At 43.0% G+C, this 71,546-nt stretch overlaps 3 protein-coding genes and 1 long non-coding RNA gene across 7 annotated transcripts; 2 read left to right on the top strand and 2 right to left on the bottom strand.

Moving 5' to 3' along the window:
• Positions 1 to 18,978: 18,978 nt before the first annotated feature.
• On the top strand, positions 18,979 to 23,171 carry LOC125625309 (NXPE family member 1). Its single transcript, XM_075122162.1, is given in 5 exon segments — positions 18,979 to 19,005; positions 20,247 to 20,387; positions 21,932 to 22,101; positions 22,614 to 23,068; positions 23,071 to 23,171. Coding segments are annotated over 5 exon segments (894 nt in total).
• Positions 23,172 to 30,900: 7,729 nt separating this feature from the next.
• Positions 30,901 to 41,656, bottom strand: REXO2 (RNA exonuclease 2). The gene is made up of 7 exons (XM_048827573.1): positions 41,506 to 41,656; positions 40,643 to 40,726; positions 39,548 to 39,625; positions 36,825 to 36,936; positions 35,884 to 35,992; positions 34,661 to 34,714; positions 30,901 to 31,325 (listed from the first exon to the last, which is right to left on the bottom strand). Exons 1-7 carry the CDS (start codon positions 41,629 to 41,631, stop codon positions 31,196 to 31,198), a joined length of 693 nt encoding a protein of 230 aa, XP_048683530.1. The 5' UTR covers positions 41,632 to 41,656; the 3' UTR covers positions 30,901 to 31,195.
• A 6,726-nt stretch (positions 41,657 to 48,382) lies between these two features.
• On the bottom strand, positions 48,383 to 57,944 carry RBM7 (RNA binding motif protein 7). Of its 4 annotated transcripts, none has more exons than XM_048827511.2 (5): positions 57,788 to 57,923; positions 55,469 to 55,631; positions 53,053 to 53,155; positions 50,673 to 50,772; positions 48,383 to 49,774 (listed from the first exon to the last, which is right to left on the bottom strand). In XM_048827511.2, the coding sequence occupies exons 1-5, from the start codon at positions 57,881 to 57,883 to the stop codon at positions 49,337 to 49,339; spliced, it is 900 nt and encodes a 299-aa protein (XP_048683468.1). In that variant the 5' UTR covers positions 57,884 to 57,923; the 3' UTR covers positions 48,383 to 49,336. The 4 variants fall into 4 exon arrangements, with proteins under 4 accessions (XP_048683468.1, XP_048683469.1, XP_048683470.1 ...); XM_048827512.2 differs by having other exon boundaries at positions 50,673 to 50,769; XM_048827513.2 differs by lacking the exon at positions 55,469 to 55,631 and having other exon boundaries at positions 57,788 to 57,944.
• Positions 57,945 to 58,034: 90 nt separating this feature from the next.
• On the top strand, positions 58,035 to 65,747 carry LOC142069780 (uncharacterized). Its single transcript, XR_012665738.1, has 4 exons — positions 58,035 to 59,039; positions 61,799 to 62,008; positions 63,521 to 64,476; positions 65,066 to 65,747. It is a non-coding gene; the product is annotated as an uncharacterized LOC142069780 (long non-coding RNA).
• Positions 65,748 to 71,546: the final 5,799 nt, after the last annotated feature.

The raw sequence follows: 71,546 nt of genomic DNA, 5'->3' as shown, positions 1-71,546 counted from the left end.
CCTCTATTTGAGTAGATGCTTCAAAAAGCAAGGCTCAGTACCTGCTGCTGCAATCCTAGTGGTGCAAGGAAAAGCCATAGATGGGGAGAGCTATATAATCCTCATGTTGCAGCCATATGAAAAAAGTCACACACATTCCTCTGAGGAACAAATGTGTACATACTGATAACCATTTCATTGGAACGGAGTGTGATTACACCCTCTTTGTGCTCGGGCTTGCCAGGGCTGAGCCCTAGAACCTCTGGGCTTGGCAGTTCGTAGCCCTGGCACCTCTGGGCCTGCTGCACCAATTATGAATGTGAAAAAATTGGTTGAGCCCCGACACCTCTTTCATTACAAATTAAGCACTGGTTTAATCATTGCAAAACCTGAGCATCAGGAACAAAGTATACAAAGCAAGTAGAGTTATTTGCAATGGACTGTGCTCTTGTCATCCTAGGGTTTGGCTACTTCCTTATCTCATACATTTTCCCCTTCTTTTTTTCCCTCTATTCTTTACCCCTTTCACCGTCCTTCCTTGCTTTCTTCTTCAGCATCTGTTCTGCCTTCCCCCCTTTCACAGCTAACCATGGCAAGGACAAAGTATTGATTGCACTTCTAAATCTCTTCCATTTTAACTGGTGAGAAAAAGGGATACCACTCATCAGCGCTCCATGTCTTTGGAATTTAATTAGATCTAATGACCAGATAAATGGAGAATTTTGAATTGGGACCTGTAGGGAATCAGCAATGTGAAGAGGATTATGTGGTGGTATTACCCGATGAGGGACGAACCATCCTCCCAGGGGTGAGAGCCAGAGAGGGAGCCCAGGTTGAAGTCACCTCAGAACTCTCCTTCCTGAGATTGACCGAGAAGACGTCCTGGGAGGGGACAGGAGGTGCCAGTCTTTGAAGAGCCTTTTACAGGTGATCCCTTCGCAGTGCTGACAATAGCTTTTGAGGAAATGATAGCCCCACAGAGAGGGTGGGTAGCTGGCCCATCATTAGCAGGAACTGCAATTCTAAAACAGCACATACAGTTTTGACAAGTGTGCTTTATCAAGTGTGTGCAGGATAATTTTGCACGTCCTTGTATTGTCATTTAGGGCACTTAAGGTGTCACTGAGATTTCACTATCCTAAAAGCTTATCTGTCAGTGTCAGAGAGTTATTCCAGTAAAAGGATATCATCAACAGCAACAACAGGGAAAAAAAGAATCTGAAAGATTAATCGCCAGATTCTCTGTGGCAATCCCTAAGGCTGCACCCCTCCACCTACCATATAAGTAGACCCCTCCAGAGAATGGGGGGGCAGGCTAGGGCTAGTAATGGGATGCCAGGAAAATACCAGGACCTCTCTTACAGTTTTGAAATTCTGCCAAAATTAATTGATCTGGGGATTTTCACCCAAAGGCTCTGCCATTTCTCCACCCTGCTTTAACATGGAGGATGTCATTCAAATGCCAGCAGGCTGTAGATGTGCAGTGAGGTCTTTTTAAAATCATTATTAAGTTAGCTGTTGAGCTGGAGAGTCTGGACAAATAAAGGTTGCAAAGATTTTCCAGAGGGGAAATGAAAACATTGAAACTAACCAGTCTAAAGCTAACCAAGAGTGGGAAATCTGAGGATCTAATTCTCCCATCCCCTGCCCCTCTTTTATCAAGGATGACATAGCTGGGATTATGATTCCTCATTTACACTGGTGTGAGTGGGGTGACTAGGGCAGATGCATGCACTGAGGACAGCCCCTATCTCTCTAGCCACATCCCAAATCCTGGACCCTCTGGACATCACTCTGTGGAGTCTGGAACCTGGAGGAAGGGGTGGAGAAAGGGTAGGGTAGGCTGCACATTACCCCCCGCTGGCCCCAAAGTCAGAAAAGGATAATACGACTCCAGGCTGCATCCTCTTTATCACATAGCCTCACCTCGGGCTGGGGAACCTACCAGGCCCCAGAGCCGGTATAGAGGCATAGGTTCTCCACACACCCAGTTTTGGGGGTGGGCTCTGCTGCCTTTGTCTTGTGTGGAAAGAAGGCGCAAACCCTGCCCCTCCAAGACATTCAGTGTTGGAAACTCAGCCAGGAGAAGCTCATGGAGATTTTCTTCCTTCTGGCCTCCTCCTTCAGGTTTTTCCTCAAGAGGGCCAGAACCACAACCAGTAAATGTCCCCTGAAACCTCTCTTGGCTAGAGGGAAGTGAACAATGGGGACCAAATTAAGTACCTGTAGCACCTGGATACCACAGTGACTAGAAGATAGATAGATATGTATGGGCTGGGAAGGAGGAATGGATAACCATACCTATCCATCTGCCCATCCTGGGAAAGGCAGCCCTCTAGTACACAATAAGAAAGATGCTTTCAAGCAAAAAGTCACCCAGTCTGAGGTTACATTTAGCCACAGGGCCTCTTTTCTAAACATCGAGCTGGAAAACAAACCTGCTTTGTGTGGTAAACAGATTTTAAGGTGCTGTTAACTATATTTATATGACTTTCTGTCCAAGGAGATGGATTCACATATGTATTAAATGGGTTTCACCCTGGTACATGACTGCACTGCCATATTTCATTTACATTGGGGATCCAGTGGCAGCCCGGGTCATTAAAAAAACATTGTGTAAACATGCATAAAATATTTGTTGCAAGCACAGAAGTGAATAAACAGAAAACAAGATGCATTGGAAGCCCAGGGTCGTAATGATCTGGGGAATTCAGAGGCAGATCACTCAAGTGCCATTTGCAACTTGCAATCAATATAAATATATTTTATTTTCCTCCCCGATCACACCACGTGTTGTTTCTCACTTGGACCAAGGACTTTGACCACCTGTTGTTTATCAATTTATGTCATCCTTGCGACCAAAATAGCTTTTGGAAGCAAAATGAGGTTCTAGTTTCTTTTTGTGGCGTGAACAATAAATCCTTTGGAATAGAGTCTAAGATGGTGAAAGCTGACGTAGTTCCAATGAAGTCAGTGGAGTGACTTCAACTTACACCAGCCAAAGATCCAGCTCATCATTTTTATCGCAAACCTGTGAAAACCTTGAGGTATTTTCCCCACTGAATCAGGCCTGAACTGATCTGTCCTCTTCTCAGGGCAGAAATTTCCCTGTCTTTCACCAGATAGGAAACCTGAATAGCAGAGCGATCTGGAGAGTAATCAACAAGTAAAGAAAGAGCTTGTCTGAATATAGGAATGGGACATTAGCTTAGCAGTGACCCTGTATGGGACCCCTGCCTGGAGCACGGTGACCTGACACTTACAATGATTGATGTACTGTCTGACTGTGTTCTAAGTATTTGGGAGCGATGAAGTGACCTCTTACTGTTCACACTCTGTCTCTAGTTATCTGCCAGTGGTGAATGCTAGATTTGTGCCAGTTTGAATCTTTACCGCATGTAGCAAAAGCTCTATGTGAGCTGACAGTGGGTTTTCCTGGTTAAGAGCACTGGAAGTTTCTTCGGATTTGCAGCACCGAGATGGTGTGATGTTGTTTCAGACCAAGCTGATAACAGCAGGAGTGACACTGAAGGATACAGGACACAAATGTCATCTTACTTTTATTCTGTAAAATGTCATCCACGTCTATTGGTCAGAAAGTGCTTTTAGTCCTAGACCTGGCCAAAACAAAAATGTTGGACCCTTTTTATTTCATGTAAAATTACACTTTTCCCAATTTTATTAAAAAAAATAGTTTTTGGGAGGAAATAGTCTGATTTTTTTTTATTTAAAAAACAAATCACAAACCAACCCCCCTTCCCTCCCCAAATTTTGAGTTTTCAAACATGAAAGTTATTTTTTTCAGATTTCTTGTTTAGATCCTGTTTTCCATTTCTTCCTCCTTTTTTTTTTTTTTCAGGGACAAAATGGAAAACGTTTAAAAAATAAAGAGAGCGAGGGATAGAGAGAAGGGGCAATAAAAGGAGAAAAGGGAATGGAAACAACACCGCCCCAAAAATCTAAATTTTTTTGAAACTTTTGGAAAAACTGTTGAGAGATTTTTTTTTTCCCAAAAAAAATTTGTCATGAAATACACCGTGTTTTTCAACTAGTTCCAATTATGACATTATGGGTCCTCCTGAGCATGTCAGGGGTTGATGTCATAAGTATGGTAGATGTACATGTGAAAAAAGAAACTTGGGGACGTTGAGAATGGCCTGGGTGTGTTTCCTGAGCACTCATGAGATATATGGGCCTTTACAGATACATTGAAGATATGAAAGTGCTATGCCATGAGAATGCAGGAAGAGTATGTCAAGAGATGTGTAGGTGTGTGGATGGAGTAGGGCCAACATCGGAAACACAGAGAGGTTTAATTTTTATAATGTCAGTTCCTCACTCTTAACCCAAATTATATGCCACCCACAAAAGAAAATGGCCCAGAAGCCCAGATGGAATGATGTGAAACTTACCATCCCCCATTCCACTTCTTATCATAACACAAAGGTGTGTCTGTGAGGATTAAAAACTGATTGCAGCGGAGAGAGAGAGAAATTCCATTTGGATGCTAGAATCCATGACTGCAGGTTCTTTCCATGGCCTCAGCTTCTCAAGCTCTTGTCTGTTTTCATTTGGGGAAGGCTGCAGAGGTCATTCCAGTACAAAGATCCCTCATGGAAGTGTTCCTAGAAAACATACAGAGATCTGAATTGCTGATTCATTAAAAACACATGTAATGGCAGATTAGTTTATGAGGGTAGCTTTTACAAGCACTTTGCAATGAGAGTATACAGAAAACAATTATTCCCTAGTAAAATCCTCCTTTTAATCTCCATTTTATTTGTCCTATATTGCATCTTAAATCACTCTCCTTCCTTAGCATTCTCTGGTTGTTGCATGTGTGCACACGTACGCACTCCTAATTCCTCCATACATTTAAACAAACAGCTCTTCCCACACACTTGACCAAGGTATTTGGTTGGTGGGGTGTAGAACAACTGAAGAATGAAATTACACCAATTTACACCAGCTAAGCATCTGGTCCAAATAATACACATTCCCCTGTGGAGGCTAATGGTAAAGATGGTTAAAAATAGAGCTGGTTGAAAACCCCCAAAACTTTTCATGGCCTTTTTTTTTAAGCAATATTTTTATGATGATATTCTTGGAAAATTTCTCCCACCTCTATAGCTGATCAAATACCATGAATTTTTTCAATGACACTTGTAACTGTGGTTAAAAAAAAAGTAAATGGAAGATGAGGGTTTGTTAAAAATAGAATTGTCGAGAAAAATTTTCATTGAACATTAAGAATATGGAAAACGTTGACCAACTCTAGTCAAGTTTTACTAAAGGCTGGGCCGGGAAACATTCAGCTAGCTTTCCTTTGTAGGCATTTGTAGATCATTATGAACTATTTGGACATGACTGTTGAGATCACTAATTAAATTGTGAGCACAATCAAAGAAGTAGTTCGATTCGCTGGATTATGCGATGGGAATTGTTTTGAATTATTGATGACATACAACAGTTTACCAAACTGCAGGTCCCTGTTTTTCAGTGTATGCAATTTAGCAACATTTTAAACTAAGGACAAAACAAAAAGAAAAACAAAATCAGAGTGCCTGCAGAAAAGTGGTGCACATTCAAAATTGGGTTTAAAAAATAAGTGTATGTGGTGCTTTGATAAATCTTCATTATAAGAAAGGCATCGTGTTTTGAAAAATATGGGGACATTTTTTAAGTTAAATTTATAGAAGCAGACAGATTGATCTGGGGATGGAATAAATAATGTCCAGTATTAGACCTGGTCAAAATTTGGAACTGAAATTTTAAATGTGGGGGGGGAAATTCACAGTATTTCACCCAGTTCTATTCAATATCACACACAGTCAATGAAGTGCTAATCAAAACAATGTATTGGATTTTCAACACTCACAAAATAGATGCAATTAAGACATGGCCCTCTAATTTCTGCTAGGAAATATATATTTAGCTGCTCATATGAGTTGGACTTGCCCACAAGCCTTTGAGTCCGATTTTTGGTTTTTATAAGTTGGTGTAACTTTGTTGACTTCAAAGGAACTGCAGCAGTTTACACCAGCTGAAGATCAGGCTCTTTTCATTCTAGGGAAAAAAAATCTAAATTCTAATCAAGGGTATTACATCTGCTAACTCCCACAAGCTTTTCTACTTGGTATATTCCCTTAATTTGGTATATTGGTACTTTTCTACTTGGTATATTTCCCTTAATATTTCCCTTATATTTCCCTTAACCTTAGAGGTTTTTAAGGTCAGGCTTGACAAAGCCCTGGCTGGGATGATTTAACTGGGAATTGGTCCTGCTTCGAGCAGGGGGTTGGACTAGATGACCTTCTGGGGTCCCTTCCAACCCTTATATATTCTAATAGATCAGTTTAAAACATTACTGTCACAGAGTGAAATGGCCCTTTAAGAGGGCTGGAGGCTCAGCCTCACCTGTGCTAGGTTTAGCCTGTCTGGGTGAATGAGTCCAGGGATCACATAATGGGAGCATGTGACTCAGACCCTGATGGGGAATATAAGTGTGGCCTGAATTACAGGAGAGACTCAAGGGGGGTAGGAGGGCTATGCAAGCTGTAGTATTCAGACAGACTCTCTGTGGTTCTGAGCCAAAGTGCCTGGGGAGTATGAGCCATCGAAGAAGACTGGAAAAGACTAAGAGCCCTACACCGAAGGTTGTGAGCCTGCTAGCAATGGTGAGTGGGAGTTCTTGTAGTGTTTTAACCAAACACCCAAACTGGGGGAGTTGTTGAGAAAACACCTAGAGTGTGAATCTGGATTAGCTGCGGAAGAAGGGGAAACTGCCACACCAGTGGGAAGCAAGGCAGGCTGGGTCAGCCCTGCTATGGTTACATGCACACACAATTGTGGCAGCACATAATATACTGACAAGACAATGGAAATCTCCACAAAGTTTGAGTTGCCATGCGGAATCTGGAAAGTAACAACAATGGGAAAACTTTCACTGCCTAGAAAAGAGGTAGACTAACTACCCAGTCCCCTTCGTATAAACATATTGACAAAGATAATACAGAGATAACACAAATGTACCTCACTGCACAGTTGCCCACACATGTATCCATAAGTGTGCTGTTCCTTTGTATCCGTGGAATAGAAATAGGGAACTGTTGGGAAAATAATGGCAACAGATATTCCCTTCCCGTTTGTGCGAACACTAGTAAAAAGATCATATCTGCAGCTTTTCATTCTGCACACACGCAAAAATCAAATGGAAACCAGTAAAAACATGCCATACTGTTATTGTTGGCTAAAATGTACGTAAAGTAAAATGGGGAATGCTGGCATAAGCAGAATGTGAATTTCACTGATGAATCAATAGCTGCTGGTATGTTTAAGACTTTGTTTTTCTCCCCTTTTTCTCATAGATCGCAAAGAGTTACCGGATATGAGAAGACATATGTAAGGCAAATAACATAGTTAAAGCTGGAGGATTCTTTTGTAACTTGATTAACAGTAAGAGTTTCATAAAGCTTTGTTTGGTTAGTTGAAATATGTAACCATATTCTAAATAAAAAAAGACAGATTCGTTGGGGTTTGGATGAAGGCTGGATTTGATTATTTTATGTTAAGGGGGAGTAGGGACTTATGGTTAAAGGGTTAGAGCAGGATTGGCTTGGCACTTCAGAGGTCTGTGTTCAAATCCAGGTTCTGTTATAAACTCCTTCTGTGACCTCAGGCAAGTCCATGACTCTCTCTGTGCTTCAGTTACTCATATGTAAAATGGGCATATATTTAGGTCTAGTAAAAAACAATTAGAGCTTGTAAGGAAAACAAATTTCCCCATGGAGAAATGTGATGGAAAATAAAAAATATATAATGTTCAGTAGTCATTTTTGACTTTTCACTGCAAAGATTAAACATTTCTGCAGACTCTCTGATATGAAAATTTTCATGAATCTGAAAACCTCTTTTGTTGAGAAATTTCAGAGTAACAGCCGTGTTAGTCTGTATTCGCAAAAAGCAAGTGAGCTGTAGCTCACGAAAGTCTATGCTCAAATAAATTGGTTAGTCTCTAAGGTCCCACAAGTACTCCTTTTCTTTTTGTTGAGAAAAAGTTGGTTTTGGTTCTGATACAGCCCAACATAGTGAAAATCACATGAGGACCATTCCATGTGAGAGTCATGAACATTTTCTTGTGAGCCTTCTCGCCATTTGAGATTTCTATGATATATCTGACAAACCTAAACCTGAGCCCTCATCCTGATTAGATTTTGAGCTCCCAACCAGAAATTTCAGCCTAACCCTAATCCAGATCCAAACAATGTTCCCATGGGACCATCTCCAGTAATTACGCAACTTTGCAAATTAGAGTGATTTTAATTAGGGTTTGTAGCAGAGTGTGCCATGCCTCACTAACATGCAGTATAATGACATCTGTGTGTAAAGAGTCCACCATGATCTGCTACAGGGAGAAAAGGAACTGGCCTGAACCTTCAACCAGACCTCAAACCAATAGCCTAACCTTTCACTGAGTGAATTTCACCAGTTCCTCCTTAAAACACCCTTGTCCTGCAGAGTGGAACACTTCAAACAGTGTGCACAGACAAACAGATATCTCCATTGCCAGGGGAAGTTTCTGTCAGCTCTGTTACAACAGTTATCCCATGACAGGACCAGGATGTAGTGCATGGGATGTTCATGAGACGTGACAGTGCTTTGGCTCTTAGCTCGACAAAGCAGAAGTAATGTACCTACGTTGGCCATTTGATGGAATTTTTTGGCAACTGCTTAGGTAATTTTGCTGCCCCAGCTGTGCCCCAAGGCAGGAGAGTCACACAAGTGGCTCCCTGTAGAGGGGCGCTGGAACACTGACTGCCTTGTGTAGTGGGGTGGCTGCCCCACTCCTATACTAGTGGGGGCTCCAGCAGGCCAGAGAGGCTGTGCAGGTAGGCGGCCAATCAGAGAAGGCTTGCTAGGGAGCCAATCAGAGGCTGAGTAAGAGATAGCCAATCAGGGCTAGGCTCAGCCCTATATAAAGGCTGCCCAGGAAGGGAGCAGGTAGTCTCTCCCAGGGTTTCAAAGGGTGAAGGTCTGACTCCTGTGCATGGGGACTAGCACCAGGGACGGTGCGGCGTGGGGCAGAGCAGGCGAGGGGAGCAGAAGGAACTCCAGCCCAGGCTGCAGGCCCCGAGGGAAGGGCCGGGCCGGTGCAAAGGTGATGAAGGGGAAGCAACCCAGGGAGAGAGGCAGACAAGGGGAGAGGAGGGCAGGAAGGCTGCTGCCAAAGGGTCCCTAGGTCGGGACACAGAGTATAGGGTGGGCCTGGGTCCCCTCACCCCCTTTCCCCCCTGGCACATACACCCAGCCATTGGATGTAGCGATAGTGGACTGCACTGGACCCCTGGCAAAAGGGGTTAGACTTTAGGGTGTGGTTGGCTGCTGTGGCTGGGCAAAGTGAAAGACCGCTGATAACCCCCCCTGCCCCATAAGGGAGTGAATGAGGACTAAGAGGCACTGCCGGAGGGCAGTGTCTTGAAGAGGACGCTGCAAGGAGGGAGCAACACGGGTCCAGGCGCCAAGAGAGGGTGAGAGACTGACAGGACACCACCAGTGGAGGGCGCTCGACACTGGACTGAGCTAATTCCCTGATGAGTCAACAGGAGGCCCTGCGGTGGTGAGTCCCAACCCTGTCACACCTTGCAACAGCTCAGAATTAATTCATCTGGAAACCAACCAGTTCAACCCCTCGGGATGCTCCTGAGTGTGGGGACCAACAGCTCAGGTGCTGATAATGTGTGAGAAGCCATTCAGCCGCCAGGCCGCTGGCTTGAATCCAGTCTGGGCTTGTACTGACCAAACACTTTTCTGATCTAGCGGCTGCTCAGGGGCCTGTGTGAAGAGACTAATTTTCTCCTGGACAGGTGTCACTGGGAAAAACCACACTTGTGATTGGCACTAATTGTCCCCAAGTTTGGAGTCTCAGCTGAGGGTTTGTGGATGGATTAGACTATGGAGATGGATGACTAATTCTGATCTCTCTGGTGTAACCCATTGACTTCAGTGGATTTACTCCTGATCTACACCAGTGCAAATGAGAGAAGCTTCAAGCCCTGAATTCCCCTTCCCTACCAGAAGGGAGTCTCTCCAGGTCTGGACATTGGTGGGATGGTGAAGAGACACTGACATGGTTGTAGCTCTGGCTGAAACGGATCTAGGGAGAAGCAGAAGACTGAGCTGCCAGCCCAGCACTGCTCTCACTACGCAAAGGATTTCCAAGAGAGAAATGAAGTTGCGAAGAGCATGAGGCACCAAGTGGGGATGATGCACCTTTCTGAATTTGGTCAAAAAATCATTATTTTTTTGCACATGAAGTCAAAGTGGCAGGAGCCAGAGGCACCTGTGAGAGAGAATGTTTAATATGGGAATTTCAATCTTCACCACAAAGGAACCTCCCCCATAAACAGTTGAGCTTCCTCAAGCAATACCATGTGATTAAACCAAAATAAAGCATCAAAGACTTTGAGGAAAAGGGGAGGGAAAGAAGATCTTTTCCTCATCTGAGCTTGTTCCACACTTTCTGTTTGTACCAAGCTCATTTAATACTAAAACAGTTCCCTGCAGAGGAAGCTACCAAAAGCAGCTCAAAAGAGAGACCCTGACGGTAAAATTTGTATGTAAATGTGTAGATGACAATGATTTACATGGTGATTTGGTTGCATCTCATTTGTTAGTAACTTATGTATGTCTATTTAAATCAAGATGTTAAAATCAGCGTGTGTATAGATAATTTTTCACAAAGTACCTTGAAGATTACAAATCCTAAGAAGCCTATGTAAGGGCTAACAGTTATTTTATTACCAGGAAACTATGTGACCATTATTATTGCACAGGGAACTTTCAAACACTTATACATGTGAATAACTTTATTCCTGTGGATAATACCATTGAAATGAATGGGGTCGTTCACATGAGTAAAGTTACTTGCATGCATATGTGCAGGAATGGAGCCTTAGTCAGTTTCCTTCCCTTGCTGTTCAGGTAGTCACCAGATGTACTTTTTTAAAATAGGCAAATATGTCTGTAAACCCCACAGAAATGATCCAAGGGGACTCCAGAGTAGGTAAACTTGATCTGCTTTTTACCTAATTGTTTGAAGCTGATAAGTTTGGTTAACGTTCTTCAAATTTACATAAATAAAAGTACTATCTGAGGAGACAATCCTACAGCGTATGCAGTCACACAACTCTCACTGGTGTTGGTAGGACTTACAGGCACACTTAAGGCTACAAGACTGGGCCCTCAGTGAAAAGATAATGTACAGCTTTGGTGTTTTTATCTGCCTTTTGCCAAAATGCATGACAAATTTGTACTAAATCAGAACCTTAAAATATTCCAATACATAAAAACAGGAACTCTATTGCATAATACAGGGAAAACTAGACAAAATTCACCATACAACAGAATTGCTTCAGAAGCAAGAATAAACATTATTTAAAAATATTCCAAGAAAAAAAGCCAATTAAGAAAGAATAAAATATAAAAAGGAGAGAAACTAGGACAGTTCATAATTATTTTTACCCCCCCCAATCTGCAAAAAATAAACTAGAAAAACAAAATGAAAACTCAACAGGACTGTATATTCCAGCAATAACTGCATGTGAGGTTTGTGCTGTTCTATGTTAGCATCTGCTGGTGCTGCAATGAATTGCAATCCTCAAGTGTAGATAAACATTTCTTTCCATGCTCCCGATCCAAGGCCATTGAGATCATTGGTGCTCTCTGTGTGGTGCACCGGCATGGATCAGCTTGCCAGATCCAGAGCCAATACTGGACGCTCTTTATAGCCCCAGCACTGAGTCCATGTGGATTCCAGGGATTGTTCACTTAGTCATTTGCAGGGTTGAAGCCTAAGGAGGGAGTTGTCTCTTTAGGTCTGTTTCGCTCCTCCACAATTGGTTTTGTTTGCTTATGTTACTCCAACTTTCAATTAGCTTAATCTGGCTACACAGAGGTCCCTTTTATGAAAAGTCAAGAATTCTGCTTGCTCAGGCCTTTCCCAGAATCCCTGTTTCTGATATCTGCATCTTAGCCATTGCTATAACCAGGTAATGTACAAATTGCAAGAGGTTTAGTTAACAAATGTTTCTGGAACTGGTGAGCAAGAAGAATTCAGAATAAATTGAAATTCCATTGAGAAATAAACTTAAAAAGGTGGGGCTGAATCTACAAAAGCGTTTTTAGGTTTTTTTGTTTTGTTTTTTTTTTGCTAAGCTACCATTTGAAATCTTTACCTATGAAATTAATCTTTCTTTGAGAGACTCAGTGATAAGGAGATGAATTAAACCTTATACCTCAAAGGGACTGAAGAAACATGTAAATCTTCTACTGACCTTGATTTGGTTTCATCTGGAAATAACAGCAGACAGCCAAGGCTTTCAAAAGTGATGAGGGATTTCAGATGCCTCAATTTTCAGGAGCTCAACTTGAGATTTTCAAAGAGCGTGATTTTCAGGAGATGGATGTTCAGCACTCTTTGAAAATCAGGCCCTTTTAGGGTTCTCCTAGATTTATGAGGCCAGAAGGGACCATTATGATTATCTCGTCTGACCTCCTGTATAAACCAGGCCAGAGTACCTCACCCAGTGATTTCTGCATCAAGCCCAGAACTGCTCTCAGATCTCTTATAAAGGTGTCCAGTCTTGATTTAAAGACTTCAAGTGATGAAGAATCCACCATATCCCCAGTTTAATTATTCGAGTGGGCTGAATTTGTCCCACTTCAGATTCCAGCCAACGGGTCTCAAGTTGGGAACCCCAGAATGCTAATTACTTTTCAAGAGTTTGGCAAACATTTATCTAGCACCTTTATAATTATGTTTATGCTGCACAGTGCGGCCTTAGCCACCAGCCAGCATACGCTGTTCTGCCCAACAGTGGCAGGAGGCGAAATGTTAAACCAAGAATATTAGGGCAAGTCACTGCCCTTACACAAATTCACCCCAAGAACAAGGTGAACACGTGCTTTGCTCAGTTCATCTTTGGCCAATAGAGTTAGGGTGCTGGGGAAGAGGCAGGAGAGCAGCATCCTGGAACACCGTATGAACCCCAACACAAGAGATGAGAAGAAAGGGGAAAGAAAAGTTGGTGACTCCCTAGGAATAATTATGAAAGGAAGGGCATGCGCTCCAGACCCTAGTTCCCTACAGCTTGTTGAGTTATAGGATGTCAGGGCAGAGGACCTCATCATATGACAAAATACTTAACAGCAGAGTTCCCCAAGGAGTTTGGGCAAGGGAAACCCGTTACAGAGTCTCACTTTTGCCCCTGCCCTGTAAAACCCTCTCCAGCGATTTATTAGGTTGGGTCAGGAGATTACTCTTTGGGGATGCTTGTTAAAAGTGAACAATATACAGCATGTTAGGGTAGGAATGGAAGAACATCCTAGTCTACTGAACCACCGGGGAGTTACATTACAGAATAAAATGACCAGTTTGCAAACTGGAATTTAAAACAGACACTGGGATTAACATGTCTGGTTTTGATGAGAAATGACATAGAGTGCTCCGAAATGACTTAGGTGCTAATGAAAATATTACCCATTGTGCTGATAGAAATGTGTCTCTTCACAACCTTAGTTTTACATGCCATGTGAATCCCCCATAGCACAGTGCCCCTGTACCACCCTGTGGTATTGAGTCAGGACTAGCACAGAAGGAAGTACACCCTCAGCACTGCCTGCCCTAGCACTGGGGTGTTCCCTGGTGTTCCGCCCATGCCTAGGATGAAAGATCCCACAGTCAGAGTACAATATGTCAGAAGCTTACAAGAATCAGTCGGGGTTTAGCTTTGATTGCCCTTCGTGTTACTCGGCAGGATATTGCACACCATGAAAACATTTTTAGCACTTCAAAATATTTACCTTGGCTTAATCATTTTAATGATGTGCTATGATCACAACAATCCCTATGCAGGTTATTTCTCTGAGAGATAAGTGAGCTTGAAGGCATTATGTGCTTTCATCTTCAGTACATGATAAATAACTTGCATTGTGGTCAATTATCTCACAGTGGAACTTCAGTGGTGAGAACCTGTGGCTTAATTAATTCCAGTGAATCCTTTTGGTGATGTTGATTTAAAACCATTACTATTTTTTCAGGAAAGAATAAATAGGTGCATAGCTCATAAAATCAATGAGGACTCACATTTGTTCTTTTCTAGCAAGCTGAATTGATCACCCAGTTTAGAAGCACCTAAACATGAAGAACATATCTGATATGAAGGGGGTCTTTAAGCTAGAAGACAATGGTGTAGCAAGATCCTGTACCTGGAAGATTAAATTAGAAAAAATCAAATTGGAAAAAGATAAAAGTGAGAGTAATTTAAACCCAGAAACAACTTATTCAGAGAAGTGGTAAAGTCACCACCATTTGGAGTCTCTAAATAGATACCACACATCTTTCTAAGAGAGATATTCTAGTTCAACCACAAGTTATTGCATTCAATAGTATTTACTGCTGGAGCAGAAAGAGAAATTCCCTCCACTGCAGGAATCACTGAATGAAGGACTCTGACCTGGGCTATCCAAGAGGTCAGACTAGATAATCAGCATGGCACCTTCTGGCCTTGAGACCTCCATATATAATTTCTCATTCTAATTATTTTTCTTGTTGCACACCTGAGCTTACCAACTTTAGAGGTCAACATGAACTGTCACAGAGAAGCTTGGAAGTAAATCTTGCTGCCATTGAAGTTAATAGAGGTTTTTGCCATCAAGTCCAATGGGAATCTGAACTGGCCTTGGAAGTATGGTACATTCTGCATTGCAGTCTGCAATCCGACAGATGGGAACAGCACGGGAACTAAAGGACATCCTCAAGAAAATGGATAGGCTAATATCTCAGATCTCTTTCCCTGACATGCTAAACAGAGCATGGCTGTTGTATTAAACTACATCACCACCTACTGCACTGGAAACCTCTTCACTATTGACTTAATCTGTATAATTGCTAAGGCAAAAGAAAGAAAGGAATATGGAGCAGATTTGTTGAGAGCAAGGATATATTTCTTTAAACTCTAGGTTGGAATGTCTGAACACATTGACGATTATAACAATTGGTTAATTTCACTTGATTTTGGGAGGGCAGAGTTGCAGTTTCCCTCTTGCTCATCCATCCCCAGTAAAGGACAGTTTCTGCCCTGCAGAGAGCATGGAAGAAAGGGTATGAAAAAATACCTTTTGTGGTCCTGATTGGTGGTGGAACGTTGGCTGTTCACACTGAATGTGGTCTTAATCTAACTACAAAGGCTGAATTATGTCAATGGCTAGACCAAAGAGATCAAGAGGCGTTCTACTGTATTAAACCTGACAGTGTGTCCTGTGTGGCTTTTACCTACCTGAAGACAGCAAAAAGCCAGATTCATATCTCACCGTCTTGAAAAAAGGGCCTCTAACAGGTATTTATATTAGAAAATAATTCACTGCATTTTCAAAGGCTTGGAGAGGGTTTAGGAGTTGGTGAGATCAGTGCAGCTAATCCTTTAAACCCTTTGCAAATGGAGGCCCTAGGTAATGCCTGAGTGGGGCTAGGAGATCCTGTTTTAGATTCTGTGGGAATGAGGCTTTTGACAGTGCAGGAGACATGGATGTGGGAAACCTCAAAGGGTTTTGAGAGCCAGTTCAGATATTGAAAACTTATTCAAAGTTTGAAACCATTTTGTTCTGGAAATCCTGCTGGAGAGCTCATGCTGTCAAGCTATTTGCATTCTCTTCTGGTTCCTGAGATCACAGAATGTCCCTTCATCAAGGCTGAGAAATGATTTGTGAACCTTAAAGCCAGTAACTGGACCATAGTGAGTAAAATTTTCAAAAGAGCCCCCTGATTTAGGAACCTAAGTCCTATTTCAAAAATGACTTGGGGCCAGATTTTAAAGGTACTTAGGCATCTAAATCTAAATGTATCAAATTAGGATTAATACCTTTGGGATATATTGTTGTCAAAATGTGTATGTGGGATTGGAGCATTGTATGTACCTTCTCCAGCAGGGATGGGGAATGCTAATGAACCTCCCCCAATATCAGCCTCTGAGCCTACTTCCTGGAGAGAGATGCATATACTAGTTCAACCTGGATTCTCCAGCAGAGACTCCTGGATAAATAACCTGTGTTTAGACTGGCTCATGGCCCTCTTCATGATCCAGCAAATGGACAAGACTGCTGATCTTGGAGGTCCCCAATCCTTAGGGAAGAATTGGAAGCATTTGGCCCACTGAGGCCTCAGACTGGGTGCTTGTTCTGAGCTGAAGCTGTGATGAATTTGTTACCACAAGGAAACCCCTAGGCTGGAGGGGGCTGTTGAAGGATTTATCCTGCCAGAACCCATGTCTGAGCTGGGCTGAACTCTGGTAAGAGTATTAGCATGCATGTAGGTTCTCTGTGTGTTTATTCTTCAGGTGAAAAGCGTTATAGAGAAAAGTAGGCTTGCTTAGCAAGAGCTATGTGGTAACTTAGATCTGTAGCAATCCCTCTGTGATCAGTCTTTGAAGAGAAAGCAAGCAGGCCTGTTTAGGCAGACTGTCTTTATAGGGAAATACACAGTGAAGGCAGGGAACTGTACAGCCTGGGAATAGCCTGCTCAGAAGGGAGAGACACACAGGTCGGCCCCAGAAAGGCAACATCTGTGGGTGCCCTGAACTACAGAGGGGAATGTCAGGTGCAGTTGCCCCACATTGGCTCATTCAGGGCTCCTTTCCCTTTAAGGGACACCAGAAGACTGGCTCATCCAGACAATCCTCTTACTGCAGTTTGATGGCTACAGAACCATTACACGCCTCCCCTCAGATTCTGCCAGCTCCTGCTGCCAGGGATGTGCCTAGTCCTAAGAACCCTCCCCAGTTTCCCCACAGTGTTAGGAGCAGCTACTTCTGAACTAAGCTCTTCCTCACCTGAGCTGTGATAGCTTCTCCAGCACATGTGGGTCTATTCCACTCCTCAGCCTACACTGCTGGGTTTTTTTCCTCCTAATACCCACATGGAGGAGCTGTCTTGCATCCCTACTCCCATTGCTACTCCTCTACCTCACTGGACAGCAGCCTCTCAGATACCTGCTCTCTGCTAGCTCTTCTCCCCCAATCGCAGCCACTCTGAGGGGCACCTGTTCCCATGCCCAGCCCGCTCAGCTGTATCCTGGGTCCTAAGGAAGGAAGCAGTCTCAAGGGATCGCTGGCTCCGCTCCCAAGGAGGTAGGTTCCCCCCCTTAGGAGCAGCTTCTTCAGGGTCTGCTCAGCTCACTGAGTTGGGCAGGAGTCAGACCTTCCCCTGCACCCTCCTGAATTTTTCAGAGCTGGGGAAAGGGCTCCTGTAGCTCACCAGACTCGCAATACCTGCAAAGGTATAGTATTTCAATCAGCCCTCAGACAACCTGAAATAAGTAACCCAAGCCTTCTTTCCCTGAACTAATTTGGACTGGCTACTAACATGGTCAGAATTATATAGGGCGCTTTGCTTTGCCCCTCCCCTTTCTGATAGACCCACTACTTTGGGAGGGGAATTAGTCTATAAATAGACTGCCTTCCACACACACACACTTTTTTTGGTGGGGTGGGTAAAATGAACAAAGCTCTTGCAATAGAAAAATTGCACCAATTAAAGAAAGGAAGCCAGGCAAGAAAGAACAGCTGGGGATAAGGACTGTTAAATGCTAGGATAAAGAAATCTGCACCCTCTCTCTCTAACCAGCCTAACAAGTTAGGGTGTGTGGCAAGGAAAGGCAGGAGGAAAAAATGAAAGCATTCTAGCTTGCTCCTTCAGATCAGAGGCATTTCACGTCCTGCTTCATCCTGTGAGGTGCCTCATGTGGGTAGACCAACTTTCAGGATTAGAATTTGTGCCTCTTTTGCTCTTCATGTAGCATAGTAGGTGGAAACTGCAGGGAAACACAGGGGTTCCAAATCACCACGTTTACTTAATACAGGCAAGCTACTGAGGCCTAACCACATAAACACACTGGTGCTTTGCCTGGTTTCTAAAACTTAGAAGATGGGGAGTGGCACTAGAGGGCTCACAAACTCTTTAGAGGAATATTATCCAACTCTTATATGCCCTAGGACTACCGTGAGGCTCTTGAGAGATTTAACACAAGAGTCTCCCTCCCTCCCATCAGCCGTGATTACAGAGAAATATACAGAGAACAGACATGAATACAGAAGTAGGAGGGGAGTTTCTCAAGAGTCCTGCTGCTTTCAATGGTAAAACAAGGAAAATTCCTGGAGAAACCCATGAGGGACCAGCAAGAACATGGAGTAAAAATATTACTTATCAAATATTAGTTCGTTTCTAAAGGAACTATTACAGTAGCTCTAGCTCTGCCATATTGCCTGTAGTTAAACTACCTAATGATGCCAGTGAGGTGTGGCTTGCTGGCTCATTTAAAATCTCCTGTTCGATTCATACAGAAATGAAACAAGCAAGAATAAAAAGTAAAGCCGGCGCATCTATGCACCCTTGTTTTTTAACCAGCCCTCTTGCCATGGCACTCCCTGAGCCATGGCTTGACCTCGTTTAGACCATAAGCTCTTTGAGGCAGATACTGTCTTGTACGTTTGTACGGTACCCAGAAAAATGGGGACCTGCTCCAGACTGGGGCCTCTGGATGCTACCATATTGCACATAAGAGGTTTGCCTGGCCCTTTACAGAGAAGTCCTAAAGATGAGCCCCAGTTCTGAGGAATTTATTATGCTAAAGGTGAGTGAAATGCATTGACACCAGCTTTCCCTTCATGCAGGGTTAAAGGAAGCAAAAACTCATTGGGGCTGATTCTGATCTCGTTTACACTACTGTAGACCCAGGGGAACTCCTCTGGAAACACTACAGTAAATGTAGATTTGATGAGAGCAGCTTTTGATCCATTAAGATTGATTCACTTATACCCCTCCAGCATGGTAGGCAATGGACCCATTTACTCAAATTCTCTGGTAGGAGAAGTAGGGCTCTTTGTCAAAGGGTTTTTCATTACAGTTCATAATGTGACTAGGAGGCTCATTAAAATGAGGGACTAAGTGATGGCGCTGCCGAGAGCGATGTATCAAGTAAGCAGCTCATGTGAAAGCCACCTTACTTAGCCAGAGCACCTCAATCCTGACCTCAGCCTTCTAATTCCAGGCCTGGGTCCTTCCTAAGGTAGGTCTTAAAAGTGTATCTCAGTTTCATCCCTTGTTCTTCCAGGCCTTAGTTCCCACAAAGCAGCTCCAATACAGGTTGCTCCTGAAGCATAGCCCTGTTATTCCAGCAAACCTGGGTATCAATGGCTCTTCTTACACAGAGACCAGACTTCAGGGATGCTCAGACCCCTGCTAATCCTGCAAAGCTGACCAATTAGGAGAATTTGTGCTTGACTTTTTGCCACTCTTTGCAGCAGAACATCAGTCATATGGGAGATGTCCTTTCCAGATTTGCCTCTTCAGCACAGGAAGCCGCTACAGAAGACTGCCTCGAACACTGTGCACACCTGCCTCCTGTTCATGTGTGGCAGATTTAGGGCTAGAGACTTACCACTGTCTCCCAACTCTTCAGACAGTTTTTGAAGCTATACTGCCTGCAAAGGGTGGCTGATTTGGACCTTAAGGTTGGTGGATTGAAAAGACATGACTTGTGGCGGTCAGATTTTGTTGGGTTAGGGGAATCAGCAATGTCATTCTAGCTACCTTCAGAAATGAAATGCTTCATGACAGCCACTTAGAATGGCCACTACTGAACTACCCTAAGCTACTTAGACCCCAAATTCTGGTCTGATTTAGATTTCCTAGTAGCAGCACCAGCTGTCCAGTCAGTGTCTGTATAAATGTTAATAGGAATTGTGCATGCAGGGGAATAATCCCAGATGTCTCATTAAAATGAAGAATATCACCCAGATAGAAATAATCTGACTTTTGCTTCCTGTGCTTAGATCACATTTATATGTTGTTATATACATGCATGAGGACAGTGATATATGAAAAGCCATTTTAGTTTAATTCATGTAAGTCCATGCAGGCTCTCATAAAAGTCCAGTGTGTAAAACGTATGCTGCTTACTCAGCATTAGCATATAAGTGACAGGGTTTTGTTCTGCATGGGAAGTTAAGCCGACAATCTTTCCCTGTTCTCTTGTTGTTCCAGGAGTTGCAAGTCAGCACCTCGTGTTGCAGTAGTTTATGTTGCAACACTCTAAAGTGCTGATCTCCTCTGAAAAATGACAGGATGGGGCTCCGCATATATTTTCTTTCAGTGATTTTCACATAACATTTACTCTGTTCATACGTCAAAAGATCATATTTTTTTTTTCGGACCAGATCTGTGAGTTGAGCCTGGGATCTGCAAAGCTACCTTGCTCATCACCAGTGATAGAGATTCTCTTAGTTGACAGCTCTGACGACGTGAAAGGTAGTGCAGATCTTGCTAATGCTAGTAAAAGCTTGTTTTTTGTCAGTAACGTAAGAGGCGCCTGGCACAGTTATGCTGAGAAAGGCACAACCGTTTTTATAATGTCAATTTTCTGATCCAATCCAACAGCGTTCTAGCACAAAGATCAGGTCTTTCGCTGGTGTAAATAAGTGTAGTTTCACTGAGGCCAATCTAGAAGTGGGGGATTATTATAATTGTTGTTCGTGTTGAGGTAGCACCTAGGAGCCCTGGTCACGGAGCAGGACCCATTGTTCTAGGAGTGACAGGCTGGCCATATGCTGCAATGTCCAGGACAAACGTTATGGAGTTAAGATAAACTTTGCTGAATCACGTTAAACCTAGTGAACTAGGTAAAATAGCTTTGGGTCCATTGTATTAAAAATACAATTGTTTGAACTGTTGTAGGAGTGTATGTAACTTTTCTAGGGACTTGACTAATGTAAATGTTAGGATCCGCAAAGGACTTTTTGGGGAAATGCATATAAGGTAAATTCCCTAGGAAATGTCTGGAGGTGAGGGGAATGCAAATGACCCACTTCAAATCCATCCTTTTTGAATCTATGCCCTGGGGAGGAAAACCAATTGCATGCTAATTATCTGTTCTTGGATGCCCCAGCTGAAAGACCCCAGAACTGTATGAAGGGGAGCTCAACCTGTGAGGGTGCTTGTTCAGAGCTGAGGCTGTGAGGAACTTGAACCCACAAGGAAGCCCCTTGAGTGGGGCTTAGAAGGACTGCTCCTGCCAGAGCCCAGGTTAGAGCTGGGTGAGCTCTAGTAAACTTATAAGCAGGCATGTACTGTGTTCTTTCATTGTTTTTATATATTTTCTCTGCAGTGCTTTTACCTTCACAATAAAATAGGCTTGCATGGGAAGTGTGTGGTACCTTATAACATGGGTGATTACTCTGTTAGTTTCTGAAGGGAAGGGAAATAGGCCTCCTTAAGTAGAGTCTCTTGCTGAGAATAATCCAGTGAAGGCAGGGGACTGTTCAGCCTGGATGCACCCTGATCAAAAGGGAGAGATGTGGGTCTCCACCCAAGTGAGGCAACAGTTGGAAGCCTGAGTGTGGATGCTCTTGCTGTACCATATAAGTTTCCCTGAACTGTGACACTAGGTGCTGTACACACACACACACAAAGGCAATTCCTGCCCCAAAAGAGCTTACACTCTAAGAGACAATAGGTGGATAGAGACTGAGTGGTGAGAAAGCCCAAGTAAACAGGCCATATACGGCAGGCAGTGATCTCAACAATCTCTAGACTACTGGTATGCTAAGTTTTTTGGTAGGCATTGCAGTGAAAGAGTTTTAAGGAGGGATTTGAAGGCACGATGAGTACATTCTTCCTAGATGTTAATTTCAAAACTCATGCTAGAATTTTAGTAGCATTCAGGTCTCTTTGGCCTCTCCTTTCACCCACTGAAATTTGCCGGGGTCTTTCTAACTGGTATCGATGAGTTTCTTAAACTATTTGCCCTTACATGATGTACTTGGAGGCTACATTATTCCATTCTGTTGCCTTGTAGCTTGCCTTAAATTAAGGATGATCAATTGGTAGTAAATTCTCGATACAGTTCATGACATTTAATGACTCGGAGAATCAATGTTCAGAGTGGAAAGAGAAGCCAGAAGGGGGATCTCCTGCAGTGTTACAGTGCAATAGAATGCTAGATGGAAAAACAGGGAACTCTCCTGCAGTACTGCAGTGCCGGTCTGAAACAGTGTCAGCTGGAGACTCCAGCTGGTAGGAGCAGCTTCACAACCAGCCAAAGCTGAAACTGCCGCACTGGAGGGCGGGGGAATAAGGGGTAAAATGTGGCATGGGTGGGGCCACGCTTCCTCAGACCCATGTGCATGATAGATCACAGACACACAAACACCCTACAGGGACTGTCTGAGATTCTGTGTTTGTACTGCACGATGGGATCTTGTTCTTTGCTGGCTCTTAAGCACCGCTGTAAAACGATGATGATGATGATGATTAATAATAATAATAATAGAATTCTACTCCTTACCCATCCAAGGTTCAAGGAAATTCTGTTTGAGGTCCGCACAGAGAGGCCAACCCCTCCAGGGCACGGGTGAATTCCTCCCTGTGCTTAAAATCCTGGCCCCTTGGAATCAATGGGAGTTTTGTGTTTAACTGGTGCACGCCTTAGGTTGGCCCTCTGCGCAAGGGGTGAATCCATTCTTTAAAATGAGGGAAATGGTGACAAAATCAGTGGTTTAAAGTTCCGCCCCTTTCTCCTTTGTTAGCTCTCTGAAGGTCTTTGATCACCACAGGAATGGACTGTTCAAGACCCATGTGGCAATAAAGAAGAACATTCAAATTCTGTGAGAGAATCGTAGGCACCCTTTTGTGCGTCTTTCTCATTCTTTTTCATAAAAAGATGACTCAATCACACATGAAATCAACAGGTTAGTGGGACAGAAAGACACGGCCATAACGCTGGGCCTGCACTTTAGACCCTTCCCTATTGATGCTTTCATCAGGAGGGTGATCAGCGTTCACAAAGCCATCTCACACCTTTTACTTAAATGCCCAGACACAAAAGTAATCATCAAAACAGAAAATATCAGGGAGATGCACATAGACAGGGAGCAAGTCGGTGACATTCATGAATATGTCCAATATATGGCAATGACAGATATTTTTCAGGGTCTTAAGGTGGGTATCATTAATGCCTGGTCTATGACTACAGCATATGCCACAAAATTCACCCACAAGATCATGTGGTTGGAAACCAAATCAATGTGTTTTTTTTATGTACATGTGTTAGCTGCTATTTATCTAAAATGAAAAACAGGCTATAACTTGAGAACAAAGCACTTGATTAGAGCTGGTTGGGAGGACAAAGGGAAATTTCACCAATCCCCCTTGGCCCCCCCAAAAAATCAGTTAATAAAAAAATAGGGAAAAATTTGTTGAAATTTATTTTTAAAAAAAATCAATTAAAAATCATCACAATTTCAAAAATGTTAAGTATCAGAGGGGTCGCCGTGTTAGTCTGGATCTGTAAAAGCGGCAGAGAGTCCTGCGGCACCTTATAGACTAACAGCCATATTGGAGCATGAGCTTTCGTGGGTGAATACCCACTTCGTTGGACGCATGGAGTGGAAATTTCCAGAGGCAGGTATAAATATGCAAGCAAGAATCAGGCTAGGGATAACGAGGTTAGTGCAATCAGGGAGGATGAGGCCCTCTTCTAGCAGCTGAGGTGTGAACCCCAAGGGAGGAGAAACTGCTTTTGTAGCTGGCTAGCCATTCACAGTCTTTGTTTAATCCTGAGTTGATGGTTTCCAATTTGCAAATGAACTGAAGCTCAGCAGTTTCTCTTTGAAGTCTGGTCCTGAAGTTTTTTTGCTGCAGGATGGCTACCTTTAAATCTGCTATTGTGTGTCCAGGGAGGTTGAAGTGTTCTCCTACAGGTTTTTGTATATTGCCATTCCTAATATCTGATTTGTGTCCATTTTATCCTTTTACGTAGGGACTGTCCAGTTCAGCTGACATACAGAGCAGGGGGGCATTGCTGGCACATGATGGCGTAGATTACATTGGTGGACGTGCAGGTGAATGAACCGGTGATGGTGTGGCTCATCTGGTTAGGTCCTGTGATGGTGTCGCTGGTGTAGATATGTGGGCAGAGTGGGCATCGAGGTTTGTTGCATGGATTGGTTCCTGAGTTAGAGTTACTATGGTGCGGTGTGTCATTGCTGGTGAGAATATGCGTCAGGTTAGCGGGTTGTCTGTGGGCAAGGATTGGCCTGCCTCCCAAGGCCTGTGAAAGTGGGGGATCGTTGTCCAGGATGGGTTGTAGATCACTGATGATGTGTTGGAGAGGTTTTAGCTGAGGACTGTATGTGATGGCCAGTGGAGTTCTGTTGGTTTCTTTCTTGGGCTTGTCTTACAGCAGGAGGCGTCTGGGTACACGTACATCAAAAAATGTTGCTATCTCTCTAGCAATGACACAATAATTTACTCATTACAAAAATAATCAAATTAAAGATATCACTCTAGTACACTGGGTCCTGTCCGTCCATCCGTTCCCCCCGCAGTTTTTGTTAAGCAATTGTCTTCACCAGTTCTGAGATTCAGACTGGCTGGAAGAATTAGTGGTTATTATCTTCTCTTTATAGCGTTAGTGGTAGCCTTTGAATGAGAGGAGATTGGTGGCAATGTATAAACAAGCATCCTCACAGCCTTTCTAGAGAAGTGAATAAAGAGCCACAATGGATCTGATCCAGAACAAAGTAGGTAGTTCTCCTCCATTGCTCTGAAAACCTGAAATATTGCCATTCTAAACTTGAGTGACAATGGAACAGGTACTTACTGGTCACAGAGCATGATAATGAATAGGTTTGGCTAAAATAAGAATATGCCTCTCCTGCTGTTCCTTTTCCACTTAACTCTTGGCTATTTTTAGCACCAAACTTTTTTTGAGATTCTAACGATGGTTTTTTTCACCTGTGGGACCAGAAGCAGAAATCCTAGGCAAGGCTATTCCTGGTGAAATCTCTAACCCAATTTTGTAGTGTGCCGCCAAACTATGAACAAGTATCCAACACAATCGCTGAAATTCTGGAGCCTGACCCGGCGTTAGATTTTTTGCCATGCTCATTCCTATCTATCCTGCTAATCACTAATGTATTTATCCTCAAAGAGGAAAGGGAAGTGCTATTGTCCTTATTTACAGATGGGGAACTGAGGAACAGAGACTAAATGATTTGGCCAAGGTTGCACAGAAAGTCTGTGGTGTACAAGGGACTCGAACCTGGGTCTCCTGCATCCGAGACTGTACCGGTTGGACACTCCCGTTCCTCTGAGTTGTCTTAAATATTAGCAGATAGTGATATGCCACTGACAGAATCTGTTTGGTTTTTAGTTTAGTGCTGTTTATGCTGCCAAATTAACTGACAAAGCTCTGGACAATAAGTTCAAGTAGCAGCATGCTTTCCAGCCCTTAACACTTGTCCTCATTTCACTTCTATTGTTTAATGGATTTGGAAATGAAGAGAAACAGTTCCCTAATGGCCCAGGGATGCTGCACTCCAAACAAACTGATGTCATGTGGTAACATGTGCAGCTTTGCTTCCATGTAATGTTTTACAGGAACAACTCTAAACACTGTACAGCAAATGCAATAAATGGATGAGTGAGCTGTTGGCTTACAGTGTCGGTGCATACTTGGGGGTGTATATTGCAGTGCCAGAGCCCAGTCAAGGGAATCAAGGTGGAACATGACCCTCCCTCAAAGTAACCATGTGGTAGGACAGGCATCATGAAAGACTCTGCCAATCAGCTGCCGCATTGTTGTTGTGCTAAGAGCCTAATGACTTGTTCTGTATGAAATGGATCAACTTGCAGCCATCTCCATCTTCTATACTGAGTAGGGCGACCAGAGAACAAGCATGAAAAATTGGGACAGGGGGTGGGTGGTAATAGGCACCTATATAAGACAAAGCCCCAAATATCAGGACTGTGCCTACAAAATCAGGACATCTGGTCACCCTCATACTGAGGTATGGCTGGTAGGGGCTCCAGGTCCCTGCATACAATGTTCCATCTTGATTCAAGCAGCCAGTCTACTTGCCATAAGGCAATCTGCTAAACTTTGAGCCAACCTGAGAAAAGGAAGCATGGGTCAGTTGGATGTCTCAGTGTGGCTGATTGATATGAGCACTAAGAGTTAATACAAATCATTTGATGGTACAATTCCTTCAGAATTTAGGTGTGACCATCCCTTTAACTCATTAAGCGGCTTGTCTTGTTAACGACAGACCTCCCAGAGACAGATCATAACATATACTAGGGCTTACAATGCCACTAGCCCAGTCTGCAAAAGGCAATTTTTAGTCACAGTCATCGATTAACATTACAGCAGTTTTCCTTGAAGAGTTTTTCTTCTCTTTTTCACCATTTAGTCTTTCCTTACTAAGTGCATAGCAACTTCCTTGAGCCAATGACTATACTAACCCCCAAAATGATCAAATTAAAGGTGGAAGATGCATTATTTTGAAAACAAGTTATTTGATTCCTGAGGGTTTGAGTAAATTAAACAAATACTCCAATTAACCAAAAAGAAAAGGAGGACTTGTGGCACCTTAGAGACTAACAGATTTATTTGAGCATAAGCTTTCGTGAGCTACAGCTCACTTCATCGGATGCATCTGATGTAGCTTATGCTCAAATAAATTGGTTAGTCTCTAAGGTGCCACAAGTACTCCTTTTCTTTTTGCGAATACAGACTAACATGGCTGCTACTCTGAAACCTCCAATTAACCAGTGCTTAAATTATCAAATAAATATTACCATATGTTGAACATATGGGGTGTTTTTGTAGTTATCAGTTAGAGTAGTGAACCTACTGCTTTCTGAGGGCTTGATCCTTAAAACAAAAAATCCTTTAGGCAATAAATAATCCCTTTGAAGTCTGTTAGGCCCTGAACCTGAAAAAATTTATGCACATGCTTAAGCCATTCATTTGCACATGCCATGAGTAATGGCAAAGTCACGTGCAATAAATGGAATTGAAGAAAGGGCTGGGAAATCTAAGTGTGCAAGTGGAAACATGCATGTAGCTAAGGGAACACAGTAAGCCGCTCACAGCTTTCTATTCTGCACATCGGGCTAGTCTGTGTGTCCTAACAGGTCAGATAGTGACTGGATAATCTGGAAATGAGCAAGTTATAAATTACTACAAAGAGAGATTTTGTCTGTCTTTAACTTCTATTATTCTAGGAATCCTGCATGCCAATGAAACTCCCCCATCTTCTGTATTTGACACAAGCAGCAGAATAACCACTGGTCAGTAACTTTATACTTCTCTAGAGCTCTTTACAAACATTAAGCCTTGTGTGATAGGTTAATACTCATTTTAGAAATGTGGCAACAGATTGACAGAGAGAGGTTAAGGCCAAAATTTGCAAACTTTTCTGTGCCTGAAGTTAGTCACCTAAGTAAGTGGTTTGCTTTTCAGGGGCTCTGATTCTAGTCCCTCTGTGTGCTCAGCAGCTCTCAAAACCAAGCCACATTTTCTGCAGGAAGGCGGCCGCATTTTAGCCACTCAAATTCAAAAGCGTTGGCTGAAAGCGACTTCTCAACAAATCAGTAACTGCAAATAGGATCTGGGTGTCCTGACTTCCACTCCCCTGCTCTGACGGTTCCATCTCATGAATAGCACAAATGCTGAGTTATAGTATGATCTAAGTGAACGTACATGCTTAACTGCTGTAACCTTTACATAAATGCTTGAATCAACTGTTTTTACTCATGTACTTTGGTTACATTCACAAGTTGTATGGGTCTCCCTCTGGTGGCTAATTTAAGATCTACAACTTCATGGGGTTTTCTCATTTGCAAGACTTTCATGTAGACATGGAAAGGAGCTAGGGATTGTACTGCTACTACAATTTTCTTATTAAGGCCTATTTTCAACCATAGAAATGACCTGCTGACATTTGTCACTCATTTTGTCAGTCAGCATGATATTAGCAAATGAAAAACGCAAGATTAGAACGAGATCCCCTTTCCCCAGTGGCTTTATCGGGCAAAACAGGTGGAAGCCTGTTTTCCGCAACATATCTGACTTCACAACTATGGCTCAAATTAATACTTGTTTGAAGAGAAAAATGAATTTACCTTATGGGAGATTCAACAGTGTCAGTGGATCGAGTATTTCACAAAGACAGAAAACAGTAGGTTTTGCTCTGTTTTCTTAGAATCAGAGACATAGCGGTGGCTCTTTTCCTTGTCTAATAGCATTTAATTTGTTAGGCTTCTGCTTTCTGGTAAGCGGTAGCTTTTGTTTTACTCTGTTTACATTTCCTTTCAATAGAAAAACACCTGGCTAGGGAGTATTTATTTTACTTTCTATTAATAATTTTAACTGCTTATTTGAGGTGACCAATTTTACCATACTTAATGTACATTTACGTATCAGTAAAGGTATGTGACTTGTTCAGTAGACAACTCAATAGCATAACAAACACAGGCACTTGGGAATTCCCAAGCGAAACTTGAAATCAGACAAGGCTCGCTCAAAATTTTGTTAAAAGTGGCCCACGGTGAGAAACTGAGAATGAACAAGGCATGTGTCAACTTGAGTTTGTGACCTTGTGGTTTCAAATGAGTTTCATTTATTGAGTATAAGTCTAGTATAGCAGGGCTTGATCTTGATTGGGAGCTACCCTAAATAAAAATAACAACAGATATGGAACTCAAAGCAAAATTTGGAGGCAATGTAAGAATTTGCAAATTGAAACAGAAGGAAGAGTTTGCACCAACCCATAAAACAAAACCACCAAAGCTAGAAAGAACATAGTTAGGAGAGTACAGAGACTCTAATTTGGTACATTCATCCATGGAGTGAAAGCTGCAGTTATCTATTTTCTTTTTTGATAGTCTTTGTTTCTTTTTCTCCATTCGCACTTAAATATTTTGGTCTCGGTGGAACTGGAAGGCTTTGGACTTTGCTTGGTGTTGATATGGATTGAAACAGTCAAGTTCAATGGAAAAAAACATGGACATCCCATACTCAGAGCCCATGAGTAAACCGTTAAAACGTTGCTCATGAAATTGACAAACAGTTAGGGGACTGTCCATAGCTCTGGGCCAGTACTTCAGACCCTTCCGCATTGATACTTTCATTAGAAGAGTGCTTAAAGTTCACAAAGCCCTAATCTCTTCTTTAGAAGCCTAAAACTAAACATCAAAGCAGAAAGTGTCAGTGAGATGCACACAGATCCAGAACAAGATGGGGAGTATGGCTATGTTCAATACCTGGCAGTGAAGGATGTTTTTCAGTATCTAAACATTGGTGTCCCCGCTTCCTGGGATATGACTCTTGACTATGCCACAGCCAGCATTCACACACCAGATCATGTTGTTAGGAATCACATTAATATGATAAATATTTGAGACAAGTCAGGCGATGTAAAACCTGTTACTAGACAAAGGCAAAAAAGTTAGTTTAAAATGTATCTTCAAATCTGTTGCTGACTAGAAAAAATTTGTTTACTGAAAAGGGTCCTCTTCCTTACACCCCAGCTTATTGATAGGTTAGCAAGGACTTGTGGTCACATCAACAAGTTAAATGGCAGCAGCATCCTCTTCTAGAGCCTGATCCAAAGGCCAATGAAGTCCATGGACTCATTTAGCTGTTTCCTAGCCACAGGAACGTCCTGTGAAAACTGGACATGTTTTTACCATAAATCCTTTTCAAGTGAGTATTGTAGGGACAGGATTTTATAATTGTACTATAAGAATTGATGTAAGCCTTGATTTCATTCTGCTAGCCACCCTTTTTGAATAAGAGAAAGGAATGACTGTTTGAGACTGGGATCCTGTTTCCCATATGCATCACAATTAGGACCTGTTATAAAGTTTAGTTAGTAAAAGACAGGATTTTGTATTGTGTCTATGATAAATGGATTAGAGAAATGTTGAGGGCTTGAAGCCATGTGAATCATTTTAGTTATAAGATTTAGCAAGGCTTAATTTACAATGTATTCTGCTACCTTTGAAGGTTTCTGTGAAAGACTGTGTGAATGAGGAATGCACGCATCAGGAAAAGATAAGGTTTGAAGGCCACTGTTAACCAGATGGTCAAGAAAGGAGGGGTGAAGATGCCTAAGGAGACTTATCTTGCCAGAGAATCATCAATGCGCACCCATGATTGATGAAGGGCAAATTGACGACCCTGAGGTGAAGGCTAGCACTCCTAAGGACAATTGATTAAATCGGAACCGGGACAGGATAACCCTCTTGGAGGTGTATTGGAATATTTACATCAAAAGACACACCAATTAAGAAGTAACCGGTCATAAACTTACACAGCAAAATCCAGACTTCAACAAAGAAAAAAGACTATAAGAACAGGGTGCTTGGCCTTGGGACTTTGGGTTCGTCTTGCCACACTCCAGGAGCATCAGATTGCGACCAACAGAGCCCTGCTCCCCTCTGCGACCAATCTGACTGGCCACTAGATTGATCCAGACACTGGACTGGTAACTATAAACATCAACTGGCGAGAGAGAGAGAGAGTGTGTGCGCGTGCACGCGCCAATGGACTTCATTCCTGGCCTGCAGCCTTTCATTTTTTATATTGAAATTTCATCTGCTTGATCACAAGTCAGCTTTTTGTGCAGCTCCTCCCTAGTATCCTTTGAGCACAGACTGCTGTCTGCATGAGAGTTTTTTAAAGTGGATAAATGTCCACGATGGAACTAAAACTAGCTTGTTACTTAAATTAGCTGTCCAGAGATAAGTTGGTCATATCTTTGATGCCACACACACAGAAGGCCACTGCTCCTCAGGCTACATTAAGTGATCCACACGTTCAATCTGTCTTCAAATGGCACTGTGTATTTTACAGAGGAATTCTTGTTAAGCACACACAAATGTGACCGCTGAAGGATGCAATATATTTCCCATAACATTTTATTTTGAAAATCCGGGGGAGGCTGGTTCACCTTTTAGATGAACGTTATATACAAAGTCTTATAATTAAGACTGCTGTAAAAAAGAGAAGGTGTAAAAAAAATCTTTAACAGGATTGGTTTTATTTTTGTAACAAAAAAAGTGCATCTAGAACTAAACTAAGACGTATTAAAGAGCAAAAGTGACCTGATACATACAAACGAAGGAGCTGCTGAGATTTAAATGGTAGATTCACAGCTCAAACATAGGAAAGTAGTAGTAATTCAGACTTCTGTGTGCTTTAACAACAGTTAAGAAACAACGTAACTGAAAAAAGCCTCTTCCTTAAACACTGGTGAACAGAAGAATAACAGGAGATACATCCAGTGGATACTATAGGATGGCATTGTGAAATGGAAGATCAGCTCACAGTTTTATCACTTTCTCCATTTTCTATTAATTTTCTTTTCTTTTCATCTGTTTTCTTCTTGAAGATGCTATTTCTGTAGAACTGAAGTTCTTTGATGCTTTCCCTGATGTCATCTAGTGCTCTGCAAGAGAATTAAGTAAGGTTTCAAAATGCACAAACACTCAGGCTAAATTTGGATTCTGATGCATCTCACAAATTCCAAACTGTAAAAAAAAAAAAACAAAAGTAGAACACTTGAGAAATATATGGTGCACAAAACTGTCAGTTATAAAACCACCTTCGCTAGACTGAGTAATACAGGAAACAATAAAAGTTCAGCAGAGCAGGCATGCAAGGAAGTAACACTTTACTTATTGGTTTGTGCTACAGTGGAGTCGCATCTTACGTGGGGGTTAGGTTCTAAAGTCAGCGCGTAAGGCAAAAATCGCATTTAGTCAAAATTACCCTTGAAAATCCCTTAAATCACCCATAAAGTACTGTATGCACTCCATCACATTAAGATTGGGATCAGCATCTATAGCACTATGTATCCGAGAGAATATAAGCCTCAGGTACGTGCCCTTGAAACTGCAAATTACGCCTTGGTCCAGAGGTTGGAGGATGGACATGGGGGGGGACTACTTCAACGTCATTATGTGCAAACTAGAGGGCTGCAGGGTGGCCAGGAGCATTGTCTATGATCAGCAACACTTTAAAGTCAAGTCCTTTCTCCTCGAGGTATTGCTTGACCTCCGGAATGAAACACTTGTGGAACCAATCCAGAAATAATGCTGCCGTCACCCAAGCCTTTTTATTTGATTGCCAGAATACGGGCAGGAGATTTTTGTTCTCCCCGTTTAGGACACGGGGATTTGCAGCCCTGTAGAGCAAGCCCGGCTTTATTAAATGCCCAGCCGCATTGCCACAAAACAACACAGCCACACAGTCTTCATTGGCAGATGCAGCTTCACCAGTAGTCTACACGTTTTTGAGGTTGAAGCAGTTCCTAAAACTGTTAAGCCAACCGTGGCTGGCTCTGAATTCGTTCTCATCAGAAGGCTGTCCCTCTTCGGTAGGAGGTTTGAACAGCACGTAGAGGCTAAGAGCCTTTTCTCGCAATGTGTTGCCATCGATAGGCACACGTTTACTGTTCATGTCTTTCAATCTTCACTAAAGTCTTATGCACCTGGCTCGTCACCTTAGCAGTTATTGGAGCACTTGATGCCACGGCTTGACGAATTTCTCTCTCTCAAATCTTGATGGCACGAATGCTAGATTCGTTGCAGCCATATTTACGCGCCGCGTTGGAGACCGACATACCATCTCTCAATAAATCCAATACAGCCAGTTTTTCCTGTAGCGTTGGAACAGATCACTGTTTCTTCGGTTGAGCACCAGATGAAGTAGTTGGCTTGTGTTTAGGGGCCATGTTGTACGAAAAATACGTACAGTATCTTTAAACACTAGAATCACACTCAGTGCGGCAAGATGCTCACACTATAAGAGGCATGTGGGAACTGAGACTGACTGATGGAACAGCAGATTCACATCTCCCATCTCACGCTCTCTCCGGGGCATATGCTCATTGAGTAGAATGGTAGGCAGAATCGCCTACAGTATTTACAGGTATCTTGTTTTTTCTTTTCTTTTTTTTTTTTTTGCCAAGCGTGTATAGTTGAATTCGTGTAAGTTAAATGCGTGTATGATGCGACTCACCTGTATTATGCAAGGCATAAGCTCTAACAAGCCAATACATTCCATGACATCAGAGGACTGGACTAGATGACCTCTAGAGGTCCCTTCCAGTCCTATGAGTCTAGTGTAGTTGAGGGTAAAGGCAGGTAAACTGAGTTGAACATGTTCTCATTTGATGAATATGGAATTTAACACTACCTGGCCTGAAAACCAAAAAGGTTAGTTTACCCACTTTTGTTTTTTAAATCACTGCATGACTTCAACTATTAAAACAAGTATTGGTATTAGTCTGAGATGCCTTATAATGGACAAGGACTCAAGAGACCCATGTTTTATTCCTGGTTTGGCCAATTATCTGCTGTGAGACCCTGAGCAAATTGCTTTACCTCTCTGTTTCTCCTCCCACCCTTTGTCCGTTCTATGTAAGCTCTTTGGGACAGAGATGCTTTCATTATGTATTTGTACAGTGCCTAGCACAAATGGACCCTGACTTCAGGTAGGGCCTCTAACGTACCGTAATACAAATAATTATTAGAAAAGGACAGTTGTCAAGGACAGTATTTAGTAAAAACCAACAAACAAACAAATCAAATCAGGACCTAGATTCCTGTCAGTCTGAAATCTACATAAAGCCATAGCTAAATACCAGATTCCAGAAGATAGTACTTCCTGAAATCAGGGCATCACCAGCCAATCTTTACTTGATGATGATATTTCATTCCAACAAATGCTTCCTGAAACTGTGCCAAAAACATGCCAGCATCCAGCAAGCACCAGCAGTAACCAAAATGTACCTATAACCTCCCTAGCCATCTTTGTATTTTAATGCACAACAGTTTTAAACACTAATCTTTAGCCATAGGATGGAATGGCTGGGAATCACCTTCTGCAATACGCCAGGCTTCAGATGGCAAAGGCCTGGCTATGATGCAGGCTGGTCCCTTTAAACCCTGGGCCTTCATGTGCCCATCTTACAGAGCCCATGCATCAGAGAGCTAGGAGAAGAGGTACTTGAAGATTCAGTTACTCCTTTTTCCAAAGATTCCCATGCAAGTAACAACAACTCTTCTCCATCCCTGCATGAAAGAACTGTGCCTTATCCTAAAACAAGAGAGGTTTCAAGAGGCAGTAAAATTAAGCCGTAAAAATAACTTGTGCTCATTTTAATTTTTTGATGTAAAAGGGATCATCTGCCAATGTAGTTTTGCGCCCAGAGGGAAGGCATCTCAGTACTGTTCCTGTTGGCTTCCTATTTATGCTAAGTCACAGTTGCTTTGTTTCCCAATAGGAATGAGTTAAAATTGCCATCAGCAGCAATCTGCCAGACAAGTTCTGGTTTCCAGATCTTTATCCGTGAAATAAACTCAGTAAATGTTTATATTAAAATAGTACCCAGAGGCCTAAGGCAGAACTGAGGCCTCGCTGTGCTAGGCACAGTATTCGGAAAAACATGGGGGCCAATCCTGCCCATATTGAGGTTGATGGCAAAACTCATACAGACGCCACAGGGCTTTGGATTAGATTCATGGTGCTGATTGAAAAGCTTACAATCTAAGAGAAAGTGTTAATACTTTCTACTGCATGGCACCTGCCATAATCAGACTTTAAAGAGAAGGATATGGCAAGGAACAGAACTACACAGACTTCCTGTGCCATTGGCCGTAGAACTAACATGTCAGGTTTTCAAAGAAATGGGTATGCTCTGTATTCGAGTAGAAGAGAGTACTATAGTTTAAAGATATAAAAAATGTACTGCATTAAAAGCAATAGTGGAAGTCTCACCTGTGAGAAGCCACCTTCTTTGGTGCAAATTCAAATTCTTCTGAATACCAGCGCCTGTATATGGAAGAAATTGAGTTTTAAATCCAGATATCTTAAATATATAGTCAGAGGCCTCTTTGGGTTTGCTACAATGGGAAATGTCTCTTCAGTGCAAAAATTTGAATTTCACTGGCATTCAGAAAAGTCACTGTTATAAGCACCAAAATAATATACAGTAACTCCTCACTTAACGTTGTAATTAAGTTCCTGAAAAATGCAACTTTAAGTGAAACGATGTTAAACTAATCTAATTTTCCCATAAGATTTAATGTAAAAGCGGGGGGTTAGGTTCCAAGGAAATTTTTTGGGGGCAGACAAAAGGTATTATATACTGTACAGTACTGTACTGTGGTTGGGAAGTGCCCCTGGCTTACCCCACACAGGCACAACCCGCTGCAGGCAAGGATGCTAGGAAGCACCTTTGCAGCAGCAGTGGCAGCTTACCTGGAGAAGAATTGGTGCCGACTTTGCCGGGGGATGCTCCAGGCCCACCTCTTCTTGTCCCCACTCCACTCCAGACCTACCTCTTCCCACCCCCACTCCACCTCCTCTCTGGAGCACACTACATCCCCACCCCTTCCTGCCTCCCCCTCCCACCCCGAAAGTCCTAAGCGCAGCCAAACAGCTGTTTGGTGGCGCTTACGACTTTCTGGGAGGAAGGGGAAAGAGTGGAGATGCGGTGCTTCCCTGCTCCTTCCCCTCCCTCCCAGCACCTCCCCCACCGCCAAACAGCTGTTTGACGGTGCTTAGAACTTCCCTGGGAGGGAGGGGGAGGAAGCGGAGAAGAGGAACTTGTGTAATGCTCCCTGCTCTTCCACAAAATCTTACAAGCAGCGGACAGAGCAGGCAGTCAAACGACATTATAAGGGACTATTGCAAAACTTTAAGAGAGCATGTTCCCTAATTGAGCAGCAACGTAACTTTGAAACAACGTTAAGCGGGAGGACATTAAGTGAGGAGTTACTGTAATCCATGTGAGAGCTAAACACCTCCCCACTCTGCATGCAGTTCAGTAAGTAGGTCCTCGTCCTTTTTCTGTTTGATCCTAGTGGAATATCTGAAAGAACTAAACAGCTGCATACTGCTCTTTCCCCGCTGTCCTCCTCTCTTGTTTTAGAAGAAAATTAGTAAAATATAACTAGAATGCCTTAGATCTTTTTATACAAACTTTGTATGGTATTTACCTGCAAAGTTCTTTGACAGTGCTCACATCAATTATCCTGTAATGAACATGCCTCATGAACTGAGGCATATATTTGTCAAGAAACTTCTTATCTGCATGTACAGAGTTTCCTAGAAAAAGACAAAACAGATATTTCTTTCAAAGACTTTACGAAGCTACCGTGAATTACATCCGAACTAGAGGTAGGCTATGCATCCTGAGGAAATCACATACGACTTCTAAATGTTTTCAGTCAGCTTGTAAGTCTCATGTTCCAATAAATATGATTTTAAAGGTTTCTGTCTGATTTTCACTCTGGGATCACTTCTGTGTGGTTTAAATATTTAATCTCTCTGCACTGAATTCTTCAATTACTTCCTCTACAATTTCTGGGTCACAAAAATAATTATTTCAATAAAAGTAAAAATATTACACACACAACCAGCTTTTCCACTAAGGGTATATAAGCTTTACTGTTTGTTTAATATAGTTTCCTCAGGTCATCCTTTTGACCTCTGTGAGTCAGGGTTCTGAGTCACCATCAAGTAACAGGACTTTCAGAATAGCAGCACTTAGAGGTTGACTGTATTCATATCAGCCATTAGGGAAAAACAAGGTGCATATCTGTGATAGCAGTTTGTGAATGCAAAACATAAACAGTATCAACACAAAGTCACACTAGTAATGACATAAATGTATAATGAAATATTACTACTAACAGGAATTTGTTTCCTGCAGATCTATAGGAATTTTCAGAAACTCATATGTAATATCTGCTTTAAGCAATTTATAGAATGGATGATACCTAATGCTGAACTTCCCTTGCTTAATGAAATTTGATTGAATGCAGATCTCCAAGTAGGAGACTAAATCACCCTGGCATTGTGCATTAACAGGCTTTTCAAAGCCCCACCGAGAACGAAAGGAGGATTGATTTTATTAGTATTAAAGTACACATTTTACCTGCAAGAGGACAGAGGCCAGGGGGTGTTTGCTGTCGTACAAATGACAGAAATTCATACTCTGCTTGCTGCAATGAAATTGTACTTTCTTTCACTGCCTTAGTAAGGCCAGACTGCAAGAAAGAGGCATCCATCACCAATCAAATATTTACCATTATTTAAAAATACTTCTGGCATATTTAAGTAGCAGTCAAATGTTACCTAGAAATCAATAACTGAAACAATAACCAACTAATGGCACGTTTAATGCCCAGAAGTATTAAAAAAAGACAACTTAACTCTTAAATTTAACCTTTTGGGAGGACTTAACATTTTACCAAGTGCATCAGTGTTTATCCACTTCAATCCTAGCTAAGGGACAGATTCTGATCTTACTCATGTTGAATAACATCCCTACTTCACTGACTTCAATGAGACTACCCAAGGAGTAAGGAATAGATTGCATGAGTAAAGCACATCACAACATGGCTCTGAGCAAACACACATCCCTGTGACTTTTTTCCACCTGCTATTTTATGATGTCTCAGTCCTGAATTACTCAGATTTTGTACAAATCTTTATTTATATGCATCAATAACTGTATCTCTTCAAAAAGAGGTATATGTTGATTTATTAAATGGATTATTTATTGGATGGTGTCAGTTAAATTAATGGTCTGTAAAGCATTTTAGCAATAAACCCTACTTTCAGGGATTTGGAATCAATGCTAGAATGTTCTGCAAATATCTGTGTTTTTTGTGGTGGTTTTTAATCTAAACTGGAAAAATATGAATTGACGTTTCTAAATTAGAGTGCAAATACATATGGACGTTACTGGCTTAGGACACCTATAACTCAAAAAAGTCTCATTTTTTAAAGTTAAATATCACTTATGTTGTCAATCTGCTGTAAGAAGTTCCTAAAGCTGTATTTCCAGCTGGCTGTGCTGTATATTTCCATAGCTGTGCCACAAAAATGCACTTGGGTCTATCAGATTGTATTTAAAAATTTCATTGTGTAGCTGTGTTTTCCTCTGTGTTCTAATCTTATATATATCAGTTAAAAGTAATGACAGGTTTCAGAGGAACAGCCGTGTTAGTCTGTATTCGCAAAAAGAAAAGGAGTACTTGTGGCACCTTAGAGACTAACCAATTTATTTGAGCATGAGCTTTCGTGAGCTACAGCTCACTTCATCAGATGTTTACCGTGGAAACTGCAGCAGACTTTATATACACACAGAGAATATGAAACAATACCTCCTCCTAGATGAGCTATTACCAGCAGGAGAGTGAGTTTGTGTGTGTATGGGGGTGGGGGTGGGGATGTGAGAAAACCTTGATCTATGCAGGAAATAGCCCGACTTGATTATGTAAAGAGTTGTCACTTTGGATGGGCGAGCACCAGCAGGAGAGTGAATTTGTGTGGGGGGGTGGAGGGTGAGAAAACCTGGATTTGTGCTGGAAATGGCCCACCTGTTGATCACTTTAGATAAGCTATTACCAGCAGGACAGTGGGGTGGGAGGAGGTATTGTTTCATATTCTCTCTGTGTATATAAAGTCTGCTGCAGTTTCCACGGTAAACATCTGATGAAGTGAGCTGTAGCTCACGAAAGCTCATGCTCAAATAAATTGGTTAGTCTCTAAGGTGCCACAAGTACTCCTTTTCTTTTTAGTTAAAAGTAAGTAGCTCTGCATGAACAAAGATGACTTATGTCTGAGCTGCTTCCATCTCCAATTCACTTGAGAAGTAAAACTAGGTTTGGATGCTCAACTGAAGGAGGACAAAAGGATCCACCACATGAATTACTTTGTTTTCCAAAGACCTGCTGATCTTTCCTAGAGAGAGTAAGATGCCTGAGAGGGATTAATGGGCATTTTATAACTTTGGCACTTAATCAAAAACTACCCTAAATTTAAACGTAAGGTGAAGGCTTGGAAAATCTATTCACTTTCTTGCCACTGGCAAGCAGGAAACTTCAATGGTGACTGAAGGAGCCAAAATCATCTATTTCTGCAAAATGTAAGGTTTCAATGAAAAATTAACGAGGTTTCCAGCCCATGGTATTGGGAAAATAATCAGCCAAATTTAAACTAACTGTAAATTGATGCAACATTGTCTTCCCAAGTCTGTTAGCATTTTTCATATTTTTTTCAATCAGTAGCATTGTGAACCAGACAAGATGCTGTCAGTATAGCCGCTTAAATTCAGAACCCTGTAGGCATCAGTGGAACTAGCAAGAGTCATGTCAGTTTCACACTGCTGCTCAGAGCTTTCCCAAGCAGCAGCCCCTGGTGGCCCACTCACTATCTTTCACATCGGCCATTGTTGGTAGGTTTATTGCTCTCACTAGAAGGTGTCTAGAAAAATTTTCAAGGCCTATTCAAAGATGCTGCAAGTCAAGATTGTTAAGGCCCTTTGGACAGTCTGTTTCAGGTTAGTCTTGTGGTTAAGACACTGGATTAGATCTCAGAAGATCTGGATTCAATTTTCAGTTCTGCCATGGAGTTCTTGTGAGATTCTGTACAAATCACAACCTCTCTGCCTCAGTTCCCCATCTGTAAAATGGGGATATTTCCTTTCTCCCACCTTTTGTCATCTACATTTAGAATGTAAGATCTTCAGAACAGGAACTTTCTCTAAAGTGTTCATATAGCACCTAACACAATTTTGAGATTAAGAATTATAAAATTGCTACTAGTTACAAGGAAGCAGAGATGCTCGTACTATTGCTCTAGAACCTTTACCTTCCCATGATGCTCTTTACACCATTCTGACATGCCATCCAGCAACTCATCTGGCTGGTTTATAATCAGGTTGGGACCCTGTTAATGAGAAAAAAAATATTAATATAATCTAATCCTAACAAAAAAGATCATTCTAAAGCTTATCATCAGACAAAAAGAATCTGTCTACCTCCTGTTGACAGTTCTAGCTTTAAAAGGGAAATTAGGAGAAAGCTGCCCATCTTGCTCTGCACAACAGTCTTAAAACCCATGTGGTGGGAAATGCCTCCCCCACCTGCTATAAACTATCAAGTGATTCTGTATGAATAGTAGCTTGTGGTTCCAGTTGGTCTCTCAATGGCTTCTAACATCAAGTTTTCTTCGTCTACAAATAAAAAGGCATAGTGGCGTTCTTTCTTCCACAGTTGATAATTCAATCTGGGATGTGAATATCAAGTCAGGTTCTTTCAGGCTCATGCACCATTTGATTGGATTCTGTAACTGGAACTTATTTAACAAGTGATGAGCCATGAGTCAGAACTGAATCCAGTTGCCTCTCCCAGCACTGTATGTATTTTGCAGCGCTAAGTAGTAGTGAAACCTTATTCTTGTCACTAAAGCAAGAACATATGACTCATAATGTGTAAAGAGGAAGCACAGGTCTATTCAGTAAGATACTGCCGATTTTACAGGGACATCTTCCAGGTTATAATCACATCTTAAAAACAGGCATTTTGGAGTCAGCAGCTGGCAAACCTTTCAGTACTAAAAAGAGACATGCGACACTGTCAACAAGGTTGTTCAAGAATGCAGGTTATCTTCCACTAACATTTTACACACAGCCACAATCCAAACAGCCCTCAAAAACATGTACTAAAAATTGTTGTTTGACTTGTATTCTAGTCCACAGGTGGCACACATCTGGAAATTGCATTTATGAAAGGGCACATACCACGCTGGCTGCTTGTTAGCCAGATGGTTCAAAAAACATTGAAGATAAAAATATTCCACTCTAACCTAATAGACAGACAAACCTTCAAGTATAACAAAGTAACAGTACCAGGCACTAGTAATCAGAGGTACGCCAGTACACATTGACTCCAAACTCAAACCTACCTCAGCCAAAATGTTTAAATCAGAATCAGTTATGAGACAAGCCATCTCAATGATCTGGTCCTTCTCTATGTCCAGTCCCGTCATCTGCAAAGGCAGAAGCAACAATCGTAAGACGAGAGAAGAGCTATGTTTTATACTTTGCAGGGAATGTATGTCTTAACAACGCTTTAATCCCAGAGTTGGGCTAACACTGCTGTAATGTTTGTTTTTTTTCACGAACGCTTTGCACTGATTTCAATCACCAGTAGAAGGGAAATAATCAGTGTTGGCCAAATTGAAAAAGGAAAGGGAAATTTCCGAAGCTTCTCAGGGGGCTGTGCAAATGCTTGGCGAGTGAATTTAGAGCAGAACGGCTCAGCCATAACTAGAAAAGAGACCTGGACAGCTGGAACGCCCAGGGCCTGACTCCGAACAGGATGCATCCCTGCCATCGGAAGCAGCGAAGTCAAACAAGTGCAGGCCAACCTACAGCCTGGCAGGATCAAAGAAAGGGAAAGGCTCTGTAAGTGCAGGGAGCCGGGCCAGGCCAGGGCTTGGTCTCTGAGGTGTTTCCCTCCGCTCTGTCCAGCCTCGTGCTAAACACCCCAGGTAAGGCCACCCCTAGGCTGTCCTGCGGGGGCAGGGATCTCTCCTCCTGACACCCAGCCTGGCTTTCACTTGCACACCCCCCTCCACGTGCGACCCCCGGCACCCGTATACATGGGGGACCCCCCCAGGCACCCGTATACATGGGGGACCCCCCCAGGCACCCGTCTGACATGGGGGACCCCTCCCCCACTCCTGCCCCCTCAGCCAGGCACAACCCCATGGAAACAGCCCACCTGCGTGCCCCGAGCCCCCCGGCACACAGCCAGCCCCCTCACCTCCAGATCCACCCAGACCATCCGCTGCCCCATGCTGCCCGCAGCCATGGTCGCCCCGCCCCGGACCCCGGCTCCCACTGCCGCCAGCAGCCGGCGCCCGTTGGAGCCCAGCAACCAACCACGCATCGCGACAGGCCGCAAAGTGTCCACCTGGGGACGACAATTCCCAGACGCCCATGCGCCATCTCCCCACGCCGTCCTATGACTGGGTCTGGCCCGGGGCTTGCTGGGAAATGTAGTCACCCCAGGGCATCACGGGAAGCAGTATTCGCCCCCGCCTCCCGAACGGCAGTGCATGCTGGGGCTTGTAGTCTCCACACTACATCGGTTCATCTGTCCACGTCTGTACCACCGCTAACTCCCAGGGGCAGATGGTTACAGTTTTTATTCTGCTCCAAGCGCCTCTCTACAGGGAGTATTTTACACTGAGGTCTGTTTAGTTTGCAGGTTCTAGTCCATGACTGGGGCTCCTGGGCACTAAGTTAATACAAATAATGTAAAAGAAGGAAATTGCATTTACTTCCTCAAGGCAGGGACCTCTAATATGGCACATCGACTCAGCTGCCTCATCGAGAGCCTGGGCTCCCGTAAAACACAAATTAAATAACAAAATAATTCACAGACTGAGCCACTGTGAAGTAAATGGGACACTCAGAAACCTGATTAGTTGTCACTTATTCGTAGTATAGTTAAGGCTAAGATTTTGTCACAGATATTTTTAGTAAAAGCCACAGACAGGTCATGGGCAATAATGAAAAATTCATGGAAGCCCATACCCTGTCTCTGACTTTTACTAAAAATATCCATGAAAACATGAGCCACCTGGACAGCTGCGGGCGGGCTGGGAGCTCCAGGGTCCCTTTCCGCTGGTGGCTCTGAGCTGTGGGGGGTCCCACCTGTCTCCTGCGGCAGGTGGGAGCTCTGGGGATCCCCCCACCACCTGCCGCCCACGAGCTCCTGGGATTCCCCCTGCTGCCCACGGCACCAGGGAGCAGTGTGGGGGGGGGGGGGTCTGCCTGCCGCTGGCGGCTGCTGGGGGCTCCCACCACCCGGGGCTGGGGGGGGCTACTCCGCAGCTCCCTCCCTCCACGGGTAGCAGAGGACCCTGGTGCTCCCAGCTGGTGCTGGCTGAAGTCGCAGAGGTCTTTGGAGGGCACAGAATCTGTGACCTACATGACTAAATTGCAGCTTTAATTATAGTACCTGGGCACCACAATCAGGATCAGGGCACCACTGCACCCAGCGCTGTGCAAACATAGACGATCCCTGCCCCAAAGATCTCACAATCAAAACAGGGAAGACAGACAAAAGGTGGGAGGAAACAAAGTTATCATACTTGTCCCTTAAGCCCCAGGTCAATATTGCCTTTCCATTTGCTCTGGAAAATAATCATTCCCTCTCAAATTTGTATTTTGTGCTGGTGAAAAGTGCCAAATTGGCTGAAGCTGGAAATTGGATAATGACCTCTCCTGCCTCTAGGACAGGTACAATATAGGCACTGCCCCAACAAATGTGCATCAGCCTTAATGTAGGAACATGCTCCAGGAGAGGGGACGTCAGACTCTCCTGAGGCTGCCAACAAGAATGCCAAATGAGAATGTTTTTTTTATTATGCAAAGATTTGTCCACTAGAAAGTGGACCAAAACCCACCAAGTCAGTGCACGTAGGGGGTTACGGAACAGCCATTAGATAGTGCCCTATGGTGGGATAGCCATTCCCAACTCGACCTGCGCTCAAACAAAGAATCAAGAGGAGAAAGGGTCTGTGCCCCATTTTCAAAGCGTTGACCCCTCCCCTACCATTTTTAATTTCATGTGTAAGTCCAACTTTGTTTGCTCGCATGAAGCACACAGCAATGTTTTTGAGGCCCTAAAGTAGGCAATCGCTACCAGTTAGAAAGCAGAAACCACTGCATTGTGGTTGTAGCATAGGAGGCAGAGTGACGTATGAGCCACGTTAGGGTCTTCAATTTTTAAAAAACGTAGTGCGGCTTGGATTTCCCATCACGTAAAGTATCATCATGGAAGAAGCAAGCTTTATTTTAAATCAATGAAGCTTTTCCCGCTGTGGTTAGCGCTGTCTTGTTGCATCAACGCAGTATCATAGCAGGGCACTGAATGGGCACATCATTTATTTATTTATTTTTGAAAGCAGTAATATGACCCTTAATTTACAAAATGAATTCACCAATATGCCAACAATGGCTGGTAATTTGGTGCTTAATTGCAAATGTAGCTTGTTTTCAAGCACAGCACGAAGAAGTTATATTCAAGCTGGTTTGAATAATGGGAGCTTAGGTACACAAATGTGTAGTGCAGGGATCATCAACCTCTGGCACGCGGCCCGCCACGAAAAGCCCCCTGGCAGGCCGGGTCGGTTTGTTTACCTGCTACGTCCACAGGTTCGGCCAATCGCGGCTCCCACTGGCCACGGTCTGCCGCTCCAGGCCAATGGGGGCTGCAGGAAGCGGCGGCCAGCTCATCCCTCGGCAGGTAAAAAACCGGCCCGGCCTGCCAGGGGGTTTACCCTGGCAGGCCGCGTGCCAAAGGTTGCCGATCCCTGGTGTAGTGTGACGGGCAGATCAGCCCCGCACTGGTATCGGGGGGGTTAATCCTTCCCTTCTAGCAGAGGAAGTCCCACCCCTGAGGCTCTGCTGGGCATGCTCCACCTGGAAGTCAGGTATAAAAGCCTGCAGAGCTGCCTTACTCAGGGCTGGCTGCTGAGAAAGGAGGATACCAGCCCAGGAGCCGTTACAAGTCTTCCCTACAAGAGCTGGAGAGACAGAAACCTGGACTAGAGGCCTACTGCTATTGGAACCCCAGGGCGTGTCTGGTGCTGAGGTGCTTGGAGACCCCGATACCCTATGGACCACTGCTGCAGGGGAGCGGGTAGGAAGTGACCCACGAAGGCTAAGGGAGTGGTACCTCACACCCTTATGAGGTCAGTCTGTTTCAGTAGGATTCCCTGCTGACCCCTTGGCAGATTACTCTGCTGCTGACAGGGTCCTGGGTTGGGTCCTCCTCCCCCCTTGTGATGGCCACTAGGCCTCCTGTTTTGCCTCCAAAGGGGGAAGTTTTGACTCTGGCTGCTAGGCTGTGCTACCCCACTAGGGAAGGGGGAATTGGGTGAACTCTGGACATTGCCCCATACTGCCCTAGGGGCATACTGAATGGATTCCAGCCATTCTCTGGCTGACGGCTGGGGGTGTGTGTAAAAAAATGGATGCACCTGTAGAGAGGTGGGACTGCCTCCCCTGACTTAAGGGATTGATGAGGTACAAAACCCACCACAGTACCTTCCTCATAAATGTGTTTGGTAAATCCAACCAGCAGCTTCTTGCAGCAGTTTCTCCAACTTCCCCACAACTGCAGGTGGATTGTGGCCTCTAATGAATTTGTGCTTTTACTGATTTCTTGAAACTAAAAACTTAGTTTGCCGAAAGCTGCTCTCACTAAAAGAAACCTACAATTCAAAGTTCTCAATGCTTTCCAGAGACTAAAGTGCTGAAATTGTCTGCCTTGTTTGTCAATAGACATCTTAACCCAGGGGCGGGCAAACTTTTTTGCCTGAGGGCCACACTGGGTTTCTGAAATTGTATGTGCCTCCCTAAACAGCCAGGCATAGCCTGCCCCCCTCTTCCCCCCTTGCTTCTTGCAACCTGACAGCCCCCCTGCCCCATCCACTCACCCCGCTGTTGGTCCCCTGGGTCCCCTGCCCCATCTGACCACCCCTTCTCCCTGACTGCCCCTTGCTCCTAACTGCCCCCCACCACCCCATCCAACCCCCCTTCTCCTTCCTGACTGCCTGCCCCCACCCATTCAACCCTGTTCCCCACCTTCTGACTGCCCCTTAAACTCCCCTGCCCTCTATCCAACACCCCCTCCACCCCTTACTGTGCTGCCTGGAGCACTAGTGGCTGGCAGCGCGGCTGCACCAGGACAGGCAGTCACGCAGCACAGAGCATCAGGTCAGGCCAGGCTCTGCAGCCCCGCTGCCCAGAGCATCGCAACAGACGGTGGCATGGCTGTGGGGGAAAGGGGACTGTAGGGGAAGGGCCGGGGGTGAGCCTCCTGGGCCAGGACCTGCTCAGGGGCCGGGCAGGACAGTCCCATGGGCCAGATGTGACCCACAGGCCACAGTTTGCCAACCTCTGTCTTAACCCAAAGTTAAAGTAAAACTACTAACAAATTTGTCCCAAAACATGTTTTTGTAACGTCCACTAGAAATGTCTGTATTTTTTTAATTCCAGGGGAAGCAGTAATTCTTTAAAGAAAACATTTGATTTATTTCAAAACATTTTTTTCAGAAGGAAATGCATTTTTAAATATTAAGTTTAAAAAGTCAATTTTTTTTTTTGCCAGAAGCTGGGAATGGGTGACGGGGTGGATCACTTGCTGATTATCTGTTCTGTTCATTCCCTCTGGAGCATCTGGCATTGGCCACTGTTGGAAGACAGGATACTGGACTAGATGGACCTTTAGTCTAACCCAGTTTGGCCTGCCTTGTTTGATCATTTCAAAATATTTGGTTTTAAGTTTCAAAACAAACTCAAAATTGTAGAATTTCCCACCAAACAGAAAACCCAGATACTATTTAAGGGCCCTGGCATTCTAAAATGAGAGCACCTATTCAGCCCACTTGGTGCTTAAATCCAAGTGATTTACAAGCAGTTCATGGATATATGCATAATACCAATGGTATTTTGTAATTTTTACGTTTCTAGTTTAACTAGCATCCTACAGAATCAATATCTAAATGTCCAAGTTATCTTATGGATGTCTTTAACATGGTAGTTTTCTGCTGTTGCAGTCACATTTGCAGGTCATGAAGTACCTCATGAAATACCTCATGAAATAGAAGGTTGAATGAAAAAAATTATAGAAAAGGTAAAGAATTAAGATATTTGATAGTAAAATCTGGCCTTGAGTGTTATGAAATTGTCATTACCACATCTACTAAGATCTGATTTGACTATTTTAGCACTAGAGCTTATTGCCTGGTACTACTGCTGGCATTTAAGTAAAAATATACAAAATTAAAGTTGTTGTTTTTTAAATCATGGGTTTTTTTTACATTGAAACTTAGTTATCCAAGCAAGAAAAGTCAATTTAGCTATGTCTACACCAATTTAAAAAAATACTTTTCCAGAATGTAGACTACACAAGGATCACAAATGCTAGTTTTCAGTGCTACAAGAAATGAGGGAGTTAGCAATCAGGACAGCATCTGGGAAACTAACACTTCCATTACAGTGTGTGCTCCAAAGAAATTAGTGAACTAGCAGAAAAAAAAATCACCTGCATTCTGCCCAACTTCCCCTTTTTCCCCATCAACTTTTTCAACTTGTCTAAAAGTATGACAGGATGAAAACACATTTACTTGGATAAAACCAATCACTTTTCTTTTTCACAAAAGAATTGATATTTTCTGGCAAACTGTATGGCTAGGCTCTTATCCAAAGTTTGTAAGCAAGATGTGGTTTTCTGGCTTCCCTGCAGCTCATTTAATTAAATTCACTGCACCTATTTTGAAAATCATGCCCAATAACTTATTCTGAGAGAAGAACTGGTCATCCTAACTCAGTATGTGAACAGCTTAGCTTTCTGGAATTAGCATTACACAAGGAAAAGGTGAGTTAAATTAAGATTTCATTCTTTGCATGTTAAATTCAATGGATCAGGAAGGGTTTTTTAAACTTTAGTATCTGCTAGGGAAAAGGAGATACCAATCCTCTGCAAATAGTTGCTGTTCTGATTAATGCACTAAAACTTGGTAGTAAAATATCTATTTTGAGTATCTACTAAATAGCCTCAGATTTGGGAAAAAACCTCTGAACAGCCAAGACAAAATGGTTGATCCTTGTAAAATGAAGGATGAGTCTTTGGAAGACATTCATTTGTTATTCCAAAAGTCTTCTGCCAGAATTTTATAAATCTTCCAATCATCATACAATGAAATGGCTGATGCCATATCATTTATCAAGTCCTGCATCTTTGCTTCATAGCTTGCAGGCTTTAATCATTTCTAGGGCATACATAACAGAAAATGTTTTAAGAGCTTCACAGCATTAAAGTTACTTCTCTTCATATCACTTGTACCTTGCATAATTGATTGTAATTTATCATAGTTGTGTGGATTTTTGTGCTTGTCAAAAATGGAGCCTGATATTAAACTGAAATCCTCTTTAGTAACAATAGCATAAGTTCTCAAACACACAGATCAGCCTGATCTGAAAGGCAACTTCATGGCACATGTTTCATTTAGGGTTTAATATTATGGAGCTTGACAATTACAATATGAGAACATGCAAAGACTAGGAGACAAGCAACTCAACATTTTATATGTCAAGTAGATTGGAACTACTAAAATCTAGAGTTTAGTCTCCATGTCTCTACTGTACTATAAAACTTGTCATCCAATGCCAGGCTTTAAAGAAGGATGGGGTCCTTAATGATGTCTCAGTTCTTTAAATCTTTCAGGAAAACATTGAGCATATTCATTCCTCTTGACAATACTGACTATTCTATTTTCCTTATTCTGACTAGTTTGGGGTATCCAATTAAGTGAGCTGTAGCTCACAAAAGCTTATGCTCTAATAAATTTGTTAGTCTCTAAGGTGCTACAAGTACTCCTTTTCTTTTTGTAAATACAGACTAACACAGCTGCTACTCTGAAACCTGAGCAAGTCCATGTAAGAGACATTAACTGAAATATCTAGTTTTCAGACTTTTGATTTAGTCTTCTAGTTGGTTCTGTATTTCTAATTACTACTCAATTCTCATTCAATCATGAGTCTGACAATTGCTAGCTATGTAGGAGAGACCTTAAGATGCAAACTGAGGAGAAACAGCTTAAAACCTCAAACTTTTCACTGAATACTTTCATAAAAAAGTTTATTGCTATACTGAAACATAGGAATACATATATTAAAGTGATCAGGGCACATGAATAGTTATTTAAACAAGATCTCAATACATGTGGAATTCTGTCACTAACAGCCTCTTGGTTACTACTCTGGAACAAATCAATCAACCCTTATTACTTTTGTATACTGTAGCTCAGTCAGACCACAATTCAGCAACTGATTTAAAAGTTAATATTGCATAAAAATTAAGGGCATACATCTAAAAATGTATAAAATAGGCACCTGTTTCTCCTGTGCATTAAACAAAAATTCTTTGCATCAAGAGGCACAGGCTAAATTCAGATTTTCTAAAACAGACATCATCATCAAGGGATGTAATCAGTTCCTGAATGGTTTTAGTTACATAAATTCTTCAAACATTTTAGGCTATTGCACATAATTTTTAAACAAATCAAAAGACCTAAGATTGGAACAAATGAGAACAAAGTCCTTAAATGCAAGAACTTGGAACACTGAAATTGTTTTATCCACAGCTTTTATAGGGCAATTACATTAAATTTTCAAAAGCAACCTTTATTTCAGTATGAAACACTGTCTTCAATATTTAAACTGCCACACATCATACAAGGAATTTGTTTAATGGGATTACCACCAGATTGGCTGCAGAGACTTTAGTTACACTACAAAAAATACAAATTTTTTTAATACAACCAAGCTGTACAACTTCACCTCCCCAAACTACGATTTTTTTAAAAAAGTTGTGGCACATCTCCACATAAAACCCTGAGGTGAAAAGTTAATACAATAAAAATGAAGCTTTTTTTTAAAAAAGGTAATGTACATGACTTTACAAAAGTTTTTTAAAAGGTAACTTACAATGTTACTCTATACACTTTGTTAAAATTAATTTGAGATCTAGAGGAGAGAGCCCCTAAAAGTTCTTTAGAGTCCACTTTAAATACTGGCTAATGCCGGGATGGGCGCCATTTGCCATCTCTGTAGTTCTCTCTTCTGTTATAGTCATGGCTCCAGCCATCATGGCTCCTGTCTTCATAGCAGTACTCATCCCTGTTCCCTCTAGAATAGTGATCAGATCCAGCATCATGAGGACTCCTGTCTTCATAGCTGTACTCATCTCTGTTCCCTCTGTAATGATGATCAGATCCATAGTCTCCAAAACGCTGCTCACGGTTAAAATGTCTGCTGTCCATATAAGGATGGGAGTTCAGCCTGTTCTTGCGCTGTGCTGACGATCCATCTGGACGACGCTGCATTTGTGAGCCTGAAGACTGATTAAATGAATGACTCTGCTGCTGCCCTGGTGAGATATAACTAGACTGCTCTGCATGCGGAGAACCATACTTTCCACTGTATTGTGACTGCTGCCGTGTACCACTATTCATCTGGGGGGAAAAAAAGGGTAATCAAGAAAGAAGTGTAGCTGATTTGATGGATACTGAATCAGCATTTGGTTCTGCCGAGACTGGATGACTGATGGAACAGCTCAGCACTCCATGGTGCAAGATTTAGGACAGTTTTTTAATACTTACAAAGGGCTACGAGTTCTGCATTACATAAATAGTGAATACAGGAGGAATACCATGCACTATGTGCATCAGCATTCATGGCAGCCACACACTCTCTACTGGAGACCTAAATGTCATACAGTATTTTCATCCCTCTAATGAGCCAGGCCTGCTTAACTCTAAATGATATACTAAATAAAATTCAGAATAATAAAAAGCAAGAGCATTTAATTTCTTTGAGATGTAGTTTTGGTTGAAGAGATTACACAATTAAACAGTTGACCCAAAGGAGACAAAAAAAGTAACATACTGACCTATTTTTGGCGAGTGAGCATTTGTTTTCAGAAGTTGACACTCAAACAGAATGAAAAATCAGAGCTGATGGTTTTATTCATATGGATGCTAAGTTGTCCTTTCTGGAACACTATTTGCTCCTCAGCTGAAAAGCTTTGATGTGAATACTTACTAACAGAAGGACTGGATGCAGGTTCACAGAGTAAGTTTAGACGTGTACACTGATTGCTTTATCTATAGTTACTCTTTGGTTCAAAGAGTTTTCAGGCACTAAACACTTCAGTGGCAGGAACAGTAAGCCTACTGCAATCATACTTTCAACACTCCATAAACACATTCCTGTGAATCAGTATCTGTTAAATAAGTATCCCTAAGTAAAAAAGTACTTAAAATTAAAAGGAGAGAGTTTTCATGTGTTATCCACCTACTGCTTGTGACCACTAGGTTTAGATTTTCTGTTTCTATTGACTTAACAGCATACCATTTGTCTCTGAAGGTTATCAGGAGATGAGAAAGACCTCTGCAGCATCTGCGTGGATGTGAATCCTGTTAACGTGTTATCTGTGCTCCTATCATATCTGCTGAAGAAAGATTAGGAATTTTAGTCTTTAGTGTTTCAAACCATCATTGTGCAAGCTAAAGGGGCATCAGCAGCCTAATCAGTGTTTTTTTTAAAAAAAAGTCATGCTGTAATTTTTTTCTTTAAAAAGGCTTGCTTATTTTGTGTATTTGACAGCCCTTTGCCCATTGTTATTTCCCCTTTTCTGTATGGGTCTTTCACACATCAATGGAAAAACATGCTTAAACAGGGAAGTGACTCAGACCACAAGAATTGGCAGGTGGACTTTAAGGCAGGAGTGATTGTACCTGAAACTGCTTTTAGCTTTTCTCGAAAGGGACTAGCCATCAAGGTAACAGCATACCTTTAATGTTCTTACTAATTGGCAATACTTATTTAGACCATTAGGTTTTGGGCCACTAAGAATACATATACCTGTTCCATAAGGAGAGAAGCTGTAAAGACTGTTTGGAATGCAAAGTAACTAAAGGTATAATTTGGAAAAAAACAAACTGCTTCCTGGTTCTGAACCAAATTATACCACAGGAGGTAGCAATTTTTTTGTATGCTGAATTGCATAAATTTACTCTATTTGCACTGTGACTACTTAAGTGATATCATTTGAACAACATACTGAGCTAAAGGCAATTCACAGCTTCATTTGATGGCACCACAAAAGGTCTGGATAGAGATTTCTATTTACCACTGAATTATTCAATGCACAAAGTTACATCCATGGGGGTTGTTTGTGGTAGATTGTCAATAAGATTTTCTAAACATCTGCATGAGTTAATACTCAATAGTTCAGTTACTCAAGACCTGTTGAAGTTTTATTTGTACACTATCAAGACAAGAATCAAATCTGCATGGATCATTTACATTTAAGTTAGCTATTACACTTGTACTTGACATCATTCTTGTCATAACTTACAAGTTAAAAAGAAACCATCCAGTAAGACTGTATTCATATCCAGAGACTAGGGCCTGGTCTACACCTAAGTTAGGTCAACCTATTTATGTCACTCAGAGCTATGAGAAATTTTGCACCCTGTGCACTGTAGTTAAGTTAACCTAACCCACACTATAGATGCAGTTAAGTGGACCTAGCTACCGCTTCGCAGACAGGCAGATTAACTACATCAACAGATTTCAGAGGAACAGCCGTGTTAGTCTCCTTCTGTCAACATAGAAAGCATCTACACTACAGCAGCATACCTGCAACTGTTCTGTTGCAGCTCATGTAGAGTAGAACTAGCCTAGTTTTAAGTGAATCACCACATAAGACTCAAAAGTATTGCTTTTGATAGTGGGTATACTAACCCATCAAATAGTGGCCACTGAACAGTATATTCCTCTGGTAACCACAAATCCAATTTTGGAGCTGATAATTTTGGCACCTTTTTGATTTTACAGAAAGCTTATATTAAGCAAAGCAATCCTGCGTTCTACGTGTCAGCTATTTTTTCCCCAATATGATCTTACCCAGCCTTTTATTTAGATCTGTTTAAAAACCTACATGCAGGATTTCAGTTGAGATACACCTGACCGGTTCTGTGAAGTCTCAGATCAAGCTTCACAACACAGCTTTTGTAATAAAATAATTAAACTCTATGGTCTACAGCAACACAGAGGAACAAAAACCAGAGACACTAAGGGCAAGGCTAAACTACATCTGTGCCGCTGCACTGCTGTAGTGCATCTAGTGAAGATGTGCTATGCCAATCTCCCATCGGCATAATTACTCCACCTCCACAAGAAGCGGAAGCTATGTCAGTATGAGAGCATCTTCTGCCAATATAGCACCTGTGTGGACAGCACGAAACTTGTATCGCTGAGGGAACATGGGGGCCTTTTTCCACATCCCTAAGTGACGCAAGTTAGATTAATTTAAGCAGTAGTTTAGACCTGCCCTAAGTTACTACAAATTTTCTATTTTCACTAGATTTTTCCCAAAACACAGCAGCTCACTAGAGCATATGAAGTGGAAAGCTTTAGAAAGCTAGTGTTTCACATTGGGTATGCATTTTTCAACCTTGTTTTCATTAAAAAAACCCAAAACCACCATATACTTTTCACCCTCACAATAGGTTCCTAATTTTTATTTTGTTGCCCTAAGAGATACAACTGTGCTCCACCTACAAGCAGTATAAATGAATAGGAAGAGAGCCTCTCACTGGAAAGAAGGTACAACTGCTACTCTGCCCAGAAGCAGGACAGCAGCCACAGCAAAGTCACCATATATTAAATTACAAAAGTATATATTTGACAAGTACTTGCTGGTAGGTGGGATAGAAGTCTTTACCTGTTTGAATTTGGTGTTGAATGTGGTGTGCTGGAAGGACTTGTATTAGCAGATCCATGCTGGAAATAAGATGAATTGCCATCTTGAGATGCATGACTACTGCCTGAATTAAAACAAACATTTTATAAGACAACCTAAAGAACGAATGGAAGTTCAGATAAGAAGTGAACACCTGTTAGAAGATGGAAACACTACTGCATTGCTTTTAATTAGCTTTGGAGTTTCATTAGTGAACCGTCAAGGCACACAATCAGGTTTACAAAACAGGGTGTTGCAATTGTTTTAATACCCAATGGTAAAGATGCAATCAACTTGCAACATTCTGGCTAGTAAACCTAGTTTAACTGCAATCAGATACAACTGTCACTAACATGCCAGTAACAGTAATTTGTAACCCCCGCCCCTCCCCCAGCTAAAGCATGAGGAGTTTAGAGCAGCAGTCCTCAACCAGGGGTACATGTACCCCTGGGGGGTACTCAGAGGTCTTCCAGGGGGTACATCAACTCATCTCAATATTTTCCTAGTTTAACAGGCTACATAAAAACTAGTGAAGTCAGTACAAAATAAATTTCAGACTATTTGTTTATACTGCTCTGTGTATGATACACTGAAAAGTAAGTACAATATTTATATTCCAATTGATTTTATAATTACATAGTAAATTAGAAAGTAAGCAATTTTTCAGCAATAGCATGCTGTAATACTTTTGTATTTTTATGTCGGATTTTGTAAGTTTAAGTCAGGTGAAACTTGGGGGTTACACAACACAAATCAGACTCTTGAAAGGGATCTGGAAAGGTTCAGAGGCACCGGTTTAGAGTATTTCTTGGAGCTATAAAATAGATAATCTAAAACATATAGCAGAAAACCTGAAGAGTGAGCTCTCCTTACCTTGTAGGAAAGCTTATGTTTCTTAAGGCAACTTATTTCACTAATGGTTTGAGCCTCACCTATTGAAAGCAAGGGACTCATCAAGGCAAGGATCATCTCTTATGCCATACACCACTAAGCACAATAGGGCAGTAATCTTAGTTGCAGCCACTAGATACTACCATAATGTATTAATCTGAGCTTTGCCTCCGACTCCAGTGTGTCCTGTATTACACTCCAAACGACTAAACTGTGCATTCACTGAACTCAATTTTTTCACCTATGTAATAGGCAGGAATATATTTAAATGGATTGTTTACTGACCCTACTTATCTGGTACTACATGTAAAACCTTTTGCATGAAACCCAAGAAAATAAAGTTAATGAATTCTATGGCCCACCAGAGCAGTTCATAAGGCTTGCAGCCTGCTTCAACCTAATACGCTAACAGCCAATTTATTAGCGTTTTGTCATGCTTACATCATTTTAGTTTGCACAAGTGTGTTAACAGGTTTTCTATGTACAGAATATTCTAAATATGTACAAAACATGCTGAACTTAAAATATCAATATAGGTGACTCTGTACATATTTTAAGATTTAATCTGTTTGACCCACACAAAGTTGGGTTTATATGGCCCTCCTGTGTAATAAGGGTGGGCATCACTGATCTAAAGGATTACCACCACTTTTTGAGCATTCTTATCCAAGACTTCCAATAGATATTTCCTTCCTCTTTTCAGGAATCAGTCACTCCCACTGGTAAACCCAGGCATTCACTCTATACTGTTGCCTCCAGAACATTATACAACCTTATGACTGCACCTCTTCCAAACCTCTCTATCATGGGGGGGGTGACGGGGACTAGAAACAAAGATTTCCCTCTTTCTGAGCATGCAAATTCCAACTCTCCTGAATTGGTTGAATTTGTTCAACAGCAGCAATTTATCCCTACGTGAGAGAGCTTCATTTGCCATCCTATCCATTTCCAAAACAGAGAGTCTTATATTCAATAATCCTATCATTTGAGTCTGAGCCATTTCTGCTGTTTCAATGCTATTAGACAATTTTGGGTATACACTCAGCTAAATCGGAAGCTTCCCCCCCGCACCCCCATACTGTAGATTTGAACAGCCTTGAGAAAAATGTAGAAGTTCTCTAAATACATAGATGTAATTGATTAGGATTGCTATAGTCACCATTCACACAACATTTGCAGTGTAAAAAACAAAAACCTGAAACCAAAGTTAACACTAAAAAAAAACAAAAACAAACCAGCTTATGCTCAGGCAGAGCTGACAGACAAGTCTCCTGCTGCAGGAAAAGTATAATAAGGAAAGGCTAGTGTACAAATCTGTTCTGACACCTTCATTTCACAAATATACCAACCATTAGAAAAATGAATTATAATTTGATATCCTACAATGAATATCCTTTTTATCTAAAAATATTAAATATAAATAGTCAAATTTTTTGTGAAGGGGGAAAAAGATAACTCCACTTTGCCTAAAACAACTAGATTGTTTAAATGTTTATTTCATGGATACCTGATCGGAACTGAATTTTGATGGGCCTTCCAAAAAGTTTGATCCCATTAAGCAGACTCATTCCATAAGGGACAGATTCTTCGTGTTTGAAATTCACAAATGCAAATTGCTTTGGTTTACCATCTCTATCCTTAGGTATTTTAACTTTAATTACTGGACCTGCCTGCAAATCAAGAAACAAAAAATGTTAAATAAAAATGGAGCAAGTTCAGAAGAGTTTTACTCTTACAAAGAAATGGAAAAGGAAATCAAGAAACTCATAAGCAAGCACACAAAGAACACCACACACATGCCAGTTCTGCAGAGAAATGTTACATGCATCTGTATTTAAGTGAAGCTGTTTGGGGCAGGGAGTATCTTTTTATTATGTGTGCATACAATGTCCTGATACAGTGTCCTCTAGGCACTAGCACAATACAAAGAGTAATAAGAAGCAGTTGTAGTTATGCAAGCCATGTATGTTACTCTAAGAACAAAATACGTACTGCAACAGAAGGGCAAGACTACCTCAAATTAGAAAGGAAAGAAAGAGACCAAGGAATAGACTTGAGCAATACTGCCAGCCACAAGCAATCAAAAATAGTGACACTGGCTTAAAAATCATGACATCTGATAATACTAAGTTTTGGTTTCTGTGTTTCCTGGTTTGACCCTTTAGGTCACATTTCAAGCTTTCCTTCACAATTATGACAGATTTTTTTTTTTAAAAAAGTGTTAGTTGATGGTTCAGTGCCTCACCACTAAACCATCTTAATACTAGGGAGACTGGAGTTCAAGACTGGTGAGTTCCTGTATGACCTTGAGTATCAGAAGGGTAGTTCTGTTCGTCAGGATCTGTAAAAGCGGCAAAGAGACCTGTGGCACCTTACAGACTAACAGACGTATTTATTGGAGCATAAGCTTTCATGGGTGAACACCCACTTCGTCAGATGTATGATCTTGGTTAATTCATGTAGCCTCTCTGTGCCTCAGTACTCCACTTATAAAAATGAGAATATTCCTCCACCTCAGAGTATTGAGGACAATAAATTAAAGTGTGGTGAAATGCTTTGAAATCTGCTAATAGCAAGTGCTGTAAGAACTATGTGGTATTCTTCAATCTACTTCAGCAGTTGTGCCTTCACAAAAAACCCACATATAATATCATGAGCCTGGCAATAAAATTGTAAGAGTTTAACGGTGCTCATGCAGGATTTGAAGTGCGAAATTCTCTGACCTGCCTTTTGCAGGAGGTCAGACTAGATCAGGAGTTCTGAAACTGTGGGTCAGGACCACAAAGTGGGTCACAACCCGTTTTAATGGGGTTGCTAGGGCTGGTGTTATACTTGCTGGGGCCCAGGACCGAAGCCAAGGGCTTTAGCCCTGGGCTCAGGCTTTGACTTTAGCCCTGGGCACAGGGGCTCAGGTTACAGGTCCCCACCCCCCGGCTGGGGATGAAGCCTGGGCTTCAGCTTTGCCCCCCACCGCTGCATGGGGTGGTGAGGCTTGAACTTTGGTCCCTCGACCCAGGGCGGTGGTGCTCAGGTGGGCGGAGACTTCGATCCCACCTCCTGGGGCCATGTAGTAATTTTTGGTTTCAGAGGAACAGCCGTGTTAGTCTGTATTCGCAAAAAGAAAAGGAGTACTTGTGGCACCTTAGAGACTAACCAATTTATTTGAGCATGAGCTTTCGTGAGCCACAGCTCGCTCACGAAAGCTCATGCTCAAATAAATTGGTTAGTCTCTAAGGTGCCACAAGTACTCTTTTTCTTCTTGTAGTAATTTTTGTTATCAGGAGGAGGTTGCGGAGCAATGAAGTTTGAGAATCACTGGACTAAATAATCAAAATGGTGATTGCTGGCTTTAACATCAGCGTATGTCTACACTGCACAACTCAGCCCAAGCTCTGACTCACGTTTGAGCCCACGCTCCCTTTGGTCCACGCTCAAATCCACCTGACTGAAGCCAGCAAGCATTCAAGACCCTGGTCCCGAGGGCCCTGCTGGAGGGGTGGGTGGGGAGCCAAGCCCTGCCGTTTTCAGCGCGGCGGCAGCGCAGAGCCCCAGGCCAGGCGCCGCCTGCGCAGTGCGGTGGGGACGTGTCCGAGACCCGGCTCCAGGGAGGGCGAGTGCCGTGTGGACGCTCGCACGCAGGCGGAGGCACGCGGAGGCGCGCGGGGCTCGGCCGGAGCGAGCGGCCCGGGCCCGTGGGCGGAGCCTGGGATGGGGGCGGGGCTGACGCCCATCGCGGGGGGGAGGGGGAGAAGGCTGCTGCCGGGAACCGCCCGGCCTCGTCCTGCCCTCTCAGATCGCCCCCCCCGGAGAGCGCAGAAGCCGGTACCTGGTGGAAGAGCTCGAAGACCAGCTCCTCGGTCACCCGGGGGTCCAGGTTCCCCACGAACAGGGTCCGGTTGGCCTCGGCCGCCGCCGCGCCCATCTCCACGCACGGGCCCCGACTGACTGCGCAGGCGCCAGCAGTGCATTGCGCAGGCGCAACCGTTTGAGGGCGAGAGCTTTACGCCTTCACGGGAGAGCTTTACGGTGGCGGGCGGGCGCGCGCATGCGCTCGTTGGCTGGGGAAACAAATATGGGGGGGGGTCTCCGCTGTGCGCATGCGCAGCCCCAGGTATTAAAAAGCCGCGTGTTCCAATCCCTGACCCTCCCTGCATGGGCTACTTTAGGAGGGGAACGAGTGCTGCTGGGGGAGTGACTGGCGCCAAGGAGGGAGAGGGAAGGAGCGGGCCAGGAGGTGGGCTGCAGCTGGACTCTCTGCTAGCCACAGTCTTGCAAAAATCTTGAGGCTGATTTTAAAAATAATGAAATTCCAAAAATATCATGGTGAAGTGGGGGTGGCTTGCTTTGCCTTGCAGATGTTACGCCTTTAGGTCACAGTTCAAGCATTTCCCCTCAACTGTCAGGGGCTTGGAAACCTGTTTTTCCTTAAGTCTCATATAATCATATGACTCCAGAAGCTGGGGCTTCCAGAGAAACACCTCCTGTCCTGAGAGTTGGCAATACTGTAAAACGATACAGGAAGCAATGGGTGAAATTATTTGACCTACTTAGCAGGAACTCAGCCTAGATGATCACAATGGTCATTTCTGACCTTTAAAATCTATATATCTGGGATGTGCTGTTTAAGCACATGGGGGAAAGGAAAAGCTGTAGAAAGCACGAGCTCCGGTATGTGCCATGTTGCTGTGAGAGAGCGAATGTTTCCCAGCAGCTGCAAGGGACATTTGTTGAGCAAGAAACTAACCACGCTAACCACACAGATAGCTGAGGGATGTGACACAAAGTATTATGCCCAACAACATCAAATATGAGCAAGTGTAAGAAAGATATTACCACAGACTACCAGGAATCCCAAGATTTATCATAAAACAAAACAAAAACAAAACTGTGCCTTACCTTGAAAGATGGCATTCTGCTGTGTAGCAACCTGCCAACTGATCCAGAATGGACAGTAAAGACAAATAGGCAGAGAAACTCTAATTATTTACATATTTTTTAAAAAATAGCCCTGCATGTGTTGTTTTTCAGCCCAACATTCTAAAAGGACAGAGGCAAATTTGCCCCACACAGGAAATTAAGTGAGTGCTGCCATTTCAAATATAACTTTCTGAAGTTTCCTGCTCCCCTCCTCTTTTTTAAGTCTTTATTTTGTATTCAGTGTGTTTTGTATTATTTTATAACCTGAAAAATATGTGTGAGTGTTGTGACCTGGCATATGAGCTCACAGTGCCAGTCACTCAAATTTGCCCCGGCTGGCCCTAGTCGTCATGACAGAGGAGCAGCTGGGACAAACCTGACTAGTGCTGCAATCCCGTGAAACACGTTGCATTTCTTAGAATGGGGAGCCAACCCCAGTTAGTCCTGGGGGACTAGAGCCGCACTGTTTTAAAGTAGGGCTTGGGAAACATCAGTTGAACAGCTAAGGATTTTTTTTTAATGTATTTCTGATATAGATTTACAGAATTTTGTTTCAGGCTGTGATTTTATTTTATTTAAAGCAGAGGATGAGAGCATTTACATTGTGACTATACAAAAAAACTAAAAGGTAAATGACAAAAGCAATCATGGAAGTAATGGGTTCTTGGCCTGATCTGAAGCCCTTTGAAATCAGTGAGGCTCCTTTTGCCCCTCTGTTAACTCAGCCTTGCAGAAAACTGTTTTCAACTAAATGACAGCTGGGCAAAGGTTGAGGACTTACTCCATCCACTTCATCTTTCTGAGGGAGAATTCTATCATCCCAGGAGCTCATTGATCTCACTGAAGGGTTATCTTCAAAGCCTAGTTAAACTATTGTGCTTCAATTGACGGAAGGGAAAAAGGCCAAAACGTTGCACTTCAAGAATACATACCTGATAAATATAAAAATAACTTACCTAGTAAAATATTATTATTCCAAAGCCATGAAAAAATTGCTACAAGAGGAAAACAATGTTGCTACACAATTATAAACTTAAACTGATCTTTTTTTTTTAAATTACACATATATTTCCTAGTCCAACTTCCCTCTCAGGAACCTTTCAGACCTTTGGCAATACCATTATTGCTTTATTACTAGGGGTTGGTACTAATTTCCTGTAGGAGAACTTTTGATTACTAAATCAACCCCCCCCCCCCCGCACTGTTCCTCACACATTCTTGTCAACTGCTGGAAATGGCCCACCTAGATTATCACTATCACCCTCCTAGTGAAAAAATGTTTCCTAATATCCAACCTAAACCTCCCCCACTGCAACTTGAGACCATTACTCCTTGTTCTGTCATCAGCTACCACTGAGAACAGTCTAGAGCCATCCTCTTTGGAACCCCCTTTCAGGTAGTTGAAAGCAGCTATCAAATCCCCCCTCATTCTTCTCTTCCGCAGACTAAACAATCCCAGTTTCCTCAGCCTCTCCTCATAAGTCATGTGTTCCAGTCCCCTAATCATTTTGGTTGCCCTCCGCTGGACTCTTTCCAATTTTTCCACATCCTTCTTGCAGTGAGGGGCCCAAAACTGGACACAGTACTCCAGATGAGGCCTCACCAATGTCGAATAGAGGGGAACAATCACGTCCCTCGATCTGCTGGCAATGCCCCTACGTATACATCCCAAAATGCCATTTGCCTTCTTGGCAACAAGGGCACCCTGTTGACTCATATCCAGCTTCTCATCCACTGTAACCCCTAGGTCCTTTTCTGTAGAACTGCTGCCGAGCCATTCGGTCCCTAGTCTGTAGTGGTGCATGGGATTCTTCTGTCCTAAGTGCAGGTGTCCTTGTTGAACCTCATCAGATTTCTTTTGGCCCAATCCTCTAATTTGTCTAGGGCCCTCTGTATCCTATCCCTACCCTCCAGCGTATCTACCTCTCCTCCCAGTTTAGTGTCATCTGCAAACTTGCTGAGGGTGCAATCCACACCATCGTTCGGATCATTTATGAAAATATTGAACAAAACCGGCCCGAGAACCGACCCTTGGGGCACTCCACTTGATACCGGCTGCCAACTAGACATGGAGCCATTGATCACTACCCGTTGAGCCCGACAATCTAGCCAACTTTCTATCCAGCTTATAGTCCATTCATCCAGCCCATACTTCTTTAACTTGCTGGCAAGAATACTGTGGGAGACTGTGTCAAAAGCTTTGCTAAAGTCAAGGACCAACACGTCCACTGCTTTCCCCTCATCCACAGAGCCAGTTATCTTGTCATAGAAGGCAATTAGATTAGTCAGGCATGACTTGCCCTTGGTGAATCCATGTTGACTGTTCCTGATCACTTTCCTCTCTGCTAAGTGCTTCAGAATTGATTCCTTGAGGATCTGCTCCATGATTTTTCCAGGGACTGAAGTGAGGCTGACTGGCCTGTAGTTCCCAGGATCCTCCTTCTTCCCTTTTTTAAAGATGGGCACTACATTAGCCTTTTTCCAGTCGTCCGGGACTTCCCCCGATCGCCATAAGTTTTCAAAGATAACGGCCAATGGCTCTGCAATCACATCCGCCAACTCCTTTAGCGCTCTCGGATGCAGCGCATCCGGCCCCATGGACTTGTGCTCGTCCAGCTTTTCTAAATAGTCCCGAATATCCTATTTTCTTGTTAATTGTTCCCTTTTCATTTCCTTCAGGTCATTACTTAGTATTACCAGACCTAGAATTTATATTGATTTCTTTTAATCATGTTTGCCTGGTTAAATTCTAAACAATTACTCATTCAAAAAGGAAATTATTACCCTGTTCTGCCAGGACTTTCAGTTTGGCTTAATTTCCCTGGAGACTCATTTAGTTTTCTTGTTGGATCCCCTCAGGTTGGCCTAGCAGAGTGTGCGTGATATTTATATCAATAATGATTTTCTCCTTATATGATAGAGACAGTCTTAGAAGCAAGCTGCCAGAGGACTCTATGGTCACTTAGTCTGTGTCTCATCAACAAAAATAACTTTCTTGGTCTCCTGGAGTCTGACCCAGTCCCAAAGCTTGGCATCTACAAGCTAACGTCCTGATGCTGCAAGTTAATCCATATGGTGCTGCTCCCATTTGGAGCCGCAAGGAAGTCAATGGCAGTCTGCCTATGCAGAGGTATGCATAATCAGGGCCCAAGAGTTGGTCAAAAATAACAGCAAAAATTCATGAACATTTTTGAAGTTTGCAAAAAGGATTGATTTTTTTTTATTATTGTTTTTGTAAACATTTACCAAAATTTTTTTGGTTTTCATTGTTTTTACTTTTTTCTCCTTGTCTCCCACTTTTTTCATTTTGCTGCTGAAAAAACAGAAAAAGGGAAGAAGGGAAAATTAAAAAAAATGTGTTTTCCATGGGTGGGGAGGGGGGGAAAATTTTGATAAACAATTTTTAAAACAAACTTAATTTTCAAAAAAGGACATTTTTAAATTAAAAAAAAATTATAAATATTTCAACCAGTTCTACTTGTGGGAGCCTTTCCACTCACTTCAGTGTGCTTTGGATCAAACCATTAATGATTTTTTATAGTATTGCTAATCACCCTTTTCCCCCATTAATTATCATTTATGATGTTGTGTGAAAAGATTTGAGAATACAACCCCAGTAAGGCAGTACCTTCCTGAGTCGTGCTGGCTGTGGTCATGAATGTTCTGAATACCACACGCATACTTCTGAGCACTTGTGGTCATTACCTATTTAGAATTTGGGCACAAATCTGGGGCACTACAAATATTTCTGGAGAGCTGTTGGAGCTGAAATCAGCAAGTAATTCATTTGAGGGAAATGCTGTTCTCAGAATTTGAATTTAAACTATTTTTGTTTTAAGTAGTTCAGAAGTTTGTTTTGTTTTGCTTCTAAAACCTTTCCAAGTTCAGCCATGAAGAGCTAACAGCAGAACAGAGAGGCTGGCCCAGTGGTCAGGACATAGACCTGGGACTCCAGAGACCAGGGTCAATATCTTGTTCTGGTAGACTTCAGTGTGATGTTGGGCAAGATACTGAAGGTGTGTCTACACTGCAGTCTTGGGGTGTGATTGCAGCGCCTGTACACGTTCCTCAACCCGCTTTAATCTGGCTAATTTGGTACTGTATCAGTGAAGCTGCAGACAGCCACCTGAGTAATTACGCAGGATTCTAGGTGGGATTGTACAGGTCATGCTACTGCAGCTTCACTGCTCTGGTACTCGAGCAAACTAGATTAAAGCTAGCTCGGGTATATCTACACAAGCTGCAATCACGACCCATTACTGCAATGTAGCTATACTCTTAGTCTGTCTGGACGTTAATCCCCATATGGAGAAATGAGGACAGTAGTATTTTCTTACCTCTTAGGGGTGTTATGAAGATAAATGCATTAAAGACTGTGAGCACTCAGATGCTATTATAATCATAGAATCATAGAAACGCAGGGCTGGAAGGGACCTCGAGAAGTCATCTAGTCCAACCACCTGTTCTGAGGCAGGACCAAATAATCCTAGACCATACCTGACAGGTGTTTGTCTAATGGGTTCTTAAAAGTCTCCAGTGACAGGGATTCCACAACCTCCCTTGGAAGCCTACTCCAGTGCTTAAATATCCTTATATTTAGAAAGTTTTTCCTAACATCTAACCTAAATCTGTTTTACTGCAGATTATGCCTGTTACTTCTTGTCCCAGCCCTGGTCTACACTAGGACTTTAGGTCGAATTTAGCAGTGTTAAATCGATGTAAACCTGCACCCGTCCACACGACGAAGCCCTTTTTTTTGACTTAAAGGGCTCTTAAAATCGATTTCCTTACTCCACCCCTGACAAGTGGATTAGCGCTTAAATCGGCCTTGCCGGCTCAAATTTGGGGTACTGTGGACACAATTCGACGGTATTGGCCTCCGGGAGCTATTCCAGAGTGCTCCATTATGACCGCTCTGGACAGCACTCTCAACTCAGATGCACTGGCCAGGTAGACAGGAAAAGAACTGCGAACTTTTGAATCTCATTTCCTGTTTGGCCAGCGTGGCAAGCTGCAGGTGACCATGCAGAGCTCATCAGCAGAGGTGACCATGATGGAGTCCCAGAATCGCAAAAGAGCTCCAGCATGGACCGAACGGGAGGTACGGGATCTGATCGCTGTATGGGGAGAGGAATCCGTGCTATCAGAACTCCATTCCAGTTTTCGAAATGCCAAAACCTTTGTCAAAATCTTCCAGGGCATGAAGGACAGAGGCCATAACAGGGACCCGAAGCAGTGCTGCGTGAAATTTAAGGAGCTGAGGCAAGCCTACCAGAAAGGCGAACGGCTGCTCTGAGTCAGAGCGCCAAACATGCCACTTATAGGATGAGCTGCATGCCATTTTAGGGGGTTCAGCCACCACTACCCCAGCCGTGTTGTTTGACTCCTTCAATGGAGATGGAGGCAACACGGAAGCAGGTTTTGGGGATGAAGAAGAAGATGATGATGATGAGGTTGTAGATAGCTCACAACAAGCAAGCGGAGAAACTGGTTTTCCCGACAGCCAGGAACTGTTTCTCACCCTGGACCTGGAGCCAATACCCCCCGAACCCACCCAAGGCTGCCTCCTGGACCCGGCAGGCAGAGAAGGGACCTCCGGTGAGTGTACCTTTTAAAATACTATGCATGGTTTAAAAGCAAGCATGTGAAAGGATTAATTTGCCCTGGCATTCGCCGCTCTCCTGGATGTACTCCCAAAGCCTTTGCAAAAGGTTTCTGGGGAGGGCAGCCTTATTGCGTCCTCCATGGTAGGACACTTTACCACTCCAGGCCAGTGACACGCACTCGGGAATCATTGTACAACAAAGCATTGCAGTGTATGTTTGCTGGCGTTCAAACAACATCCATTCTTTATCTCTCTGTGTTATCCTCAGGAGAGTGAGATATAATTCATGGTCACCTGGTTGAAATAGAGTGCTTTTCTTCAGGGGACACTCAGAGGTGCCCGTTCCTGCTGGGCTGTTTGTCTGTGGCTGATCAGAAATGTTCCCCACTGTTAGTCACGAGGAGGGGGAATGGTTGAGGGGGTAGCCACGCGGTGGGGGGAGGCAAAATGCGACCTTGTAACGAAAGCACATGTGCTATGTATGTAATGTTAACAGCAAGGTTTACCCTGAAAGAGTGTAGCCACTGTTTTATAAAATGTGTCTTTTTAAATACCTCTGTCCCTTTTTTTTTTCTCCACCAGCTGCATGTGTTTCAATGATCACAGGATCTTCTCCTTCCCAGAGGCTAGTGAAGATTAGAAAGGAAAAAAAAACGCACTCGTGATGAAATGTTCTCTGAGCTCATGCTGTCCTCCCACACTGACAGAGCACAGACGAATGCGTGGAGGCAAATAATGTCAGAGTGCAGGAAAGCACAAAATGACCGGGAGGAGAGGTGGCGGGCTGAAGAGAGTAAATGGCGGGCTGAAGAGAGGGCTGAAGCTCAAATGTGGCGGCAGCGTGATGAGAGGAGGCAGGATTCAATGCTGAGGCTGCTGGAGGATCAAACCAGTATGCTCCAGTATATGGTTGAGCTGCAGTAAAGGCAGCTGGAGCACAGACTGCCACTACAGCTCCTGTGTAACCAACCGCCCTCCTCCCCAAGTTCCATAGCCTCCACACCCAGACGCCCAAGAACGCGGTGGGGGGGCCTCCGGCCAACCAGCCACTCCACCGCAGAGGATTGCCCAAAAAACAGAAGGCTGGCATACAATACACTTTAAAGTTGTAAACTTTTAAAGTGCTGTGTGGCATTTTCCTTCCCACCTCCACCACCCCTCCTGGGCTACCTTGGTAGTCATCCCCCTATTTGTGTGATGAATGAATAAAGAATGCACGAATGTGAAGCAACAATGACTTTATTGCCTCTGCAAGCGGTGATCGAAGGGAGGAGGGGAGGGTGGTTAGCTTACAGGGAAGTAGAGTGAACCAAGGGGCAGGGGGTTTCATCAAGGAGAAACAAACAGAACTTTCACACCGTAGCCTGGCCAGTCATGAAACTGGTTTTCAAAGCTTCTCTGATGCGTGCCGCGCCCTCCTGTGCTCTTCTAACCACCCTGGTGTCTGGCTGCATGTACCCAGCAGCCAGGCGATTTACCTCAACCTCCCACCCCGCCATAAACGTCTCCCCCTTACTCTCACAGATATTGTGGAGCGCACAGCAAGCAGTAATAACAGTGGGAATATTGGTTTCGCTGTGGTCTAAGCGAGTCAGTAAACTGCGCCAGCGCGCCTTTAAACGTCCAAATGCACATTCTACCACCATTCTGCACTTGCTCAGCCTGTAGTTGAACAGCTCCTGACTACTGTCCAGGCTGCCTGTGTACGGCTTCATGAGCCATGGCATTAAGGGGTAGGCTGGGTCCCCAAGGATACATATAGGCATTTCAACATCCCCAACAGTTATTTTCTGGTCTGGGAATAAAGTCCCTTCCTGCAGCTTTTGAAACAGACCAGAGTTCCTGAAGATGCGAGCGTCATGTACCTTTCCCGGCCATCCCACGTTGATGTTGGTGAAACATCCGTTGTGATCCACCAGAGCTTGCAGCACTATTGAAAAGTACCGCTTGCGGTTTATGTACTTGCCAGCTTGGTGCTCCGGTGCCAAGATAGGGATATGGGTTCCATCTATCACCCCACCACAGTTAGGGAATCCCATTGCAGCAAAGCCATCCACTATGACCTGCACATTTCCCAGGGTCACTACCCTTGATATCAGCAGATCTTTGATTGCGTGGGCTACTTGCATCACAGCAGCCCCCACAGTAGATTTGCCCACTCCAAATTGATTTCCAACTGACCGGTAGCTGTCTGGCGTTGCAAGCTTCCACAGGGCTATCGCCACTCACTTCTCAACTGTGAGGGCTGCTCTCATCTTGGTATTCATGCGCTTCAGGGCAGGGGAAAGCAAGTCACAAAGTTCCATGAAAGTGCCCTTACGCATGTGAAAGTTTCGCAGCCACTGGGAATCGTCCCAGACCTGCAACACTATGCGGTCCCACCAGTCTGTGCTTGTTTCCCGAGCCCAGAATCGGCGTTCCACAGTATGAACCTGCCCCATTAGCACCATGATGCATGCATTGGCAGGGCCCATGCTTTCAGAGAAATCTGTGTCCATGTCCTGATCACTCACGTGACTGCGCTGACATCGCCTCCTCGCCCGGTATCGCTTTGCCAGGTTCTGGTGCTGCATATACTGCTGGATAATGCGTGTGGTGTTTAATGTGCTCCTAATTGCCAAAGTGAGCTGAGCAGCCTCCATGCTTGCCTTGGTATGGCGTCCGCACAGAAAAAAGGCGCGGAACGATTGTCTGCCGTTGCTCTGACGGAGGGAGGGGCGACTGACGACACGGCTTACAGGGTTGGCTTACAGGGAATTAAAATCAACAAAGGGGGTGGCTTTACATCAATGAGTATTTCAGGCAGGACTTCACGTAGAGTTCCAATAAGAAATGGTGCACCTAAGTAATGGTTCTTATTGGAACAAGCAGGTTGGTCTGGCCTCTGATTGATACATGGCTAGATTTACCACGCTGCACCTTCTCTGTGAGTGACTGCAGTGTGACCTAGAGGAATGAGTCCCCTAGACAGGGGGCGGGGGGATTTGCAAATGAGTACAAAACAAATCTGGTCTATTTCTTGTTTTGATACATTCCATCTATCTTTTACATCTTTGGCTGGCAGCAGACGGTGCAGAAGGACTGCATGCCATCCACATCTCATGGCTGCTCGGCAGAAGATGGTACAATAGGACTGCTAGCAATCCATATCACCTGCCTGCTCACCATAAGATGGTTCAATAGGACTGACTACAGGACTAAAGAGAATGACCTGATCAAGTCACTCCAAATTTAGTCCCTGCGCCCATGTCTGCCCAGGCGCTCCTGATCGACCTCACAGAGGCGACCAGGAGCACCTCGGACATGACGATGATGGCTACCAGTCGTATTACACCGTCTGCTGCCACAAGGCAATGGGTTGCTGCTGCTGTGTGGCAATGCAGTACCATGTCTGCCAGCACCCAGGAGACATAGGGTGATGGTTACCTGAGCGGGCTCCATGCTTGCCATGGTATGGCGTCTGCCCAGGTAACTCAGGAAAAAAGGCACGAAACGATTGTCTGCCCTTGCTTTCACGGAGGGAGGGAGGGAACGGGGGCCTGACGATATGTACCCAGAACCACCCGCGACAATGTTTTAGCCCCATCAGGCATTGGGATCTCAACCCAGAATTCCAATGGGCAGCGGAGACTGCGGGAACTGTGGGACAGCTACCCACAGTGCAACACTCCGGAAGTCGACGCTTGCCTCGGTACTGTGGAAGCACTCCGCCGAGTTAATGCACTTAATGCACTTAGAGCATTTTCTGTGGGGACACACACACTCGAATATATAAAACCAATTTCTAAAAAACCGACTTCTATAAATTCGACCTAATTTCGTAGTGTAGACATACCCCCAGTTTCAGTGGACAACTGTGAATTGACCACACCCCCACACAATTGCCTAGCTCTATTAAGACCCAACCATACTCCCAGAGCGATTGTGGATAGCAACAATGCCATCAATTATGCCACTAACTAAACAAAGAAGTTAAATAAACTCTGGTGGGAACAAAAATTCTGCCCAAATTAAAGTGCAAACTATTCTAAGTGAGTAGAAAAATGTAGCTATAATGAAAAAGATTTAAACGTATTTAAAATATTTGACACTGCCCTTGATGGTTTATGTTTATTGTAGTCTTTGCATCTGATGTACTATAATTGTGATTCATTCTGGTGAACAAGAACATATATGGTCATGATATCCAGTTGCTCAACTTTCCATTTGTCATCTGTTTATCATGCTGTGGCCATATGAATTTCTTGGACATAAACAGGGTTAGAACTTGGAACGCTGCTCCAAAAGTTGTCCTATTATTGACCTCCCGATTCATTAGGGAGCTGGTGTTAAGGGCGTGCAGATGGATAAGAGCTGGAACATGCTAAGGTTTTGTTCTTTTTTAGCTGCTTCTGTGTTAAAAAAGCTGCTTTGGCTGAACATGCATACATATGGGATTTTGTGTTTCGTAACTTTAATTTTGGGGGAGGGCATGGATCATATGTAAAGACTCATATGTAAACAAATGCTCATTTGCTAACAGGAATCTGCATAATTGATTAAATTTATGCTCAAAAGCCAGAGTCTTGACCTATGTATCATGGAATTCGGTGGAAAGACTCCAATTGACTTCAGTATGGAACTTGGCTAGGTCCCCCATCCTTGTTTTAAAAAAAGAGCAAGAGACCATTTTAAAGGCCTACTGCCAGTAACAGTATAGTACAAAGAGTTACTTTCACTAATCACAGACTTGAAAACAAGAATGAAAATCTCTGTGCCTTTTTCTTGGAAATCTCAGACATAGTTTATAGTGATACTTTGTTAAAGCTCTACCAGATCCTCCGATGCCTTGGCTCTAACAAGTGCAGTCTTCCTACTTCCTGTAAAATAGATAAATATTAGACTGGTTATAAAGGTGGTGAAACAGAGACAACAACAAGTTATGCACCTTCCCCAAGGAACAGAATTTACAGCCATGTCTACGCTGCACACTAAGCCCAGACTCTGATTTAGTTCTGAGACTAAGCCACCCTTATAGCCACACATAAATTGGTCTGACTTGGGTCACCAAGCACTCAGGACCTGAGTCCTATGACTGTACTATGGGGCTGAGTAAGAGTCTGACTCAGGTCCAAGACCTGTCATTTTACACTGTGGACACAGGTCAATGACAGACCCATGCCAGAAGGTCTGCATAGTACAGTATGAACGCATGAGCATGACTGTGAGACCTGCGTCCTTCAACTGTAAACCCAGGTTTATAATGCAGTGTGGATGTTGAAGTACTGGCTTGGAAAGGCCAAGTCCACAAGCCCGGGTCCCATAACCCCTTCTTAGTTTCTTGCACTGACCAATAAATTTCAGTCCCAACCCATATTTGTTCACTGTGTACAGTGAACGCAAAGTCAGGTTGCTTAAGTGCACTATTTTTAATTGTCTGTTGATCTTACACAGGAATTGTTATGCAGAATCAGACCAGTAGTTGAGTTAGTCTGATGATCTGTCTTTGACACTGACATTATCAGATGTTTCAAAGGAAAGTGCATGAAACTTTATAGTGGACAATTATATAGCACTCTGCCCAATAGGAGACTTTTCCCTATGCCCTGTGATTCAGAACATGGGTGTGTTCTGAATCACTGTCCCTTCAGCCAGTCTTATTGTCTCTAATGTATCTGTGGATGTTCTTTATATTAAACATCCAATTTTTGTTTTTTTTTTAAATCATACTAAACTTTTGGTCTTAATATCTTGTGGCAACGAGTCCCACAGGCTAACTATGTGTTAGGTAAAATGTGTATTTCCTTTTATCAAAGGTCAAAATTTTTCAGGCAAAAACACTGATTAAGTAAATCCATCGGAGAGCTTCCAGGCTCGGACGTTTTATTGGGCTGTTTTACAGGTCAATATTCTAAAGTTATTGATTCCCTAGGTACTGTCTTCTACAGGTAGGTGCTAGACCTCAGACTATATAGTATTCTAAACTTAGCAGGCATTCAGCAGCTAGGCCTGTCATTTATATTACTGATATGCAGCCTCTGTCTTCAGAGCTGATTGCAGATGTCAGCTGTATCTTCCTCGCCACCTGATTGCATTCACATTCCACAGGTTATTCAGCTGTTTCAATGACTTTCCCATCCAGATGACAATCTTTACAGCACTATGGTAATGGGGGCTACACAATCAAAAGTGAATCCTTGAAAATTCTCTGTGCCCCGCTATCCTACCAGAAAGTGGTTACCCATAATTACACTAAATGATAGAGAGATCAGTCAGGCAAAGCCACTGCAAATGACAGTTATTTCACCAGAGAGCCTAGAAGAACGGGTGACACTCGCTAATACAATAACAGTCCACCTTACCCATGTTCGCAATTTTCATTACTGCTATTGAACATCTGTGGGCTGATTGACATCTGTACAAAGAGAGAGAGAGAGAGGCAGAGAAAGATGACGGTTGCCGTCTCTGCTGAATAAACTGAACGCAAAGGGTCTTTCTGCCTCAATTCCTCAGTTGCATATTTATATGTGCAGTGGGGGAGTGACCAGGAATAAGTCACTGAACTGAAAATGGAAGAGACAGAACATAACACAGAGGGCAAGGAAGAGAAAAGGAGGCAAGAATGATGAATATGAAAGGAATACAAGAGAGAGATATGGGGGAGTTCTTGCCCTTTGTATTCCTTTCCCACAGTTAAAGTTCTATTATACTGAATATTGTTTGCAGGACTAATAACTTAGCCTTGCTCGTTCCTTTCTGTGGACTTTTACTGCTTTGTGCCATTCCAGCGCTCCGGTGCCCTCAACAGTCTTTTGGAAATACACTAACAAATAAACCAGCCCATCAGTTACTCCAATATCAAATCAAATACCATCTCCCCCACCAGCAATATAAATACAACAAGCTAATTAAGATCCCTCATAAAGTCCCCACGCCGCCGCTACTCGGCTCTGCCTAATGCCCATCCACTTTTGGCCAACGGAGAACAAGTGACTTTGCAGCTCACCCTGAAGGGTAACAAACTTGAGCTCTTACAAATCAAGGTGGGGAAGCACAGTCCAAAGGCCTGTGGTCCTAGCAGCGA

This window comes from Caretta caretta, chromosome 22 (assembly GCF_965140235.1).
Source record: "Caretta caretta isolate rCarCar2 chromosome 22, rCarCar1.hap1, whole genome shotgun sequence".
Classification (NCBI taxonomy): domain Eukaryota; kingdom Metazoa; phylum Chordata; order Testudines; family Cheloniidae; genus Caretta; species Caretta caretta.
Note: the sequence above shows the minus strand (reverse complement) of the source record. Positions and strands in the feature narration are given on the sequence as shown.

Bases quoted from the DNA above. Each gene is read 5' to 3' on its own strand.
- REXO2 (XM_048827573.1), bottom strand. From the start codon at position 41,631: ATGCGTGGTTGGTTGCTGGGCTCCAACGGGCGCCGGCTGCTGGCGGCA. The intron at 39,626-40,642 runs GTAGGTTTGAGT...TCTCATTAACAG, and splicing joins ATTTAAACATTTTGGCTGAG to GGTCCCAACCTGATTATAAA. The intron at 34,715-35,883 runs GTAAATACCATA...TTCCATATACAG, and splicing joins ACTGTCAAAGAACTTTGCAG to GCGCTGGTATTCAGAAGAAT.
- RBM7 (XM_048827511.2), bottom strand. From the start codon at position 57,883: ATGGGCGCGGCGGCGGCCGAGGCCAACCGGACCCTGTTCGTGGGGAAC. The intron at 53,156-55,468 runs GTATCCATGAAA...GTTTTAATTCAG, and splicing joins CAAAATTCAGTTCCGATCAG to GCAGTAGTCATGCATCTCAA. The intron at 50,773-53,052 runs GTAAAGACTTCT...ATCTTTCTTCAG, and splicing joins TCAACACCAAATTCAAACAG to CAGATATGATAGGAGCACAG.